The sequence below is a fragment of the Hypanus sabinus genome, chromosome 32, assembly GCF_030144855.1.
Source record: "Hypanus sabinus isolate sHypSab1 chromosome 32, sHypSab1.hap1, whole genome shotgun sequence".
Lineage (NCBI taxonomy): Eukaryota > Metazoa > Chordata > Chondrichthyes > Myliobatiformes > Dasyatidae > Hypanus > Hypanus sabinus.
In genome coordinates, this window is record NC_082737.1 from 5,379,894 (window position 1) to 5,445,728 (window position 65,835).

Genomic DNA, 65,835 nt, shown 5'->3' on the forward strand with positions numbered 1-65,835 from the left:
CTCAGTCTTCACTGTGGAAGACAGGAACTGTATAGCGACAGTTAAAAGTATCAGGGGTCATGAAGTGTGTAAATGTACCATAGGTAGAGAATGTTCTTCGGAAACTGAAATGTCCTAAGGTAGGTAAGTGACCTGGACGAGATCGTGAACATTGTGTGTTCTGGAAGAGGTGGCTGAGGAGATCGTGGAGGCATTAGTAATGATATTTTGATTATCACTAGGTTCCGGACTGGTTCTGAAGATCGTAAAATTGCAAAAGTCTCTCCACTCTTCAGGAAGGGAGAGAGCCAGAAACTACGGGCCAGATAGTTTGGTATCAGTGATTGAACAAATGTTGGAATCGATTAATAAGCATGAAGTCTCATGGCACTTGGAGGAACATGAAAAAAACCAGGCCATATTCTGTATGGCTTCTGCAAAGGAAAATCTTGCCTGACAATCACTGAACAAATCATTCAAGAAATAACAAGTAGGATAGACAAAGGAGAATCTGGTGATGAACGTACTTGGTTTTCCAGAAGGCATTTAGCAAGTGGTGCCAAATAAGACTGTTTAACAAGCTATGAGTCCATGGTACTATAGGAAAGATTACTGCATGGATAACGCAATGGCTGATCGACAAGTGTCGAAGAGTGCCGAAAAGAGAGCATTTTCTGTTTGTCCGCTGGTGACAAACTCCATAGAGTCTGTGTTGAGACCGATTCTTTTAAAGATCTATGTCAATGAGTTTGATGATGGAATTGATGGCTTTGTTGCAAAGTTTGCAGGCGGTATAAAACCTGAAGGAGGTTCAGGTTGTTTTGAAGAAGTAGAGTGGCTACAGAAGGTCGTACAGATTAGGAGAAAGGGAAAACTAAATGGCAGAGGGAATATAGTGCCAGGAAGCGTATGGTCCTGCACTTTGGCAGAGGAAATGAAAGAGTCGACTGCTCTCGAAATGGAAAGAAAATACAAAAAAAACCTGTGGTAAAACTGGATGGAAGTTCTTGTGCAGGATTCTCTAAAGGTTAATTTGCTGCTTTAATCTATGCTGGGGGTGGCAAATACAACGCTAGCATTCATTTCAAGACAACTGGGATATAAAAGCAATGATGTAAAGCTGAGACTATAAGGCACTGAAGTACTTGGAGTATTGCGAGTAGGTTTGGGCCGTTAATCTTGAGAGGATGTGCTGAAACTGGAGAAGGTTCAAAGTAGGTTCATGAAAACATTATTGAATGGCTTGTTACATGAAGAGCGCCTGCTGGCACTGGGACTGTATTCACTAGAATTCAGAAGAATGAGGGTTGACCTCATTTATACCTATCAAATGATGAAAGGTCTTGATAGAGCGGACACAGTTGTTCGCTGTTGGGCAGAGTCTCGGATCAGAGGTCATAGCTTCAGAATACAGCAGCACCATTTTTGTACAGAAATGAGGAGGAATTTCTCTACCCAGAGAGGAATAATTCTGTGCAATTCTTGTCACAAGCAGCTTTGGAGGCCAAGTATTTCTGTATATCTAAAGCAGCGGTTGATTAACTCTTGAGTGGTCAGAACATGAAGAGATACGGGGAGAAGGCAGGTTGAGAGGAAGGATGGATCAAACATGATGAATTGCAGCACAGAATCAATGGACAAAATAACCTATTCTGATCCGATATTTTATGGTCTTCCGGTATAATCTTTTTAACTTACGACACAAGTTAGAGGGTAAGCAGTGTAATGCGACTGGTGGCATGGGGTACAATATTCACATTGCCTGGGGAAGAAGCTGTTTCCCATCCTCACGGTTTTTCTCAATGCTACCGTACATCCTCTCTAATGTTATAGTAATCATAGTGATTGTTGGACAGACAGGAAGGATCATTGACGATGCAAAGGGCCTGCATTCCCTCCACACCTAATAAAGATCTCAGACGAGTGGAAGGGAGAGCTAGCTGATCACGTCAATCCTTCGTTAGGTCTTGCAGTCAGACACCTTGCAATTCCTGTACCAGATGGTGATGCACCTTGTCAGGCCACTCTTGATGGTACTCAAGTAAAATTATTTAGAATGGTGGTGTGGGGTGGAGAGGGGTGGGGAAGAGAGCCCTACCTGCATGCCTCTACTCAGCAAATGGAGAAGTTATGATTAAAAACACAAAATGCTGGCAGAACTCAGCAGGCCAGACAGCACCTATGGGAGGAGGCAGTGACGACGTTTCGGGCCGAAACCCTTCATCAGGAGTGAAGTAACATGGGATGGTCGAGGGGGGATAAGAAGTGAGGGGAGGGATAAAGTAGAGGGCTAGGAAATGATAGGCTGGAGGGAACTGGGCTAGGGGGAAGGTGGAAAATTATGGGAAATAAAAGAGTAAGAAATGTAGGGCTGGGGAAGATTATAGAGGGGGGAAGAGAGAGAAAGATAACCAGAATAAAAGGGATAGGGATGGGGTAAGGGGGGGCAGGATTATCAACGGAGGTCTGTGAGTTGAATGTTCATGCCGGCAGGTAGAAGGCTACCTAAGCGGGAGATAAGGTATTGCTCCATCGGCCTGCGTGTGGCTTCATCTTGACGGTAGAGGAGGCCATGGACAGACATGTCGGAGTGGGAGTGGTCTGTGGAATTGAAGTGTGTGGCCACAGGGAGATCCCGCCACTGCTGGAGGACAGGGCGCCGGTGTTCAGCAAAACGGTCTCCCAGTCAGCGGCGGGCCTCCCCAATGTATAAATGGCCACATCGGGAGCACCGGATACAGTATATCACCCCAGTTGACTCGCAGGTGAAGTGGTGCCTCACCTGAAAGGACTGTCTGGGGCCTGGGATGGTGGTGAGGGAAGAAGTGTAGGGGCAGGTGTAGCACTTCTTCCATTTTCAGTGATGAGTGTCCGGAGGGAAGTCGGTGGGGAGGGATGGTGGGATGAATGGACAAGGGAGTCGCGTAGGGAGCGATCTCTGCGGAAAGCCGAGAGTGGGGGGGGGGGGGGGGGGGAAGATGTGGCTGGTATGTGGGATCACGTAGGAGGTGGAGGAAGTTACGAAGGATTATACGTTGGATAAGTTATGAGAATTAGGAGAGTTAGGAGAAGTTATGATATCTTGATGAAAGAGGTGGGATTGAGAGACTAGGAGAAATTGTCTGTTACCGTCACGCTCAGAAACGTAGTCTCCTGTCTTGGCTGATTAGCCGCTCATGTGCTGCAAGGAGCAGTCAGTTTGAACCTTGCGGCTCAAGGAGCTGTGATCGCACTATTCTACCATCCGCTCTCTCTCCTTTCTGTACGTCATCGCGCTATCATTGCTGATGAGTCAATCCACTGTTGTGTCATCGGGGAGCCTGGTGATTTGGTTTGAACTGGATCCAGCAGTAGAGTCGTGCATCAGCCGCGGGCTGAGCACACAACCCTGGGAAGGCCAGCGCTCACCCTGATGGAGTTAGGGATGTTTTTAGTCACAAGTGATGACTATGGTCTTTGTTTTTAAAACTCCAAAATGCAGTTACAGGGAGAAGTGTAAGGAACCAACGAGGATATCAGCCTCAGAGATTATTGTGAGATAATGCTGAGAGAAAGTCGATAAATAACATCCTGTCATATGAGATACCATTTTCCAGGTGGAATAGAACGAAGTGAAGGGCAGAGGCAGTGGTGTCATCAGTTGACTTACCTGAGCGAAAAACAAACTAGAAAGCACCCTATGTCCTCTCGGGTGCCAGGTTCATGCCACTTTCCTGCCAATGGCATTGGTTCTGATGTGGATCATAATCAATGGCTATTCACTCTTCCACTTTGGAATGCTGTAAACTTAAACAGAGAAGTCTCTGTCATCCTGCAACTTGGGAGGGGACATACCTGGACTCAATGCACAGCTACAGTACTTAGATTAGAGCCAGTCAATAGTCATTAGCAGTCAGTGTAGACAATGATAAGCAGCATTATTCCCCAGTCTCACTGTTGTATCATCGATCGGAGCAGTACGAGTGACATCATTTCCAATGTTAATTCACGATTATCTCGTCAATGTTTGAACAAAGTGTTCATGTTCTATTGGGGGCACAGCAGCCGCCATCTCAGAGACGCGACACCCCAATGTCACAACCAGCAAGATATTTGACTCAAGTCAGACAGGTAAACGGATATTGTGTTTTAAAGTGTGGCAATCATCATGAACAATAAGATTGCATCATCACATTGTGAGGACTTCACAAAGATCGGATAGTCAGTATCAGGACTGATAGGGCAATAACATTGGAAACAAGTCATCACCTGCGATGGCAGGATGGTCGCCCTGGCGTTTGAAGTTATGGAAATTCAAGCCCAAGTCCTGTTCTGTTAGAGTGAAGCTGTAAACAGTAATACTTTTATCACAATCTTCAATGCGAGCAACTTACAGTCCAAATGTTGCTCCTCTCGGACACTAGATATTGACAAAGTGACAAAGTTTGAAGCAAAGCCTGGTATTTTCAAGCATTGACTAATAAGAGCCAACACTCAAACTAAGCAAAATCATTTCTTTATTGGTGTCCCAATGCACTGAAACAAAAATTTGCCTTTTGATTATGATATTATGCAATATTTGGTTAATTTCCCGGATGTGACTGATTTGTAAAGTGGGCATTTGTCTACACCATTACAGTCTGGCGGGAAGCATGAAAGAGAGTGTCACATACAGATTTTCTGTGAAATGTGTTCCATTTCCTTCACACAGTGAATCCAATTCCCCATAAAAATGACACATACCCTGATAAAGCTTGCAAAGTGTGTAAACCTTTCCACATTACAACAGATCCACTGGCTTAAAACACTATAGGTAAATAACGTGTACTACGATATATCTGTTATCTTTGGTGTTTCTGGTCAGATCATGGATCAATTTGCACAACTAGTATTTTTCTGATGTTGACCTTAACTTATAGCATCAGCTGGCACTATTGTGTGGCACATTAAACACTGAACGCCACTGGTGCAGTCAGTGTCGAGAAGCTGCTTAAGTTCTTTCTGCATCCTCGAGCCACCCAAAGCACCCGCCACCTGCCTCTGTACGGGATGGATGGAATTTGTGAAGAGCAGAATAACTCTCAAATGTTTCAGAGTTAGAGGAACGCTGTCAATTTATCATGTGATTGGTCCCTGATAGACCAAGCATCTGTTAATGTCTCACACACACACATACACACACACACACACACACACACACACACACACACACACACACACACACACACACACATCTTGCCCTCCTTCTCTCGCCACCCTGCACACTCTCACCTCTCTGCACTTATCATAATGGTTTGGGGTGTAGTGAATTAATGCATCTATTTCCATTTTCTCCTCTTGCCCTCACTTTCTTGGGTACACTGATTTTTTTTGAGGCGGCAAAGGGAAAATTGAATTAATTCACACAACGACTGTGCCTCGCACATTAAACATTGACACGCTGGAGAAAAGACAGCTGGCAACTAATACAACTCACCCTCGTGCCTTTTTGATACACAGGAAAGAGCGTGAAGGAATCCTTGTGGTCATAGTGAGAACGTGCAAAGTATATAGAGAAGTGCCCAAAGTTCATAATACATTTGTGACTTGGCACCAAGCGAGCGTCCTAACTAACTGTGCCTTGCTGCAGCTAGGGTTTTGACTACTTTCACAGCCTTTGCCATACTGATAATTTTCTGTCAAAGCTTGAAATTTCAAAATTCAAAGTAAAATTTATTATCAGAATACAAACATATCACCACATACAACCCTGATTTTTTTTCTGCGGGCATACTTTGCAAATTTACAGAACAGTAACAATAAACGGCAATCATTAGGAACAGTTAATGTAAACAAACTGTACTACTGCAGATATAAAGAGCAATAAATAACAAGCTTGAAGTAACAATACAACAGAGTCCTTAAATGAGTGTAGCAATCCCCTTTTCCTCAAGTTCCCGATGATTGATGGATAGTAACTGTTCTTAGACCTGGTGGTGCGAGTCCTGAGGCTCTGGTACCTTATACCTGATGGCAGCTGCAAGAAAAGAGCATGGCCTGTGTGGTGAGGATCTTTGATGATGGATGCTGCTTTTCTATGGCAATGATTCATGTAGATGTGCTCGATGGTTGAGAGGGTTTCACCTGTGATATACTGGGCCAAATCCACTACCTTTTGCAGGATTTCCTGCTGAAAGGCATTGGAGTTTCCATACCAGGCTGGAATGCAGGCAGTCAGCACACTTTTCACCATCCATCTATTGAGGCTTGTCAAGGTTTTCAATGGCATGCCGAACCTCTGCAGGATCCTGAGGAAGTGGAACTTAAATCTAGCTTGAACGACTTGGATTCCTGCTATCGCTTGGCAGTACAGCTGGAGCCCACCTTTGGCCATTTCTAAAAATGCTGATGGAACGCAGCAGGGCAGGCTGCATCTATAGGAAGAAGTACAGTCGATGCTTTGTACAGAGAGATTGGGCAAGCGACCCTGCAGCTATGACACCTGAAACTGCACTGGGGCCACTGATGATGTGTGGAGGCACACGCTCATCTAGAACCGTAGATGTTTAGGGTTTAAATCTGGTGCCACAGTGAAATCAACGAATGCTATTCTGTCCAGGAGGAGATAAAATTCTACATTTGAATGACTCACACTGTAACATTAAGACCACGTCTGTTTCCCCGTAATGACAACAGATGATTCTGCCCATCTGCAGTGAATCGATTCCCCCTCAGCCTGAAACAGATGTAAAAATACAGAGGATGTAATACAGTGTCAATAACAACATCAAATATTGCCAGGAAACCCAATGAATTTCTATGACATTAAACATTAATATAGATACTCACGTGATGTGCCTCAAACTCTTGCGTCGTAGTATCAGCTTGCGGAAGGAGTCGGTGGATTTGTCTGTGAAGGAGTTTCCTCCCAGGTCCAACATTTTCAGTGAACTCATTTTGTTGAGAACAAAGCAGAGGGACTCCGTGCAGGAATCAGTCAAACCATTATTGTACAGACTGGGGATCAGAGAGATTAAGAAGAAGAGTCAGATTAACCGCATGTGTGTTTTTATATATATTCGCACCGAAACTAATATGTATGATAGAATTAGTGAGTCTTGGGTCATGGCACCATAAAAAATTGAGACAGGCCATTCTGTCCACAACTCTGTGTCTTCTCACTTTGTCAAGACTGCTTCCAAAACTCTCTCCAGCAGTGTCTTGCTGGTAAGCACCATTCTCAGCTTGAAAATCTCTAACTATTTCCATGAAACTCTGCCATCTTACGTATGGAGAACTGTCTTGCAGTATTTATCTAGACCTTACTTTTCAATATCCAATTAACCACTATAAACCTCTTCTGTTCCAGGGAAAACTCACTGATATTCCCGAGACTCTCACACTAGGCATCACCCCAGCAAGGGCACTTTCCTGTAGATCCTGGGATATGGAGAACATCACAAATCACTGAACGACTGAGAAGGTCATGCAGAGTCTGCGGTGGCATAGTTGCCATTTCTGATCGACACACTGAATACGGACCAGCATCCCGTCAACTTTCCCTGCAGCATCTCCAGCACTCACACATTCTCCCTTTCACATGATGACCAGAACTGCATGAGCTCCAGCTGGGATCTGAGCAATATTTGATGAAGTCGTTGGAGATGAGCCTCATTATTTGGGTTATTATAATCTATGTCCCGAATAATGGCCAGTTGTCTTATGGGCCATTTTAACCACGTTGAGAATGATGTTTACAGTCAGTTAAAAGCTAGGAACAAATCTTGTCACATTACTACTTACTCTAGTTCCTGTAGTTTACATTGGAGCTTCACCATCTCCTTAGACAGACGTGTCACCCCTAAGTCTCCAATATTGTTATCACCCAGTGACAGAAGCTTCAGGGAGCAGTTTGTTTTGAGAGCGATAGCGAGGTCCTCACAGAATGAATCTGTGAGAGAAACATCCCATAATCTGAGGGCCAGAGACAAAGATGGAAATGAATACATTTCAGTATGTAAGAAGGAATTAATTTCACTTCCAATACTCTCCATATCTTATTCCAGACTGCATATTGTTGATAGTAACACTGATCTACTCTCTTGAACGTAACTAAATTTCAGACACATTGTAAATGTAAAATATGACCTGTCCACCAACTGACACTCACCGTAGTTTCTGTATTTTACACTCTGGGTTGATCAGGGGTCCAAATATCAGCTTCACCCCTGAATCACCCAAATTATTATAGTCCAGGGCAAGATCTGTCAGTGACGGGCTAGTAGCTAGAACGGAGGCGAGATACTCTGCACCAGTTGCTGTGAGACCGATTCTACATAGCCTGCAATTCAAAAGAAGCAAGTGCAACCCAATGCATACTTGTCAATATCATTCACTCTGAAGTCAAATTGTAAACAGATACATTCAACATTAGGCTTCAAGTTGTGAATTCAATTTCTCAGTGTAGTACTTACCGCAGTTCCTGTATTTTACATTGCGGGTTCCTTAGAACTTCAGACAATAGTTTGACTCCCGAATCCTCCAGCTTATTGTTATCCAGTTCCAGTTTGATCAAAGAGTGATTTGTTCTGAGAATGCAGGCAAGATTCTTGGCGCAGGAGGCTGTGAAACTGTTGTTCTTCAGCCTTGTAACCAGGAAAATCAGAGAGCAGAAATGTATGAGAATAATAGAAGGGAAGAGGGAGGGGTGGGGGCAAGAGAGACAGAGTGGGGAGAGAGGGAGGCATGAGAGAGGGAGGTGAGGGAGTATAGTGGGAGATGGGGAAAGTTGGGGAGAGACAGAGAGAACATCAGTACACCATTCAATCTGTGTTCCTGATAACTATGCTAACATCATACAACAGCAATTAGAAACAGTATCTACCATTCTCCACTACTTACCCCAGTTTCTGTATTTTACATTCCGAGTTACTCAGAACTCCTAACAGCTGTTTTACACCTGTATCTCCCAGTCTGTTGTCTTTCATATCGAGCTGCACCAGTGAGCTGTTTTTAACGAGAGCAGAGGCGAGGATTGAAGTCTGAGAGGCTGTAATACCATTATTGCCCAATCTAGTGTCCATAATGAAAAGATAAAAGGGAGACTGAGACCTCAGAGGAAATGACTCAATACAGATTTTACCAGTAGTTATGTCAGTTGTGTTCTGTTCAATATATAATCAGAGAATCAGACTTCTCATAGCCAGGTACTTACCGCAGTTTTTGTATTTTACAGCCCTGGTCAGTCAGAGCTACAGAGATCAGTTTCACTGCGGAATCACCCTCACCCAATTCATTGTTTGCCAATCTGAAGGGAGAGAGAGAGCTGTGAGTCTGAAACTGAATCAGCCCCATGACCTGACTCATTTTGCCATTCTGATATTTCAAGTAAACATTTCAAAGTAGTGAAGATGTTTTCAGCCAAAATATTCTTGCTCTGAGAATAAATCCCAGTATGTTTTATCCCAGTTGTTTTCAAGGTCTGTCTTTAGTTGCTCTTTCTAAACTAGTCTCTGTCCAGTTTTGCTTTGTGAATTATTTTGTTGTTATAATTTATTTCATATTTGTGATCCTGCATAATTTATGATGCACATGAAATGCCAGCTTTCACAGGGGAAGGGCCACATTCCAAAAAATTAAACATAAACTCGATCTGCCATGTACAATATTCCCAAACTATCCCAGATCAGTACGAACAGCAGCTGGGAAACCCTTCCAGGGATTTTTGTTGACATGCAGAATTTTGATGGAGACACAATTTTTCAAAGTACCACTGACCTTCATTTATAGCGGTCCGCTTTCATTTCAAACCCAAACATTCTTGAGGAACTTTTATAGACCCTGTCTCAAGCAGAACAATAGACAGCAAACAGATCATACCACTTTCCAACTTAGCAGTTGATGTGTGGTGTGAGGGTGGCTACAAAATTGGTCCGATTATATTGTAACTATTTGTAAACACAAAGTACACTGCAGATGCTGTGGTCAAATCAACACATACAGACAAGCTGGATGAACTCAGCAGGTCCTGCAACATCCATGGAAAATGATTTCAACGGATGCTGCCCGACCAGCTTGTTTGGACGTATTGTAACTATTTGCTGGCTGCTATAAAATTTTTATGTATCACCGACTGGACAATGAAGGTTGTGGGTGTTGTGACTGCATCTTTGACTGCCCGGCTCAGAGAGGCAGAAGGTTACAAATGGGTGAAGGGATGCAGGTGATTGAAAAGTGCAAAGGACTGTGTCATTATTAAGTTAAGCTAACATCTGGCCACCTAGAAGAAGCTCAGATCACCCACTGACAACAGAGCTGTGCTCTGACCTTTGGCAATAAATGGGGAAGTGGCTGCTCTCTGTGCAACACATGGTGATAGTCACTGCCATTGTCCAGGAGAAGGGATAAGATACTGTTAGTCTCTGCTAATGACAAATTTTAGACATTTAGTCATCGGCAAACTGATCAAACAATGGCACAGGGCTTACTATTTGGCTAAAGATTTTTAACATTAAATCTTTAATTTCCAGTGTTAGAAAATCTAAATATTTAGAATTACCCCAACTCTTGGCATCTGTGAAGACTGGGTGCCAGCCGTTGGAGTCCTTCACACTGAATGTAGCAGTGATCCAGGTCAAGGTGCTTTACTGTATCACAGAACCCAATGACATGAGACAGGACCGCACAGTCGATCGGTGTCAGTCGCAGACCACTGAGTGAAAGTTTTTCCACAGATCCCAGTGAGTCCTGAGACAGCCCATGATTCTGAGACTCAAACAGGTAGTGCAGTGTGTTCAGGAGGCTCCTTTTATCGACTTCATTCTCTGTGTTTCCACTCCGACGTTTGATCTCCTCCTTCACACAGTCAATCACCCGGCAGGCTGTATCGGCAGGAAATGGACCCAGAAATTCATTCCAGCGCCAGGCTGACCCCGAGGAGAGACCAGCAACAAAACGGAGGAATACCTCAAATCGCCCATCTGTCATGCAGTAGGCTTCAGCGAGGAGCTTCACAGTATCCTTGAGCTCTGGGGTGAGGAATTGTGCAAGTGCAGCTACAAATTCTTGAATGGTGAGGTGTGGGAATGTGTACACCATACATCTGGCAGAATCATCCCTCTCCAAAAGCTCCATCAGGAACCCCGACAGGAACTGGGAAGGATGCAGATTGTACTTGATCAAATCTGCATCTGTAAACACAATCTTCTTCTCGGACACTCCTCTGAAGGCCATCTGACCAACCCTGAGTAACACATCACGGGGGTTTTCAATCTCTCGGCCGTGGTTTTTCAGGATGTTGTAAATATAGTAGGAGTACAGTTGGGTGATGGTCTTGGGAACTCGCTGTGGGTCCCTGTCTTTTTGTGTGAAGAAGGGGCCCAATGCCAGAGCGAGAATCCAGCAGTAGGAGGGGTTGTAGCTCATGGTGTACAGGATCTTGTTCTCCTCCATGTGTTTGAAAACAGCTTCTGCCACTGTGCGATCTTCAAAAATCCTGTTAAAATAATCCTTCCGTTCCTCACCACCAAATCCCAGGATTTCAGCCCAGACACTGATCTCTGCCTTTTCCAATAAATGTAAGGCAGTGGGGCGGGTGGTCACCAGCACTGAACACCCTGGGAGAAGCTTGTGCTGGATTAAATTGTACACAATGTTGGACACATGGCACTGGAATTCTGGGTCTGCACAGCGTTGCTGAGGGTCTGTGTCTCTGTGACTCTCAGTAAAATCAATTCTATCCTTCAGTTCATCCAAACCATCAAATATAAACAGCAATCCCTCTGGGTTCTTCCAGACTTCTCCCAGAACATTCTCAAAGTAAGGATACTGTTTCAGAATCAGTTCCCTCAGGCTTATTTCACAGTTAATGGAGTTTAAATCCCTGAATTTGAAACTGAACACAAAATGGAAATGTTGGTATATTTTCCCCGTGGCCCAGTCATAAACAATCTTCTGCATCATTGTTGTTTTTCCAATCCCCGGGACACCGGCCACTGCTGCTGAATTCCCAGGCTTTACTCTGTTCACTGATGTCGGATTCACAGAGTCAAATCCGAAGAATCTCTTTATTTGCTGCCAGTAAGTCACACTATGGGAAAAACTACTTTGAAGCAACTGATCGGAATGGATTTTTTCCAACTCTCCCCGAAGGTGTTTCTCTCTCCACTCCTCATGGTCTCGGCCTCTTGCCAGCAGCTCGTGTTCCACAAACCTCCGCTCTCGAACAGAAGAAATGACCGTCAGCTCAGCGTATCGATCAACCAGCTTGGAAACCTTCACCTTCTCCCTCAACAAAATCGTGTTCACTCTGAGCTCTTCAGTTTCTTCCTGCAGTGTTTTCTTATGTTTCTCATGAACATCTTCCATGTGAACAGAGAGAAAACTGACACAGTTAAATTCTCAGCTTAATAGAGATACATGCAAAATTCAAATCACTAGAATATCAACAGTTAACTGAAAAGTGTCATGTTTGTTACTGCTGAAAGTGAAATTCCACCAACACACAGCTGTTTGGCCTGTAACCAATTTGCAAAAATATTTTTAAAAAAACGAATCTTCACAGCACTGTCTGCTGTGAAGGTGAACATGCCTCTAATACTCCGCTGCAACTGCCTGCATTGACCAACTCAAGACCCTTTAATTTCCAGGTACTTTATTTTTAGGATAAAGTTTGAAAATCCACATGATTAAGGGTCTTAGTCTGAAATGTCGACTATTCATTTCTCTCTATAGATGCTGCCTGGACACGTGAGCAATGTCAGAATCTGTAATATCTTCATATTGACAGGTGATGTTTTGTCAAGTTAAAATAGCTACTGGAAGAACTTATCAAAACAGTCACTGCATGTGTAGAAGAAAGCAGTATTAACCTTTCAGGTCACTGTCCTATTGAAGCCCTTATCTTCAATTGCAGAGGAAAATGAGGTTGGAAAGAATGGGCAGCCACAATGCTAAATTAAACTCAGTCCCTTCTGCCTGTACCGTCCATATTCCTCCCCTCCTTTCAATTTTACGTGTCTAACAGTCCCTTAAGTGTCCCTGTCCACCACTTCTGCATCACCAACCCTGGCTATACACTCCAGGTCCCCATCACTCTGTGTCCCGACACATCTCCTTCAGAGCATCCCCCTCTCACCTTAAACACATGCCTCCCGGCATTAATCATTTCAAACCTGTGAAACAAGATACTACCTGTCAACTCCATCTATCAGCATCTTAAAAACCTCTGTCAGTTCCGCCCTCTGACAACACCAATCCAGAGAAAACAAGCCACCTTTGTCTGAACTCTCCCTAGAGATCACTCCCTCTAACCTGGCAGCATCCTGTTGAACCAGATGGCTGTGTGACACGCTGCGGTAGAAGGCCTCTACTCTGCATTGCAAGACCTTTTCCCTGGTGTGATACAGCCAGCCTTACATATGGCTTTTGTGATGGAGACACTAGCTAACAAGACTGTCACCATCCTCAAGCACACAGATTGAGCCCTGATCCGAGTATCGATCATAATTATGTCCATATGAGTCGTTGCCTTGCAGGAGAATGACCTTAGAATACCTGCTCACAGAGAAGTTCAGCCCACGTGCTGTCACTGGTGAGGAATGCTGCACATACATTCTTGCCAAATCCAGAAATCAGCTTCGGCAAAACATATTCCTTCCTACACATTCCTCCAATCACAATAAATGTATGTTCTCTGGTGAGAACATTGCCATTACCACCGGGGGAGAAAGGGTGATGGCTGTAGGTTCTACCTCTGCCTCTTATCACCTTAGACACCTGTATGAAATTGCCTCTCATCCTCCTCCACTCAAAAGAGGGAAGTCCTAGATTGCTCCAGGATATGTAATGTAATATGGGCAGTATCCTGGCAAATTTCCTTTGGATTTTCTTTAAAGTTTCCGCATCTACCCTATAAGGAGTCAACCAGAACTGAACACAACCTTCAATGTGTGGCCTTACCTGAGTTTTAAGGAGCCCCAAAATTACAGCATCTCATGGCTCCTGAGCTCAATCACGATGGTGTCATGTGTGTAACGTGTGTGGGGGTTTCACAGCACATCAGAACCATTGTAGGAGTTAATGAGGCTCAGCGGCTCATCAGGATCTGAACACTGGTCTACGGTTGTCACAGAATGTGCAAGGTGTTCAGGGCCCGTCGGCGTTAAACAGATACATCAGTCAATATAACTCATTGGCACATTTTTAATACTTAGCAGAGATTCGATGATTAAAAATTTAAACTGCAAACAGCTGAGCGACTGGTGTTGAATTCCGCAATCATTCCTCTGAATCAAACATTTTTTTTCTCTGTCTCCCAGACTGTTCAACCCTCAGAACAAGCATCTGAGGCTCACATTGATTCTGGCAAGTGAGCGGTGTCAGAAAGTGAAACCTCCTACCTTTTAACTGAGGTGGGAGTTCGGTTAACCCTTGGCTGATGTTCATGTATTCTGGTATATCAGCCCCTGTTTAAATAAATAAATTAAAATTGAATCATATTGTTCCAGCTACAATGGTTTTTATTCTCACTTCATGTTCAATGTGTTGTTATACCGTACCGAGCTCCTGGATTTCCTTCAATATTCTGTCCAATTTCGGTAACTCGTTTCGCATTTTCACAAATGCTTCCCACATCACCCTCCGGGCTCGGGAGCCTTTCCCCATCACCAGCCTGAAGAATACCTTCGAACCCTCTGGCCGGTTTCGCTTCCTCACAAGTTCAATGATTTTCTATAAATAACAAAAACAAATATATTGTGGAGCGTACTGACATTGCACACGAGGAAAGTCACTGCCCAGTCATGGGATGTCTCCGCAGCCAACGTACAGTCACTGGACAGGCTCGTCTCTCGTTCTGTGATCCTTGGATCGAGTTGTCAGCATTAAAACAGGAAATGAAAATTAATAAAACTCTGAATTCACTAGTTGTAGCAGAGTGGGGAATGATCAATACAGATTTAAAGTGATTGCTTCCTGTGTCGTTCAGTATCTAACTTTATACAGGTTTATCAATAAAGAAGCTTCAAGCTTGATAATTGTGGGGAATGCAAGATGGAAGCAATGCACTATTGATCTGCGAGGCCATCACTACAAAACCGAGGGAGGATGCCTCAGAAGGTTCTTCAAACAAGGTGATATTGGACAGATTAGATGTACCTCAGTGACTGATGTGAATTAAACTGGGCTGCTATTTGACACAAGGAAAGACATTAATCAGTCATTATCTTCATTATCTCCATTATCTTCCAAGACACTCAAAAACTTTCGCAAAGTACCATGAAGCATCCTGATTGGATGTGTTATGAAGGTACCACAGCTCTGAGGGGCCGAAGGAGCGGGAGCAGCCCCCTCCTTTCGGAGAATCGCAAGATCACTATTAATTCGGGTCTCGGAAGTGAGAGACAATGCAATGGTTCTGACCATTGTTCTTAGAGGCCCCTGTGTGTCCCTACTACGTGACAGCAAGCATGGACATGAACACCCTCGGGCAAAGTGGGGGAGGGAGATTGCATCCCCCTACTTTGATGGACAGCTACAACTCTGCAAGTAAAGATAAAAGCGGACTGCAGGAGGCAGTACCCTAGCAATGCACCAGAGGAACTTGCTCGCTTAATGCTCCTGGGAGAGCTGGAAGCCACTCAAAGCCACGTGTGCTCCTAACTCCTTTGCCTGGGGAGCGGGTGGCTGATACTACCGAGAAGGACTTCGAACTAACAATGGGAAAAACCAACGCTCCCTTGATTTTAATGGAGTGATCATAAAGACACGGGCAAGTCTTCTTTTTCGTTCTCACCGATCCCTCTAAAACACGTGAAACGCAGCCGGAGGGCAAAAGTCTGCAGACTTCTGAGTGACTTTTATATTTCCAACAGACAATATATTATCCCCTAGACAACAGTCGAGATTATTTCATAATGATGATTATTGCTATACCCGCGTTTTAGATTGAGTTTTACTGACATATAAAACGTTTGAAAATAGCGCCATCAGACTCCAACAGACCTCTCTATCTTTGTTGGTGAGTTATCCAGTTACGGGATACGTAACAGATGCAACACTCTCTAGAATAGGGCAAAGGGTGTGGGGCAGGGGGAGGTGAGTGGGCTATTGCACAAGATCGAAGTAAGTTGCAGAAACTTATAAAATTCGTCACCTCCATCATTGGCACTAGCCTCTGTAGTATCCAAGACATCTTTAAGCAACAGTGCCTCAGGAAGTCAGCATCCATCATTACTAAACTCCATACTCAGGGAGTATGACCTGTTCTCATTTCTACCATCAGGAAGGAGGTACAGAAGTCAGAAGGCACAGATTCAGCAATTCAGGAACAGCTTCTTTTCCGCTGTCATCTCATTTCTAAACCGATATTGAACCCATAAACTACCTCACTGCATTTGTTCTTTTCTTTGCACTACTAAGTTGAAATGGGTAGTGCAAAAAATGAAAAATGCAGCGAGGTAGTTTATGGGTTCAATATCTGTTTAGAAATATTGCACTGCACTGCTGTCGTAAAATTAACAAATTTCACGACATATGCTACCGATATTAAACCTGAAATCTGATTCTGATATCTGGCGAATGAATCTTTCTTTCATTCCTCCTTCATTATGTTACTGAAAAACAGAAAACCCCTTTTTTCACGTTTATTCAAGGACAGCAGACATAAAATGATATGCCTCTTGACTAACCTCGCTGGCTTGGTGATTATTGGAAACTGATGAGAGAGGCAGGATTAATCTTTATTGGGAAAGACAGTTTGTGACCTGGTAGAGTCAACATGAACTGGCTCATGAGCAACATGACAAAATGCTGGATGAACTCAGCAGGTACTGCAGGATCTCTGGATGGAAATTAACAAACGACGTTCAGGGCCGGGATCCTTCATCAGGACTGGAAAGGAAGGGATGAGAAGCCAGCATTTGAAACTGGGACCAAGGCCTCCTCTACTGCCACCATGAGGCCACGCTCAGGTTTTGGGAGCAACACCTCATATTTTGTCTGTGTAGAGTCTACCCTGATGCCAGAAAATTCACTTCTATAACCTCAAGTAATTTCTTCTCCTCCCCTTTTCTCTCTTATTAACTAGTCCTGATTATTGATTCTCAATCTCTTGTTCTCTTCTCATTGACTGTCCATCACTTCCATTTGCCCTGTCCCCACACCTCCCCCCTTACCACCATTCCGGGCCCCAGACAGTCCTTCCAGGTGAGGCAACACTTCACCTGCGAGTCTGCTGGAGTTGTCTATTGCATCTGGTGCTCCCAGTGTGGCCTCCTGAACATCGGCGAGACCCAAAGCAGATTGGGGGACCGCTTCATCGAGCACCTACGTCCGTCCGTCACAACAGACAGGACCTCCTGGTTGCCACCCACTTCAACTCTGCCTCTCATTCCCATCTAAATATGTCCATACATGGCATCCTTTACTGCAATAATGCCAAACTCAGGTTGGAGGAGCAACACCTCATCTATCGTCTGGGTAGCCTCCAGCCTGGTGGAATGAACATTGAATTCTCCAATTTCCGGTAATCCTCTCCCCCTCCCCCTATCCCAGGTCTCTCTCTGCCTCTCTCCCCTTTCAACTTTCTGCTTCTTTATCTCTACAGTTCTTTCAAGCTTATCCCCTCCCCCTCCCCTTTATCTGTCCTCTGATTGGTTTTCCACCTGGTGCCTCTAGGCCCTACCCCCTCCCCTATCTCTATTACTGGGTTTCAGCCCTCTCTTCCCCCCCCCCCCCATTCCTGATGAAGGGTCTCGGCCCGAAACTTTGGGTACTCTTTTCTCACGGATGCTGCCTGACCTGCTGAGTTCTTCCAGCGTTGTTTACGTATTCTCACTTCTATTTGCTGCTGCTCCTTCACTTTCTCACACAGCCCCTCTCCTCTCCTATCAGTTTCCATCTTCTTCTGCCTTTACCACTTATCACCTCCCCACCCAGCTCGCCACAAACTTGGTTTCAGCTATCATCCGCCACAGTGTACTACCACACCCCAGCACAATCTTCTTTTGATGGCTTCTTCACACTTGCTTTCCCAACCTGATGATATCTCGGCCCAAAGCCACAAATGTGCATTCTCTTCCTGATTTCCTTCAGTATTCTGTTTGTGTTGCTCTGGATTTCCAGCATCTGTGGGACCCGTTGTGCTTACACTTGTCCATAAGACCATAATACACAGGAGCTGAATTAGACCATTCCATCATGGTTGACCCCAGATCCCACTCAATCCCATACACCTGCCTTCCCACCAGATTCTCCGATGCCCCAACCAATCAGGAATCTATCAACTTCCAATTTCAATATATCCATGGACGGCCTCCAGCGCAGTCTCTGGCAGAGCAATCCACAGATGCAGCACTCTTTGGCTAAGAACATTCCTCCTTACTTCTGTACTCACAGGTCACACCTCAAATCTCGTTCTGGATTCCCCACCACAGGAATCATTCTCTCCACATCCACTTTATCTAGTACTTCCGAAATTCTGTAGGTTTCAATGAGATCCTGATGCATTCTTCTAAATTCCAGCGAGTACTAGCCCAGTGCTGCCAAATTCTCCTGATACTTTAACCTCTTTTTCCCTGGAATCATCCTCGTGAACCTGCTCTGGACTCTCTCCAATGGCAATACATCCCTTCTGAGATAAGGGGTTCAAAACTGTTGACAATACTCCGTGCCGCCTGATTGGTGTCTTATAAAGATTCAGCATTTTCTCCATGTTTACTATATTCTAATCCCCTTCAGATAAATGCCAACATTGCATTTGCCTTCTTTACCACAGACTCAACCTGTAAATTAACCTTCTGGGAGTCTTGCGCAAGGGCTCCTAAGTCCCTTTGTACCTCTCATGTTTGAATCTTCTCCCCATTTAGATAATAATAACTTTTGTTCCTTTTACCAAAATGGATGATCATACATTTTCCAACACTGTATTCCATCTGCCCCTTTGTTGCCCATTCTTCCAATTTGACTTAGTCTTGTAAACGCATTGCTTCCTCAGCACTACCTGCCCCTCCACGTATCTTCAGATCATTTGCCACAAGCCATTAATTCCACTAAATCATTGACAAACAATGTGAAAAGCTGCAGTCCCAATACTGACCACCGACGAACACCACTAGTCACTGCCAGCCAACTCGAAAATGTCCCTTTTATTCCCACTTGCTGCCTCCTGGCTGTTAGCCATTCCTCTATCTATGCCAGTATATTTCTTGTAACACCTTATCAAATGCCTTCTGAAACTCTAAGTCAATGACATCAACTGCCTCCCCTTTGTCCACGGTGCTTCATACTTCCTTGAAGAATCCTGAAAGAATTTTTAGGCAAAATTGCCCTTTACAGAAACCATATGACTGACATTTTATCATTTGTCTCCAAGTACCTCGGAACCTCATCCTTAATAATGGACTCCAACACTTTCCCAACCACTGAGGTAAGTCTAACTGGCCTATCATCTCCTCTCTTTTCTCTTCCTCCCTTCTTTATCTTTGTATGACTATACTAATTGAGTATTTTTAAAGATGTAACTAAATCCTTTGCTGACGGTATTACGGTTGATGTGGTTTTTGTTGTGGGGAGGTTGGAGCATTCTACTGAAATTTTCAGATGGAATTGGGTGGAATGGGTTCATACACAGAACAAGGTAAACTGGGGCTATTAACTGCAAATTCTGTCTTCCAGGTTGCTAATGGTGAGCTCAGGTCATGGCATGTCAAGGGAATGTGAACACACCCTCGCTTATTGGAAATTGTCACCGCTAACAATGCATTTGCGCACAGCCCGGGCTGAGGGCTGTTTATATCTTGCCATATGTGCAGACGAGTCATAGACAGAACTTTGTGTAATAGACGGCCATCACCACCCCCACCCAGACACCCCACCTGGAGCCCCTGATGGCAGAATGAAGCATCTGGAGAAGCTTGTGACTCTCACACTACAGGAGGAACTGATACGGCGATGGTCAGGGCTGGGATGATCGTCAATTTTAGCTAACTGGGAAAAGACGGCCGTGATTCAACCTGTCTTGAGTCACCATCTGCAAGGTCTATCTTTTATTGAGGTTGAGTTGACTGACTGAACTTAAACAGCAGCTTTGTAGAACGATTGGATCTAATTTTTAACTCAGCTGTTCACTAGGCATGATACATTCCACTGCTCACTTGCCACTGTGATAAGCATGTTATGTTTGGAAAGAATGGGTTTCCCTAACTCTACAGTTCAAAGGAAAGTTTATAATCAGAGCACATATATCTCATCACATACTACCTGAGATTCCCTTTTCTGCATATTTAACAAATCTATAAAACCCTGACTATAACATGATAATGAAAGATCAGCCAGAAGCCAGTTCCCGGCACCCCAGCTCAAAGTTTCCAGTGCTGATGCCAGATCTGTCAAAACAATGATCAGAGATCAGTGTTAATATAACATATTACATCAAACAGCTTCAGACCTGGGAGAAGATAAAATTTGGTTTCTTTCCCATTGGATACCTTCAGTTCTGTGATGTTAGAACCAGCAGACGTCACCAGATTTTTCCCGCTCACCTCTTGCTCTTGATCACTGATGTGTCCTTCCAGTCTCAGCATTTCAGTGAGTTCTTCCACACGTTCTTCAATTGCCTGTTTCAGTCTTTCCCGGTAGAATTTTGACAGCTGAAATAGTTGTTCCTCATTCCACTGTGAGGTGTGCTTAGAGATTGTAGTCATAGGACCTGTGAATACAAAGGGTGAATTAAAACAAGAGCCATGACTGTTCCCTCGACATGAGCACCACGTAGCCGGCCCAGTTGGCATTCGTTAACATTGGCCACTCCGGAGACTGCTCACCAAATATCTCAGCTCACAGTCTAGTTCTGAATCCAAAGATGCAGCAAAGACCAGATAAATTATTCTACTTCTCCCTCCATTGATGCCACTGCACCCCAGACTCAGAGCTGACACAATATTGCTCGTTCTCACATGCCAACTCTCCGATATCACCAGCCCAGCCTCCCCATCTCTGCTGTGCTGGGTGAGAAGCTGACAGTGATGCAGTTGGATACTTCCCTGGTGTCATTGATTATGGATTACCTGACTGGCAGACCACAGTACGTATGCTTGCAACACTGTGTGTCAGACAGAGCAATCAGCAGCACTGGGGCTCCACAGTGGACTGTCCTGTCTCCCTTTCTCTTCACCATCTACACCTCGGACTTCAACTACAACACAGAGTCTTGCCATCTTCAGAAGTTTTCTGACGACTCTGCCATAGTTGGATGCATCAGCAAGGGAGACGAGGCTGAGTACAGGGCTACGGTGGGAAACTTTCTCACATGGTGTGAGCAGAATCATCTGTAGCTTTATGTGAAAAAGATTAAGGAGCTGGTGGTGGATCTGAGGAGGGCTAAGGCACCAGTGACCCCTGTTTCCATCCAAGGGGTCAGTGTGGACATGGTGGAGGATTACAAATACCTGTGGATACGAATTGACAATAAACTGGACTGGCCAAAGAACACTGAGGCTGTCTACAAGAAGGGTCAGAACTGTCTCTACTTCCTGAGGAGACTGAGGTCCTTTAACATCTGCCGGATGATGCTGAGGATGTTCTACGAGTCTGTGGTGGCCAGTGCTATCATGTTTGCTGTTGTGTGCTGGGGCAGCAGGCTGAGGGTAGCAGACACCAACAGAATCAACAAACTTATTCGTAAGGCCAATAATGTTGTGGGGGTGGAACTGGACTCTCTGATGGTAGTGTCTGAAAAGAGGATGCTGTCCAAGTTGCATGCCATCTTGGACAATGTCTCCCATCCACTCCATAATGTATTGGTTAGGCACAGGAGTACATTCAGCCAGAGACTCATTCCACTGAGTTGCAACACTGAGCGTCATGGGAAATCATTCCTGCCTGTGGCCATCAAACTTTACAACTCCTGCCTCGGAGTGTCAGACACCCTGAGCCAATAGGCTGGTCCTGAACTTATTACCACTTGGCATAATTTACTTATTATTATTTAATTATTTATGGTTTTATAGTGCAATATTTCTACACTGTTCTTGGTTGGTGCGACTGTAATGAAACCAAACTTCCCTCAGGATCAATAAAGTATGTCTGTCTGTCATTTTCTGATCCTTCCGAGCCCGTCTTTATGGATACTGGGCTCCATCCTTTGGAACTGGGATCACATCTGACTATCTGATCAGAAGTTATCAAAATAACAATTAGACAGACAACGGCTGCCTTACTTGCGTCACTGACATCTGATAAATTATTAGATTTAGTACTTACAATGCTCAGTTACCAATACCACCATTAATAACTATTCCTCAGAATCTCACGTCTATCAGAATAACTAAATATCTGTTTAAAAAATCTAATTCTGTCCATAGACTGAGCAGAGGAGCAGGACATTCCACCTCAGTTGTTTTTCCCACTAAACACTAATACTTACTCTCCCACCAGCTTCCAATTTTAGAATTGGTTTCAACTGTTGTTCTTCTCATGTGGCCCATCGAGTCCTCTGCATTTTCTTCATGGCTTATCCATTTTTTCTCTCAGTTCCAAACTCCTGGGTTCTCCCTGTATCTTTTCCTGACACTATATTCCATTGTGATTTCTTTGCCCATTCTGCAAATCTGACTAAGTCCTTTTGTAGCTTCTCTACAATCTGAAAACTGTGTACTCCTCCACCTATCTTCATACTGTCTGCAAACTCTGCAACAGAGCTATCCATTCCATCGTCCATCACCAATGACATATAACACAAAAAAAAACAGTCCCAACACATACCCCTGTGGAACACCACTAGTCACCGGCAGCAGACCAGAAAACCGAACCTTTAATCCAACATTTTGCCACCTGACAGTCAGCCACTGCTTTATACATGCCAGAAGCTTAAACTGCAATACCATGAGTTTGTGGCTTGTAAGCAGCCTCTTATGTGGCACCTTGTCAAAGGCCTTCTGAAAATCCAACACAACGTCAACTGCTTTCTCCATCATGCTTTTTATTACTTCAAAGAATTCCACCAGTCACGATTTTCCCTTAAGGATACCAGGCTGACTACAGCCTATTTTATCATATGCGTCCTAGTACGCTGAGACCTCAAGCTTAACAACCGACTCCAACATCGTCCCAAACTCTAACGTCAGACTAACTGGCCGTTTCTTCCAGCTAATCTCATTGCTCTCTTGCTCCAACTAACGTGTCTAACCTGCCATTCACGGCCATTTCATTCTGTGTGGTCTCCTGTTTTAATAAAACAATAAGATATTGGAGCATTTGGCCCATCAGCTCTGCTCTGGCATTTCATTATGGCTGATCCATTTTCCCCACAGCTCCAATCTCCTGCCTTCTCCCCATATCTTTTCATACATTAGGCAGACTAGTCAATGACAACTACTCAAAAGTTCCCGTTTCCCCCGTAGCTGTAATTGTGCTCTACCCCTTCCCTCAGTTCAGGTTATTTATCTCCTCTGTAAAAATGCATTTTTGCAAGCCAGATGCTGCTCAGTTGTCAGGAGGCACAATAATATTTGTAAAACATTTGTAACACACCCTTGTCCGTCCTTGTTGACATCTCAAGATCCTCTCTCATCTTTGCGACATCATCCATGATGGAGATCAGTGTTCCAATTCCGGGTGCTCTGTAATGGATGGAACATTAATAGGATGATAAGGAAATTAGTTTGAGAAGAAAAACGTTGTCCTGAAAACTCCTACGCACATTTCATCTACTCTTTGCCCTTTCGAGCACTTTCAAATCCCCTGGAGCCCAGCCCTAGTGGGGTACACACTGTCCAATCTCCTGGGACCCATCCTTTCTGGATCACAATCCAGCTGATCACAGATTGTCTGACCTCACCCCACACCCCTCCCATCCCAGAGCCCATGCAAGTCTCCAGAGGAAAGTTCTCCTCACATCATGCAGAAAGAATCACAGACCCAGTTCCTGATCTCAAAGGCCCCTACAGTATGTAAACGATTCATATACATCACATTTCATACTTGAAGCTGTTTTAAAAATGAAACCTATTTCACTGATCCCCCCCCCCCCACCTCGTCATGCATTGGAGTATAAATGTAAAAACACTGAGGCAGTGCTAAGTTAATTCGCATCATTCACCCACACAACCTTCAGAAAGCTTGTATGGAATTTCCCTCCACAACTTGTTTTCCCATTTCTTCCCATCAGGTCTACACTTTCCTCTGGAAACCTGCAGACACTTCCCTGTCTCCACCCAGAAGATAAGTGTTATTCTGCCTATGTAACCCCACAATTGTTAACAACTCATCTATCCAGCCGATCTCAACTGGCTGCCTGAGTTTTCACTCTCCTTCCCTAAAGTTTATCCTGCAGCCTTCTCTGTCCAGTTTCTGTTCCCTCTTGTTTTGTGGCCGTGTGGCTTGTTATGTTACACTCTAGTATTAAAGTTATAATTCACCGCTAATCGTCTCTGCTGCCCTTCTTTTGGGTCAGGCCTCCTCTATATTTCCTCACCCTTGCTACAACTTTGGATATTTTACTTCCCAAAAAAAATGTCATTGTTTTAAATGAGATCTATGCCTGAGCCTTTGCGCATCTGCCACGGAAGATAGTTCCACAGTATTTCTATCATCTGAGTGAAGAAATTTCTCCTCAGTTTGTTGCTAAACCGCTCACAGGCTATTCAGTGTCAACCTTGCAACTAGACTGCCCTGTGAAGCATTCAGCAGACATGCTCCAGTGCAGGACTTCGAAATGTATAAACATTTTAATGAGGCCCCTTCCAGCTTCCAAACATTCAGCCCATTTAGTCTCTCACAATACACCGTCACGACTTGCGGTAATTAAACTCCAATTCTTTCATTACATCATCTCCCTATCTGCAGGGTATTGTCTTTTTGAGAAAATAATATCAGAATTGTCTCCACACTTGACATGTAATCTGATCAAAAGCTCTCTATGATTGTACCCTCATTGCCTGCAGTATTTGCAAGTGTTGTGTGCACTGGAACACTCAGGTCCATTCTGACAAGATCGTTACCTGGTCCTTTGCCATTTCAATAAGCATTCACAAGTTCTGTTCCTCAATTTTCTTCCTGTCAATCAAGATTTTGCTCACTCAGATGATGTCCCAATGCCAAATGGCACTGTAGCAATTGTGGTGAAAAATTAACTGACCAACATGTTTTGGGAAGACATATGGAGAATGTGTAAACCCAAATGAAGAATGTGAAAAGATCACACCAAAGGTATTGGGAGGTCAGTGTCAGTCAAGATTTTGCTCACTCAGATTACATCCCATTATATTTAATTACAACACAGAAAACCACAGTCCTTGTAGCAGCTCTGTCGTGATTACCAATGCCCAACAGCAATGTAGCAACCGGTGGCGAAACATCAACCTACCCATGGATTTCCGGAAGAGGTTAGAATCAATTACCAGCTGGAAGTCCACGTCACCACTTTGAGAACGTGAGGAAATACAATGAGTGCTTCGCCTTCACAGGTCCGTGTCACAGCATTCTCATGCTGTTGCTTTACCATATTGTTAATTGTCTCATTCCCAAACGTTTAAATTGGAACGTCGTTAGATTTGCTACTCTCAGACATAAGGCAGAACCATGTTTGGGAGCAGAGCACAGTGTCTGCAATGATGTCAATAAAATCCATGATAATCCAAAACACTGATGACCACATATAATTCTCCCCGGCACCACCAGATTCTTCGGTATTTCAAGCCTTCCACCTTGAACTTATTCAATGACTCCAACTCTGCATCAGTTTGTGGTAGATAATTCCCAACACACTTATTCTACAGCTACTCAGTAATCTGCTCCACCTTCCCACTTCCCTACCCAACTATGTATGACATAGTCGGTAAATCAGGTATTAGTCACTTTGAAAAGGCATTTTATAACACCGTTCCGTGTTCTTTAGGTTACACCAGCAGGTTTTCACTACTCTATCCATTTATGTCATGGGTAACTATTTGGACTGCAATCACAGCTTCTGAATGTCCTGCAGCCGCTCATTATCCTGGACCAATGGAGACAACATTGCCTCTTGGAGCAGTGTCTATCGGCAAAGAAACACTTGTCCTCTGACTTGTTAATGAATTCAACAATCGGACTCAAATGTTACTGTTCGGTTGATCACTCTTCAATTCATGAGGAATTTCAGTCCACCTTCCTAACTCAACTTCCAGTTTGTCCACTTTGACTCATATAACAGAGCCAGACTTTCTAATCAGCTCATTGAGCCTGTTTGATGCCATTGCCTCAGCACATCACCACATAGAAAACTGTACTGTCAACAACAGACTGATAGAATATGTGAAGGAGGGACCTGCATACTCCAAAGGACCTCAGTCTCCAGAGGAAGGAGAGGTGTCTCTAGCCCTCCTCGTACTCAGCCTCTGTGTTGGTGCTCCACTCAAGCCTGTCATCCAGGTGCATTCCAGGTAGATCCTCACCACATCCACGTCCTCACCACCAACAGTAACAGGGAGCAGTGCTGGCTTAGTCTTCCTGAAGTCTATCACCATCTCCTTTGTTTTACTGATGATATAGCTTGCACCATTTGACAAAAGTCCTCCACCAGGGCCCTGTACTCATCCTACCATCTTCCCTTTATCCACCTTTTGCTGAGACATCAGAGAATGTCTGCAGATGACATGGTTCAGTGTTGTATGTTAGGTCCGAGCTAGGTACAGGGTAAACAGGATAGTCCAATCTAGTCCCCTGTGGGGCACAGTGCTGCTCTAGCCACATCTGATACACAGCTCTCAAGCTACAGAAACTGCCGTCTGCCAGTCAGGTAGACCCACCATACTCCAATGGAGCATCAAATGGTCAAATGGCCACATCATTGTGCTTACGTATATTATGCTCACTGTATGAGGATTATGATGGAACAGTAACTATGTGCCTTGACAGAGCTATTCTTGACCATAGTGCAGGTAACAATACATAGCATTGTCATGTACCCTCTCTATACTGGTGATAATGAAGGGAAAACAATTAAATAATATGCTGGTGGCTGTCCTTTCAAGAAGGGAACCTCCTCTCCAAATATCCATCAAGAAACCCCTGCATTGGAGATGATTTATATGGTCCTCCGAGAAATGACTTAGTTTTACACTTAATACAAGGGTATTTAGAAACAGGAAATGAGGCTGATCTTGCACACAATGCCACATCGCACAAACGTATAAATGAAACAAATTCCCGGCTGCTGCCACCCTCCTGGGCCCCGGTCTCAGTAATCTCAGAAACTGAGATCAGTGCAGAGGGGTGAACCAACCTCCTGCCACTGGAAGCACAGGTGTGTGGAGATGGTCTGGGCTGCACTGTCCTTAAAAATCTGTATCTCTGGCTCAATGTTCAGAACTGCAATGGAAGGGGGACAATTTCATTAATCTTCCCAACAGCAGTGGGTGTGGGAGGAATATAGTACTAAGCAACTTTGTTAATTATAATCATGGAAGAACACTGCTAATTCTGTTAAGAATCAATATGTCACATATCCATTGTCCATTTGATAATTTAGTAATTTCTGAGCATATTGTTCAATTACTGTTCAGTGTCTTGATAGTGTGAATGGACAGTGATTGAGATGAACACGGTGGATGACTTCTCTCAGTATATTACCTCATGTGTACCCTTCTGATTCTGAACCCAGACAGTCAGCATTATGGTTGCAGAGGTAAATTAGCAAGCACTGAGTAAATTTCAGCTCCGTTTGGTAAACATTAACCAAGCTCACATCTACCTCCTGGGCTCAGTGATTGCTAGGAATCAAGCTGTTCACTGCAGCTTGGACTTTTGGAGTAAATTTGGCAATTTACTCACTTTTCTAAACACAAAGTATACTGCAGATGCTGTGGTCAAAACAACACATACTGACAAGCTGGATGAACTCAGCAGCTCGGGCAGCATCCGTCGAAATGAGCAGTCAACGTTTCCTATCCTATCCCCTCCCAGCTTCCCCTCCCCCACCCCTTGATCTTTTCTCGGATTGGTTTTCCACCCTCGCCCCTCCTTCAGTCCTGACGAAGGGTCTCGCCCCGAAATGTTGACTACTCATTTCAACGGATGCTGCCAGACCTGCTGAGTTCATCCAGCTTGTTTGTATGTGTTCACTTTTCTTATGTCCATGTCAATAACACTGACTACGCTTTGCCCTTGTATCTGTGCTTCAGAGGAAGTACAGCGAGCTCAGGCTGATACCATATTTAGCTTCAGTCAGATTATACTTCTCACAACACAACTTGTTTATTACCCACGGCAAACTCCAGCTGACAGGTGTAGGGGTTACTGTAACATCACTGGCCCCCAGGCACCAATAGAACGTGCATTGCTTGCTAAGTCAAACACGAGGAAATCTGCAGATGCTGGATATTCAAGCAACACACACAAAATGCTGGTGGGACACAGCAGGCCAGGCAGCATCGATAGGATAAGCACTGTCGACGTCTCGGCCCGAAACGTTGATAGTGCTTCTTCCTATAGATACTGCCTGGTCTGCTGTGTCCCACCAGCATTTTGTGTGTGTTGCTTGATAAGTATTTGATTGTTTTTCTCTTGTTATTTTCCACAGATAGTGATTGTACATGTTTACACCGTATCTGTGCTGAACTTGGCAAAAAGAACGTGATGAAGCAAGTCTGCTCCTGATTTAAGGAATGTTGTTCAGCAGGCCCATCAACTTGCTCTCCTGAGACAAGCTTCAAGGTAACAACTGCAGTTCTACAACAGGCTAAATCTGTCCTCTAGCTGACACGAGTAATGTTCACATTTCAGTTTGTGTATCTCAGTGCTAGTTCTTTCCTTGATGATGCATTTGATTTCGTTATTGTTTTACAAATCTCTCAACTAGTTGAAGATGGTTATTTTTTATAAACTCTGAAAATTGGAACAAGTATTTGCTGTTCAAGATAAATGAATGTAAAGAACATGAGCGGCATTATCCCACAACACACTCCCCTTGACGAGGCAAGTTGATTTTTTTTCTTGTTTCCCTGTTTCCAGACATCCTCCTAGTGAAATAGCTTGGTCTACATTATTCAGTGTAAGTATCCTGTCTTTAAAAAGGAACCACATATTCGAATTTTGATGCAACATATTTATGTAGCTACAGAGAAGGCAAGTCATTGGCTATATTTCATTCAGAGCTTGAGATTTGGTTTATCACCCAAAACCTTCGAAAACTTCAACAAATGTATCGTGGAGAGCATTCTGACAGGCTGCATCACAGTCTGCTATGGGGGGAGGGGTGGGTACACTGCACAGGATGAAAATAAGTTGCAGAAACTTTTAAAATTAGTCAGCTCTATCATCTGCACTAGCCTCCATAGTATTAAGGAAATCTGTCAACCAGGACCTGTCTCTTTCACATTATTGTCATTAGGAAAAAAAGTACAGATTCTGAAGGCACAGATTCAGTGATTCAGGAACAGCTTCTTCTCCTCTGCTATCCAATTTCCGAATGGCACTGAGCCTCACTACATCTTAATTTGGGTTTTTTTACGCTACAGATATATGAACTGAACTATTTAACAGACATTCATATACTAATGGGAGTCCAGAATTTTCCTCTATATTTATTGGAAGGTACTATAATGGACATCATATATAAGTGTTTGGGGAAACAGGGTCTAACTGGAGATACAGTTGGCCCTCCTTATCTTTGGGGGATTGGTTCCCGGACCCCTCACGGATACCAAAATTCGCGGATGCTCGTCCCACCTGTCTGAATCCGGTGGATCTTAGGACCCAGTGCCAGAGCTCTGAATACGCATTGTTTCTGTTCATGGAAATAATCACGATCACGATTGAAAATAAAGTGGAAATAATAAAGCGATCGGAAAGAGGTGAAACACCATCGGTCAAGCATTAGGCTACGTCGGTCAACGATCGTAACAATTTTAAAGGATAAAGTGAGAAAGGCTCTGCTCTGATGAAAGCTACAATTATTACTAAGCAATGCAGTGGTTTAATTATTGGGTTTTGTGGTTTTAGGTTTGTCCGGCACTGAAGCATACTTTCTCAAGTGTTTTATATGTATAGAAAAGTAAAATATATACTATATACTAAGGCAAATGTTTGACTGACGCTAAATAATACCAGATATACCTGTTCCGAATTACTTAGTAAGAGAACTTCCAAACTTTTTCGATCCCAATTCACGATAACCCACGCACATCCCCCCGTATACTTTAAATCATCTCTAGATTACTTATAATACCTAATACAATGTAAATGCTATGTAAAATGGTTGTTATACTGCATTCCTTAGGGAATGTGCTGCCTTTATGGCAGTTATTTAGTTTATAATATTTTCGCTTAGTAATTCATTTGTTAGTATTTTCTAGTTAGAATTAGAAGTATTTAAAGTATATTCATTGCCTGTAAAATATATCAGCATGTGATGACGTCACATCCGGTTTCGTCGCGTCTTCTGGGAAAATACCGGTTTGAGATTAACACGAGGGCGGGGGCTCACCACGAGGCAGACCCGAGCAGAAGTTGTTTTGCAAGCATTAGAAATCACAGTGAGAGCAACGCTGTAAGTTAATAGATAATCGATATGTTGAATTAAGATGTTAACGCCAATCCTGTTAAAAGTAACGACGGTTGATAATGTTTATGTTTTCGTTAGTTAAAGAGTTGTGGATAGTTTGCATTGAAGTGTATTTAAAGTAGTCAATGGCATAGGTAAATTCTGCCTGGATACTGCACCTTAATGTAATGTAGTTATATTTACTTTTAGAAGTATTTACAATGGAAATGTGATATCAAGAAGGGAACAAATACTGTATCAATCTTGTATTGTTTTATCAACAGTTTTCACCATATGTAATGTGAAGAGTGAACAGTAAATGGTTAATCTTACTGCGACCTTGTTTCATTGACTGTGGTTTATCTCGGCGTTTAATTCGGCGTTTCCATTACACCCGAGCGAGAACGCTACAGTGAAAAAGCGGCATTATCAGGTGTTTCGAGTGCTGCAATGTCATCTCGATCCAGCATCAAGTCGATGCCACCGAGCGACAAGGGCAGTAGAGCGACATCAAGTAAGTCCACCCATGCAAGAGCCAAGGCAGAAGCCGCCAGGGTGCGACTGCGCTACGCCAGACAAGAAGCAGATTTGAAAATGGAACAGGCTGCCAGAGAAATGGAAGCGGCCACCAGAGAAGCCGAAATCCAGTTGGAAATGGCAAGGATATCGACAAAGTTGCAAGTGCTGCAGCTAGAAGGAGAAGAAGAAGCTGCCAAGGCGGAAGCAGAGTACATAGAAGAAGCTGAAGGAATGCATGATCTGACCGAAGTAAGATCTACATCAGAAAGGACCAGATTGGAATGCACAATCGACTATGTCCGATCTCAAATCGGGGCAAAGTCGGGGCAGGCTTATCCTTCCCCTCCATATGTATTCGATAACATCCCATGTCATGAGGAACCTCAGGGAGGCCGGATTGCATCACATCCATACGAGGAAGACAATGTACCCTCGCAACTCCGTGATGAAGTCGAGAATGAAAGAGCTGACAACCAATACTTCTCGACACCAAACTTACAAGATTTGGGGAGAAGAGATGCAGAGGTCGAATCCAGGACAGCAAATTCCATAAGAAATGTACGCGCCAACGTATTTCCCCAGCCCGCATGCCACTTACAGTTGATCCCACGATGTAGTATTTAGCACGACGGGATCTCGTCACTTCGGGACTGTATCGGTTTGACGATAAACCTGAAAATTACCGTGCATGGTACTCCACATTCACCAACGCTATCGACGGAGTCCAGCTCAGAGCAACCCAAGAGTTGGTCCTTATGGCAAAATGGCTGGGGAAAGAATCACGTGAACAGGTGAGACGCATACGTTCAGTGTACATCAACAAACCCGAGCTAGCCTTGAGAAAAGCATGGGAGAGACTTCGGGAGGGCTATGGGGCCCCCGAAATTATTGAAGCGGCGCTATATCGACGTCTGGAAAACTTTCCTAAGGTGTCAGCCAAAGATCACATTAAGTTAAGAGAACTCGGAGATTTACTCATGGAGATCCAAGGCGCCAAAGAAGATGGCACTCAGCTGGTCTAGTATACCTAGATACTCCATCCGGGATTAGACAAATCGTGGACAAACTTCCATTTGGGCTGCAGGACAGGTGGCTGTCTGTTGCCTTAGAGTACAAGGAAGACCACAATGGTCGATTTCCTCCCTTTAAGCACCTCACTAGGTTTGTGTGCAAGGAGGCGAAGAAGCGAAACGACCCTAGCCTCACGGGTCCAGGAAGCAGTACGATTTAGACCAAGCCAGGTAGATCCTCTTCGAATACTTTCAACATTGATAAACCTGTCTCAGTGCTCAAGACTGAAGCCTTTAAAACTAACCACGACCCTAGCAAGTATTGTCCATTGCATAACAAACCTCACCCCCTCAAAGGATGCAGAACTTTTAGGGAAAAACCCCTTGAAGAGAGGTTGGCCCTTCTCAAGGAGAAAAGAATATGTTTTAAATGCTGTTCCTCAACCTCTTACCTCGCCAGAGAGTGTACTGTCGCCGTGAAGTGTCCAGAATGTGATAGCTCTAATCACGTCGGGGCCATGCATCCCGGCCTGTCACCGCAAACCGACAACGCTCCTTCACCCCCACAACAGGACGGCGGGGAGGGAGAGGCTCACTCCAGGACAACAGTTGCCAGCTCGAGCTGTACAGAAGTTTGCGGTCAAGCTCAGTCAAGCCGTTCTTGTTCAAAGATCTGCCTCACTAAGGTGTACCCTAAAGGAGCCAAAGACATCAAAGCCTATGTGATTCTGGATGATCAGAGCAATTGCTCACTAGTCAGTCCAGAGTTCTTTAAGTTGTTCAACATTGAGAGTGAGCAGTTCCCATACTACCTCAGAACTTGCTCAGGCAACATGGAAACCCAAGGAAGAAAGGCAGAAGGCGTCCAGATCGAGTCCCTGGATGGTAAGGTCATCATCTGTCTCCCTCCGCTCTTAGAGTGCAATGAAATCATGAAAAACCGCACTGAGATTCCGACGCCAAGTGCGGTGCTACACCAGCCACATCTCCACCACATCGCCAAACACATCCCAGAACTGGATCCAAAAGCAGAAATACTCCTGCTATTAGGAAGAGATGTTATCTGGGTGCACAAGGTTAGGCAGCAGGTCAATGGACCACACAACGCCCCCTTTGCGCAACGCCTGGATCTGGGCTGGGTGGTGATAGGAGAGGTGTGTCTCGGTAACGTACACAAACCGACGGTCAGCACAATCAAGACCAATGTGCTGGAGAGTGGCAGCCATTCAGTTTTCCAACCCCGCACAAGTGTCCCGTGCATTAAGAAAGCACAACAAGACGTTAACAAGCGTAAAGTAACTGACGAGACGCTGGGTCAGTCAGTTTTCGTTCAAACTGAGCATGGTAATAAACTTGCTCAATCAGCTCAAGATGCCATTTTCTTAAAAACAAAGGACACCAAGGTCTTCAGAGACGAAGCAAAGAATGGGGTCGCCCCATTGCCTTTCAGAGAACCACGCCAGTGCTTGCCAAATAACAAAGACCAGGCAGTCAAGCGGTTCACGTCCTTAAAAAAAACCCTGAAAAGGAAACCTGAGATGCAGCAACGCACCCGATTGACCCACAAGGTACTGTGCACCCTAATGGCAGAGGTCACAGCCATTATAAACGCACGACCACTCCTACCTGTGTCTTCTGACCCGGAAAACCCCTTCATACTCGCGCCATCAATGCTCCTTACGCAGAAGGCAGGAGCTCCCTCTCCACCAGGAGACTTCTCAAACAAGGATTTGTACACAAAGCAATGGAGACAAGTCCAAGTTCTGGCAAATCGCTTCTGGTCTCGCTGGAGACAGGAATATCTACCTTTGTTGCAACAGAGACAAAAGTGGACAGAAACCCGCAGGAATCTTCAGGTTGGAGACTTAGTCCTGCTCAGGGACAAGCAAATCGCCTGCAACAGGTGGCCAATGGCCAGAATCACTGCTACATACCCTAGTGGGGATGGACATGTCAGGAAGGTCGAGTTGAAGACTACCGACCAAGGCAATGTGAAAATTTACCAAAGGCCAGTTACAGAAGTTATTCTACTTCTACCTAATGACTGATTAGAGACTAAGTTTTGTATTCTGTTCATTGTGACCTTACGAAGGTCAAGCGGGGAGTGTGTTGCCTTTATGGCAGTTATTTAGTTTATAATATTTTTGCTTAGTAATTCATTTGTTAGTATTTTCTAGTTAGAATTAGAAGTGTTTAAAGTATAGTCATTGCCTGTAAAATATATTGGCATTCGATGACGTCACATCCAGTTTTGCCGTGTCTTGTGGGAAAATACCGGTTTGAGAGCAACACGAGGGCTGGGGCTCACCACGAGGCAGACCCGAGCAGAAGTTGTTTTGCAAGCATTAGAAATCACAGTGAGAGCAATGCTGTAAGTTAATAGATAATCGATATATTGAACTAAGATGTTAATGCCGATCCTGTTAAAAGTAACGACGGTCGATAATGTTTATGTTTTCGTTAGTTAAAGAGTTGCAGATAGTTTGCATTGAAGTGTATTTAAAGTAGTCAATGGCATAGGTAAATTCTGCCTGTATACTGCACCTTAATGTAATGTAGTTATATTTACTTTTAGAAGTATTTACAATGGAAATGTGATATCAAGAAGGGAACAAATACTGTATCAATCTTGTATTGTTTTATCAACAGCTTTCACCATATGTTAATGTAAAGAGTGAACAGTAAATGGTTAATCTTACTGCGACCTTGTTTCATTGACTGTGGTTTATCTCGGCATTTAATTCGGCGTTTCCATTACACCCGAGCGAGAATGCTACAGGGAATAATGATGAGAAAAAAAGTCTGTACATGCTCGAACAACAAGTGCTGGAAGAGAACTTCCAGGTTTTCTTAATTTGCGGTTGGTTGAATTCGCGCATGCGGAATCTGCAGATAAGGAGGGCCGACTGTACTCAACATGGCTTTGCATGTGGCAGATCACATCCAATGAATTTTACAGATGTTTTTGAAGCTGTTACCAAGCAGTTTGATGAAGGGAAAGCTGAAAGTTGTCTGCATGATCTATGACAAAATACTCCATGGAGGTTGGCCCAAAAGGGACACATTATTTGGCATTCAGGATGAAGCAGTCAACAGAATTCAATTCAGTGTGGGCTTGTGGGAGGAGCCAGCAAATAGTGTCACTCACTAGTCCTGTGTTCTGCAGGCATCGGTGCAGGGTCTGTTGTTGTTTAGTGTCTGTTTGAATGATTAAAGAGTAACGGGGCAAACAGAATCAAAAACTTGTGGATGACATCAAGATTAAGGGTGGAGTGGACAGTGCAGAAAACAACCAAGGCTTGTAAACTGATCTGGACCAGCTGGGAAAATGGGCTTAAAAATAACAAGTGGAGTTTAACATAGACAATTTTAAGGTGCTGCACTTTGACAAAGACAAGCCAGACTAAAACTTACACAGTGAGTGTTAGGGGACTGAGGTCTGCGAAAGACCAAAGGGACCAAGGAATGCCGATGCACACTGACATGGTGCCAAAAGAAATGTTGAAATTTTCCACGGTGGGAATTAACTGTTCATTCTAACTTTTGCAGTTACTTACGAAGGTATTGAAAGAAGAAAATTACAAGCATGGATTTTCGTTCTGTCCTATTTTTCTTTTTGTTCAGTGTTTCTTTATGTTTTCTTTCCATGAAACAGTTTCACAGAGAGACCCAGATTCCACACTGGCCATGTGGAATCCAGGTTAAAGTAATGGAAATTTCTGCACCTCTATTCCAGATATGAGATGCCCTCATTTCAGATCGGAATTGCTCATGGGTAGACTGTTAAATTACAAATTTTAAGTTAACATTTTGGAAGACTGGAATATTTGGGGAACAATCCTAAAAGTTGTTTTTACTCACAAGAATGGCTTCTTTTGACAGAACATAAAATATGTTGCTCAAGACTTTAGACATAGTAATTTTTGCATTTATATTTCCTTTAAAAAGAGTCATGCAAATTACAAATTTAAATATTAGTCTGGCTCAAAAAGCAGCTTGGCATTAATTCCCTCACCATCTTAACATACACATTTATCTAGCTGCTGCTGGGTAGTTGAGTCAAAATAATTTGGGCAGTCAGCCCCGACACTGTAGGGGTGAGATGTAGTTGTAAAACATATTAAAATCTTACACCTTCCTTGCAGATAACCTTCCTGTACTGGAGAAAAGCACGATGATATGATAGCAGATCATCTCCAGAGGCCATTTGTATCAAAACAAAAATGGAGGAAATGGAAGATCAGATAAAGCAATGCACAAGAACAAAGACACAAAACAAAGGGGAAGCATTTTTTTGTAGATGGTTAATATCCTGTACAGGATGTCAAGTAGAACCGTGCATTATGGTTTCAGTCATGAAGGTTCACTCAAAATTATCCCGAGGGGAATAGGAAGGCTGACGAATTAGCAAAGCAAGGTGCTTTAAATGGGAAGGAATGGCTGCTGCAAACTGGCGAGATCGGAATGCAGAAGGAATAATACAGGTCTACCAAAGGAGAAAGAGGACTCATATCTGTATTGTGCTGGGGAGAATGGTGTGACGGCCGTGGACAAAAACCTTCTGTTTTCCAGAAGCTGGAAACGTACAGTTCTGAAAAAAAATTCTCGAGATGAAGTATCGCAGAGGGAACAATAATTATCGGCTTTTAGGCCCAATTATTGAACAGCTTTAAGTTAATGATAGCCATGGTAAGGTGGGACCAAACACATGTTAACATTGAGCCTGACAGTGACTCGCAGAAGAGGCATATCTGTGGAGGAATTCACGCCAGGCATTTTTTGAATGTCGTTTCAGTCGTTACAAAATACTCACAGGAGGACATTGTACACCAGAATAGTGGATAGGAATGGCATTAAAGGACATGGATATGTGATTCTTTCAGGTCCCAGGACCCGTCATATTTTTCAAAACTATTAGAAAACCAGCCATCCCACACCTTGAGGTAACTGAAATGATACCAGAGCCCAGGGTAAAACCGACGGGTTGGTATCAGTGTTAGAAGATGCGAGCGAATTTGTCACTTTGATTCTAGGATACCAGCACCTGCAGGTAGTTTTTAATCAAACTAAAATAATGGTGGTCACCTGCAACAAGGCAGTTATTTACTCACCTTCTTGGAAGGCAACAAAGCAGGAGAGAGTTTAAACCCGTCAAAGATAGAAGGAAAAGGGGACTATTAGAATTAGTGGGATCTGGTCCCGCCTCAGGGGTACTCACTGTCAATACCTTAATTATATCAGAATTAGAAAGCTAGATACAGTCCCTTCGGTAGAAAATACAGGATATTATTGGAGAAGGTTACCAACATCAGTACCAGACCAATCAGCTTGTTCGTGATGTATCCCAGGTAAGTCTGGATGCAGCGAAGCCCCTTCAAGATAGAACAAACCTGAATATTGACCATATAGACTCAACTACGAAGGAAACACATAAGGCTGAGAATTGTGCCACATAGTCTACTTGGTTAATAGCCATGATTGGGACAAATTTATTACAACTTGATCCACTTCAAGTACCAAACTAGGTATCAGGAGGGCAGGTAAAAGAATGGCTTGAAGACAAGGTACCCTTATGTCACATTACAAGTCTTACACCAACCAACAGCGCAATGGGTACAGATGGTGATGGTAAAGGGAGGTTTTATGTTGCTGCAGAGTTCCACATTCCACAACACGGGAATAATGTAACCTGCCCTTTGAAAAGGATTTACATTGTTGTCAAGTGTTGTGAAAGCACTTGTAGGTTCAGTACTAATGAGAATTGTTTATTGTCTATTCTGCCTGTGAATAATTAAGTCTTTCTTGCCATATGCATTGGTGGGACATGCATATTGCATATCAACAGCAGGCTCGAGTCTTCCAAGGGCTGGAAACAGTGTCCTCCTCTGAAGTCAAATTTACCTCTATCTGTATATAATGTGATTGTAGCACAGCTGCTGGGTGTCCATGTGTAGTCAATAGAATGAGTGGAGGTTAATGATCCTAAGATTAACATCCTTGGATCAAGAGGAGGGAGATGATGACCAGACGGAACTACAAGAGTAAACCCTATATCATACTACTTTTTGATGATTTCAGCTTCACGTTCAACACAAATATACACTCAGTTCTAAGCAACAAGCTCCAAAAACCTGAGCCCCTGTTCCTCTCTCTGAAACTAGATTATTAACTTTCTCACTGGGAGACCATGGTCCGTGAGTATTGGAAACGGCTCCCCTTCTTCCTGACAGTCAACACGGGTGCACCTCAAGGATTCGTGCTTGGCCCACTGCTCTAATCTCTCTCCACCCATCACCGTGTGGCTAGGCACAGCTCAAAGGACAACTATAAGTTTGCCAATGAGACAGCTATTGTCGGCAGAATTTCAGATGGTGATAAGGTGGGGTACGGCTGTGAGATAGATCAGCTGGTTGAACGGTACCAAAGCAACAAGCTTGCACTCAAATCGGTGAGACTGTGGATTTCAGGAAGGGGGAGTATTGGACGGGTGAGAGAGCAGCTTCAAGTTTAGGTTTGTCAGCATCTTTGGAGATGTACCCTGGGCCTAACACATGCACACAATTACAAACAGCGTGACAGCGCTACGTTTCATCAGGACTTTGATGCGATCCTGGATGTTACCAGACTGGAAAATGTTTACGGATGTAACACAAAACAACAAGCTTCACGACATATGCCGGTGATATTGAGCGCTGATTCAGTCCTCGATACCGTTTTTTGAGAGGGTCTAACACCAGAGGACACAGCCTCAGAATGGAGGGGCGTCGTTTCAGTGCACAGATGAGGCTGAATTTCTTTACTTTAGAGTGATGCACCTGTGGAATGCTTTGCCACAGGCAGTTGTAAAGGCCAAGGCTGAAAGTGTATTTAAGGCAGATTTGCTAGATTCTTGATCAGTCTGGGCATGAAGGGATATGGGGAGAAGGAAAATTAGATCAGGCACGATGTGATGGTGGAGCAGACTCTATGGGCCAAACAGCCTAATTCTGCTCTGTTTTATGGGGTAGGTCTGGGGTAGCTTGTTTGCAGGATATTCAAGGACTGTTAAGTGACGGGACCCTGGTGAACTTTTTAAATTACAGTAAGTTTGGGTGGCGGAATCTGGCTCTGTTATCCTCCCATTGCAGTGGGTGGCGGTAACGCTCAATCCAGGAAGGATCAGGAATAACGAGAGAGTGTCGGATCTGTGTCTCAATGCCTTGTCTGAACGGGCCAAGGCAGAAACTCCTACAAGTGGAGCTGCGCCCGGAAAGTACAATTTCTCCGTTTTAAAGTGCTCTTTCCGTTCGGTGAATTGAACTGGGTACACTGCCCGATATCAGACCAGCAACACTCCGCGACAGGCGCAAATACTCACCGGTGAGCCGGGAGCCTCTCTCGACGGGTGAAAACTTTCCCCAAACTCCGCCCACCTGCGATAAGCGCATGCGCAGCATGAAACCTGCGATAAGCGCATGCGCAGCATGAAACCTGCGATCATCTGCTTCTCGGCACAACAGATGCGGTTTCACTGGCTCTTCACTCAACCGTGGAGCATCTGGACAGCAAAGGTACAAACATCAGGATGCTCTTTATCGACGCAGCTCAGCATTCAATGCTACCATCCCCTTAAATCTAATCTATTGACAGTAGGTGCAGGAGTAGGCCATTCGGCCCTTCTAGCCAGCACCGCCATTCACTGTGATCATGGCTGATCATACACAATCAGTGCCCCGTTCCTGCCCTTTCCCCATATCCCTTGACCCCACTATCTATAACTCTATCTAACTCTCTCTTGAATGCATCCAGAGACTTGGCCTCCACAATACGTTTCAAACTTGATCTCAATATCCCCTTGAGCAACTGGACACTCCGGCTGTTGCGTTGCAGACGCCAGTCAGTTTTATATCGATTGTTATTGCTATTAGTTAATCATTGCACGATTTCAGTTATCGAAAAATAACTGATCATGTAGGGGTCCTTTAGAGCGTAGGTTCTGAGATGGTTTCAGTAGTGAGAGAGACTTATTTGAAAATTAAGGGGCCAATCAGTTAAAATCGAGGTGTGCAGAAGTCTCTTCTCTCAAAGGAGTCCTGAATCTCTGGAATCCTCTGCTCCTACTTGTGGTGGGGACCCGCTCATTATGGTGCAGATCCACAAAAGTTTGTTCCCAGTCAGTTCAGATTGGCAACAACATGTCCACAACCTCGTCAGCACAGGTCACTCACTATGAGACTGTGTGTTTAACCCCCTGCTTTACACCTCTAACTGTGTGGCTAAGCACAGCTCCAATTAAATATTCAAGTTCGCTGACAACTGCACTGCCGTAGGTGACAAACCTGCATGTAGGAAGGAAATTGAAAATCTGGCCAAGTGTTGCCACAATAACAACTTCTCACTCAACGTCAGCAAGACCAGGAGCTGATTATTGACTTCAGAAGGAGGAACCCAGACATCCATGAGCCAGTCCTCATCGGGGGATCAGAGGTGGAGAAGGTCAGCCACTTTTAAATTCTTATTATTTCAGAGGACATGGCATGGGCCCAGCAAGTGCATGCAATTATGAAGAAAATACAACCGTATCTCTGCACCCTGAGGAGTTTGTGAAGATGTTTCAGCAGGACATCTAGAACTTTGACAAATTTCTATAGATGTGTGGTGGAGAGTATATAGACTGGCTGCATCATGGCCTGAGAGGGAAACACCAATGCCCTTTAAGGGAAAGTCTTACAAAGAATTGTGGATACAACCCAGTCCATTATGGGTAAAGCCCTCCCCACTATTGAGCACATCTACACGGACAGTTGTCACAGGAAAGCAGTATCCAACATCATGGATCCCACCACCCAGACCATGTTCTCCTCTCACTCTTGCTATCAGGAAAAAGGTACAAGACCCTCACACCACCAGGTTCAGGAACAGTTATTGTCTCTCACCCATCAGGATAATGAATCAAAGGAGATAACTTCATGCAGTTTCACTCATGCCATCACTGAAATGTTCCCAGAATCTATTGACTCACTCTTTATCTGATATTTTTGCTCATTTTTTGTCATTATTATTATCATCATTATTAATATTTTATTTTCACTTTTTTATTTGCACAATTGTCTTTAGCGCAGTGTTTGCTTCTCCACCTTGTTGGGGACGGTCCTTCATTGATTCTATTCTGGCTCTTCAATTTAATGTGTATGCCCACAAGGAAACAAATCTCAGCGTTGTATATGGTGACCTGTGTGTCATTTCATTTCATACTTCAAACTAAATTTATTTTCTGATCTCCTGGACCCAATCACTACCTCCACCCTTCTTTCATCACCCTCCACACCCGGATCTATCTCACACTTACCTAAATCTTCCCAGCTTTGCCCCCACCCCTTCCCCTCACCGTACTTATCACCGTCCCCTGACTCTCAGTCTCAGCCTGAAATGTCAGCTGCTAATTTCGCTCCACAGATGCTGCGTGAGATTTTTGCCTGATCCTCAATTTTGTGCTTCCTGCAGTCTCTGCAGATGTGCTGACCTACGCTTAATGTGAGGAGGCAGACTGAGTCTTCACTGCCATTTGAGTCTCGTGATTCACTATGCTCTGACGGGAGACATTTTTCCTCCTCCCAGTCATGAACAGTCCACCCCTTTTTATGAGACTCTGGCCCCTGTTTCAACCATTCATGATGTTGTGCATTTCAATCTGTTCACCTTTCAGTCCTCGATTCTCTAAAAGGAAGAGATTTCATATTTCATCTTTCTTCTGGGATGACCACAGCATTCTGAGATCACTGTGCAGAATCTTCATTCTGCTCTCTATAACAAATATTATCTAACCCTTTTAAAACCTCTGTGTAATTAATTTCCATCTGCGCCAGCCCTGTGTGACTCTGTGTGACACCTCCATTACCCTGCCACTACTACCAACTTCTCACTTCCCTTCTACTGGACCCAGCTGTCACTCTATTGTTCATTTCAAATGCCCACACCTCAGCCCCTTTTCTCTGGTCATCTCCACTCCGCTTACAGTCCAGAGTGAGGTCGTCGATCCAAAATCTCGACTGGCCATTTCTGTCACTAGATGCTGCCTTTGTGACTGAGGTCCAGCCCTGATGAAGGGCCTTGGCCCAGAATGTTGACTTCTTATCCTTTTCTGTAGATTCTGCCTGGTCCTGCTGATTTCCTCCAGCACTTTGCGCATGTTGCCTGAGGTGCTCCAGTACATTCTTTGCACAAATAACCTCTGTGAGTACAGAGAGCAGGATTTTACACAGTACTGTAGGTGCAATCCCAACAAGGCTCACAAGAGTGTGAGGATATTTTCAGTCTTAGGAGGGATGATTGATAAGTTTGTGGCCTAAGGTAGAAAGAGTTAATTTTAGAAAACCTAGCACATTTATTTTTCAACATAGTCCCCACCTACATTTACATACTTAGTCCAGCGGTCGTGGAGCATACGGATCTTGGGCCTTCAGAAAGTGTCCACAGATGAGTAATTGATAAGTTTGTGGCCTAAGGTAGAAGGAGATGAGTTATACAGCTGTCGTTACATACACATGATTTGCACAGTGTGTTCTCTCTTCTACATTGTGTCAGTCCTGTTGTGTGTTGTCTTTCTTTGAATCTATTGTGTCTCTTGGATTGACAGTGAATGCCCGCAAGATGATGAATCTCAGCATTGTATAAGGCAGCGTATATGTACTCTGAAAATAACTTTACTTTGAACTTGTACTTCAAAATATAGACCAAATAAATTATACAGATCTGTGTCGCACAAAATGAAAAAATGAATTTTGCATCATTTTGCCATATAAATATAAATTGTCTGTCAACAACAGCCTCAGAAATGTACAGGTACAGAGGAGATGTCAGGGGTAAGTTTTTTACGCAGAGAGTGGTGAGTGCGTGGAATGGTCTTCCGGCAATGATGGTGGAGGTGGATACGATAGGGTCTTTTAAGAGACTCCAGGATAGGTATATAGAGCTTAGAGAAATAGTGGCCCATGGGTAATGCTAGGTAATTTCTAAGGTAGAGAATTTGTGGGCCGAAGGGCCTGTATTGTGCTGTAGATTTTCTATGTTTCTCTGTATTTCAGCCAAATAGTTGACCCAGTTTGGGAACAAGTGGTCTCCAAGCCCCGCTCCTGACAACACCGACTCGGACATCCTGCAGGCCTGGGAAGGATCTGGTTATTCCTTCTCTGTAAACACACAGACACCAGGAACAAGAACAGGCCAGTGGGCCCCTCCAGCCCATCCTGTCATTCATTAAGAATCCGGGCCTGTCCATTGTTGACCCCCAACACCCCTCTTATCCCCACTTTGCCATGACCATTGTAGCAGGTCAACTACAATGTGACGTGCTACATTGCAGGCACAATAGCAGGTGCCGGTGATTGCCCCACAATGTGGTAAATCCCTCTGCTCGCCATCACCGTGGGCTTAGACATTTCCACAGATGAGACCCTCCTGTCCCGACCGGGACAAACATTCTGTCCGCCCTCTCTCATGCCATCTATGTGCTTTCAATAAAATCCCTCCTTTCCCTCTTTCGTCTGCCGGGATCCCTCCGTCCCCGCGGAGCCAGAATCAAGCCGATGGGCCGAGCGGTCTGTCCCACCTCTCTGTGATACATCAGAATCTGGTCACAGGAGACACTTCTCAAACGCCCCCAACTTCCCTCAGAGGAAAATGGAAATAAATCAGAAAGCGCGACATTTATTTCGTGGGGCAGAACCTTCAACGGAGATAACGCCCTCTCGGCTGGTCTGGCTCAGCTATTGGATGTAATCAGTGACTGACATCAGCTCGGGCCAATGGGAATAGCGTAGATCCGAAATCCACTGGTGACACCCAGGGGTGTCAGTTGATCGTTTGCTCTGCCGTTAAACAGTCTCGCCGCGTGACGGCGACAGACGTGACAGATCCCGATTATGGGAGCCCGTGTATGTGACGTCAGGCGCGTGTGGGTGCCTGTGACGTCACGAGAGGGAATAGCTTGTGTTTTAATAGATAGATAGATAGATAGATACTTTATTCATCCCCAAGGGGAAATTCAACATTTTTCCAGTGTTCCATACACTTATTGTAGCAAAACTAATTACATACAGTATTTAACTCAGTATAAATATGATATGCATCTAAAATCACCCTCCCAAAAAGCATTAATAAATAGCTTTTAAAAAGTTCTTAAATAGTTTACTAAAGTGCATTGAGTGGTAGCTCAGTCCTAACCCCGGCACTTAACATGTCTTGCCCCTGGTGGTTGAATTGTAGAGCCGAATGGCGTTGGGGAGTAATGATCTCTTCATCCTGTCTGAGGAGCATTGCATTGACAGCAACCTGCCACTGAAGCTGCTTCTCTGTCTCTGGATGGTGCTGTGCAGAGGATGTTCAGGGTTTTCCATGATTGACCATAGCCTACTCAGTGCCCTCCGCTCTGCCATACTCTCCAGTTCTGTGCCCACAACAGAGCCCACCTTCCTTACCAGCTTATTAAGACGTGAGGTGTCCCTCTTCTTAATGCTGCCTCCCCAGCACGCCACCACAAAGAAGAGGGCGCTCTCCACAACTGACCGATAGAACATCTTCAGCATCTCACTACAAACATTGAATGACGCCAGCCTTCTGAGGAAGTACAGTCGACTCTGTGCTTTCTTGCACAGGGCATCTGTGTTGGCAGTCCAGTCTAGCTTCTCGTCTAACTGCACTCCCAGATACTTGTAGGTCTTAACCTGCTCCACACATTCTCCATTAATGATCTCTGGCTCCATATGAGGCCTAGGTCTCCTAAAGTCCACCACCATCTCCTTGGTCTTAATACACCTTAATAGATAGCCCTTATAATTTCAGCGGTATAACACAATTAATCATGGTTTTCATTCTGAATCCAAATCTAAAACAGAATTGCTCGCGGGGTGTATACACAGTCTTCAACAGAATATCTCTCGACCCTGCAGACTATAAATGAACAATGTTGACAATGTTCAGGCGACCCTACCTTTAGCAGCCGGAGTCATTCAGACAGTTGATCGCTGAGAAGAATTATGTTTGTTTGTCTTCAAAGACGGCTGGACGAAGTTGATGTGAAGGTCGGTGTGTCCCAGTTAAAGAACAGGACTGCCAAACCTGCTCCGACCTCCGGCCATTGACGGCGCTGCGGCGACTTCCAGCCACTGTTGTCGATATGGCGACCTCCGAGCACGGATGGCGCTGCGGCGAACTCCTGGTCAGCGCAGGCGCAGTGCCGACCCCAGTCGTGTTTGGTGGTGTTCCGGTTCGGGCGGAGGTGAGGAAGGGTCTAATCTTCGGTTTGTGTAATTCGAGGGTCGATCGCATTGGGAAAGGGTCGGGACGGAGCTCTGCTGGACGGCTGCATGCTCTCCAAGGCCGCGGCTCTGATTTTAGTTTTACCCCCCCCCTGTGGCGGGTTGCAGTGCCGAAGCTGTACGAGGGGTGATTGATGTCCGCAGCTCTCGTTAACTGCGCATGCAGTTCAACTCTTTGAGTGATTATGCAGAAAGTTTGATGTTAATAACTTTTGTGGTACTTCTGTTTCAGATAATTAAAAATTGCTAGTTTTTCTACAATTGACTCCTTCCATTCTAGGCCTCGAACTTATCAATCACCCCTCGTATGGCACCCCCAATTAGTGTACCTGCTGATTTCATGTACTGGGCAACTTCCTTACCCCATTCATGTCATGAGCAGGTACACAAATTGGGTGTGACATATATATGAACAGGACTTCTTATAATGTCAGAACACTAATCCAAGATGAAAGAAATTCTATATATAAATTCTAGAGCTCCACAGAACTATAGTGATAGTTAAGACATTAACAAGATTCTAGCCATCAATCATCTGAACAGGGACACAAGCCTGACTTTCAGAACTGCGTTTGGACCTGGTTAGAAAATTTGACTTAGAGGCAGGCGAAACACAGCTTTTGTCACTTTCACCATGATCAGTCTCTTGTATTTTATTTTTGTTACACTCTTCATCTTAATTACAAACGAAAGGAGTTAACATTGTTTGGTTGAAGCCATAAGGTTGTTAGTGAGAAAATTTACTTCTGTATTAGCGAGTACTCCACGGACCACCACAGATGTAGCCTTACTATAACAACTGAGTCAGAGCAGACAGCAGTGCTTAGCAGTGTTCCTAAGCAGGTATAAAAATAACAGAAATAAAGCAAATAAGTTTTTTACACTTCTGGCCACCTAAACTGGAACCAATTGGAATCAAGTATAAGAAAAGAATGTCTAATGAACTATTGCTAAAGCCACGAATATTGCTGAATATTAGTCTCAAAAGCAGAAGGTTGCCAACTTCGCCTCGTACCGTTTCTGTCGCAGAAATGGTTGGACAGGAATGTACTTGTGAGTGTCAATGCTCACAGTATCTTCACATGCTGGGTTTTACATGGTTAGACCTTTACAGATCCTGTTTAGTCTTTAAATATATAAACAGTTAAAGAAACTTGAATCTTTACATAAATAATTATCGTATCAATACGAATAAAAATTATCTTATTTTGCAAGTGACAGATGTTAACGGGGAGGAGAGCAACTATTCAGGAAGTTTGGAAGTGCGTTTCGTCTCGTTCATTGCCTCACTAAATTACTCCTTTTCGTATCAACACAAAGAGAAAACAAAGCCTCTTTCCAATCAACTAAAAGTGGAACTAGGGCAAGGGATTGATCCGCTATTAATGATAGTTGAAATGACATAAAACTAGCCTAGAAATGTTTTTTTTTCCATTTGGCTTGTGTAAAAAAAAATTCACTTTATGTAGGAGTAGAAGAGGATTTTGGATAATTGCCTTGAATATTTCATCAAAGTCAGGCCGAAGATAAGTGAGCAGTGAATTTTTCTTTCATTATTTTTGACTTTTAACCTTGGTTTTCAATGTTCCTTCCTTGCTTAATATTGCTGCTAATTGGAATCCAATGGTACCCATTGGAAAGAGTGGAAAAATGCTCACACTTGTGTACAGTTATTCCTCGGCTGCAGAGAGACTGAGGATCTGTGAAATGGCGGGAGGCTACAGCAGGGTATGCTGGGAAGACAACGGGTCGAGCGAGACAAACTTCACAAATACCTAAATAAAAAACAGTCACAGCTCCAGGGCTTCACCAAAACCAATCCAATATCCTATCCTAATGGTTTCCCCACCAGTCACCAACCCCTGCTTCCGTAAAATTCCCTCTATTTAATATGCAGCCGCTGTTAAATTCCCCGCTTGTTTATTTTGACTTTGTTACAGAGGTGCTGGAGTGGTGCTCCGGTGAGCTCCGGCATCACTGCACCCCTGTTTAGACCCAAGTAAAATGGACCCGGGGATCAAGCTGCCCCGGTTTATGAGGTGTTGAGCGAGTGTTTCTGGTCTGAGATAAAATGTTTGTTTCTGGAGTTCCTTTGAAACAATGCTGCTAATCTGAGGAGAGAATGAGTTTGTATTCCATCCCTCACAAGGGTAGGCTGGGAATAAATGGGCAGTTCTGTGTTTGCACCAGTAGAAATAGACCTGGGGGGGGTTCAGTGTTCGAACTGTGTTTGGAAATTCCTCCTCGCTGTCACATGTCTGTCAGACAGTGGAAATCAAACAGAAACTCAAGTTGCTGGAGATCTGCACTAAAAATGAAAAACTCTCAATCCATTCTGACAAAAGATTGTGAACCTGAATCATTAAATTTGAATCTCTCCCCACAGCAGTTCCTTACCTGTTCAGCGATTCTGGTGAATCCAGTTTCTTTTTATTCCATTCACTCTGGAATGGTTTAAATTTTCTGATTGTCTTTTATACTTGGGAATGTGTTCAGTGCAGTTGTTGCTAACAAGGTTCACATGAATAATCTCAGGAATCATCGGCATTATGCATGATGAGCATTTGATGGTTATGGTACTGTGCTCAATGGAGTTCAGACGGGGGCGAAAGGGAAGGGGGTGGTTAAGTAAACCTACCGAATGCTGAAAAGCCTGGATACAGTGGACATGGAGAGGATGTTTCCATTAGACGGAGAGTCTGTGATCTGACAGCACAGGCTCAGAATGAAGATGCTTCCCTTTAAAACTGAAACGAGAAAAAATTTCTTCAGCCAAAAGATGGCTGATCTGTGGAATTTGTTGCCACAGAGGTTGGTTGAGGCTGCCATTTGGGTATATTTATGGCAGAGATCAATACACTCATGATTGCTAAGTAGCTTCAGGGTTACAGGAGGAAGTCAGGGATATGGTGTTGGAATAAATCTCAGCCATGGTTGAGTGGTGGAGCAGATTTGATGGATGGAATCACCTAATTCTGTTCCTGCATCTTGTATCTGACCATGACTGAACGATGACTCCTTCCTATCCCACATCAGGTTTTGTGACGTGCGAGATTGTTTGTTTACTGAGATTGTTATATTTGTCTTTACTGTTTAGATTTCAGTGAGCAGGAATATTTTGTTCTGCGTTGTTAATATTTGATATTTTAATATTTGTTAATATTTTGTTAACATGCTTCATTATCTCTCATGCTAAAGTTAGACCTGCGGTGAGAGATTTATTTGAATAAAAACCCACAACTGGAAGTAAACCGCGAATGAAGATGAGGGAACAGCAGCAAGTGAACCAGCCCGAGGACTGAGAGCACCGACTGGAGAGAACCATTCTGACTCGGAGATTCCAGTGATTCAGTCAGGAGCAAGTTTGGTTAGTCTCATTTACACAAACACTGGTCTTACATATCTGTACAGAATAAAGTAGGGAATAGTTGAGGTGAGAATGCATGTATCAGTTAAGTCTGTCAGACAGTTGCAATCACTCCAGGTCTGGTAATGTACTGTCAGTATTCCAGCTCTTTAAAGTCTCTCACATTCCCTCAGTGTTTGCTCATTTGAAGAGCTTGCATCTTCTGAAGTAGCTTTTGGTCAGTTCTGAGTGTGGAGTGGGAAAGAGGGGTGTTACTATCTTGCAAAAAGAAGTAATTGTTTGCAATTACCTGCTGCAGACTCACTGCCCATACCCTGTACATTCTCAACCAGATTATTGACATAGATGACAAGTAGCAATGGGTGTCACCCTGGGGAGCTCCAGGAGGCACGGGCCTTGACTCCAATAAACAGCCTCCCATCATCACCATCTGCTTCCTACCATCGAGCTGTTCCCAGACTCTGGGCTCTGTGACAAACACAATGGTAGCAGCAAGATTAGACAGTGATTAATATAAAGAGAGATTTGTTGCTTCCTGAAAGCTGTCTGATGCAATGGACCAGATCCTCCCTTGCTTACAACTGAATCTGCCCTAGGACCCATCCTCCTGGGTCACACTGTGTCCGATAACCCATATCTCCAACCTCCTTCCACCCCGCCAGTAGCCCCACAACTTTCCCACCATTTACCCCACAACTGCACACATAAACAGATCCTCGTTACCGACACCTACTCTCACAGTTTGGGGAACCAGAACTAACTGATCCGACATTCCCGGCCCAGACTGTCCAGCTGTCTGGCTCGCTCCCGGCCCTTTCCCACTGCAACCGACCTTCGATTTATATCCAAGATCAGCCCCTTCTTCATCGCTGCCCAACCAGGCTCAGAGCTCGTTAAGGAGCGTCATGTGTGGCCCCTTGTCAAAGGTCTGAAAATCCAAGTACACAATATCAACCAATTCTCCTTTGTCTACCCTGCTTATTATTTCTCAAAGCATTCCAACAAATTCATCAGGCAAGATTTTCCCTTGAGGAAACAATGCTGACTCTGGCCTATTTTATCTTATGCTTCCAAGTACCCTGAGCTCACATCCTTAACAATCGACTCCAACATCTTTCAAACCACTGTCAGACTAAGTGACCTATAGTTTCCTTCCTTCTGCCTCTCTCCCTTCTTGAAGAGTGGAGTGACTTCTGCAATTTTCCAGTCTTCCAGAGCCATTTCTAAATTGAGTGATTCTTGAAGGATCATTATTAATGCCTCCACAATCTCTCCGGCCACCTCTTTCAGAACTGTGGGTGTAAACCATTTGTTGCAGGTGACTTATCTGTCTTCAGATCTTCAGTTTCTGAAGAACCTTCTCTCTTGTTGTGGTCCCTTTTGTACAGGTCCCACCTTCCTTGGAAGAGAGCCATGGAACCAAAAACCCAAGTCAGTGCTTCAGCTGCATTATTGGCCAATTCTTCTGGAGCGGCTGCTAAATTAATTATTTCCCTGGAATTTCTGGCTACCCCATAGGAGGGAGAGGCAATCAACCATAATCTCTCAGATTCCGTTATACCCCTTCGTTGCCTATTCCAATGGGGTTGATCCTGAGGCTGAGCCAGGATCCTCAAGTGTGGCACAAGGTCAGCCAAGTAGCAACAACCACTCCGACCCTCGTTCCTCCTCGAGAACCCGTCTGGTCGGGTGTGGTTCCATGCAGCTGCCCTGTTCTTTCTCCCGGCAGCCAGGGGTAGGCCCTATTTCCACAAACCCAATAAGTTCCATTTAGTGGTCCAGGGGTATCATGAGTTTGACTCTTGGTATGGTTACTACTTCCCACTTGATAGGGTACACTCTCATTCTGGTTCCACCAACAAGTAGTTCTAGCCACTGCTGGAGATGTAACTCTTATCCCCGGCCATAGCTTGGAGGGGTCTTGTGGAGGAGATCTACGTCTCCAACCCTCAAAGCAACACCATCCCCAGTCTCACCTTCCAGACCTGGATATGGTGCAATTGACAATGCTACCATTACGGCTATCAGAAAACATCAGAACTGAATTTACTTCACCAGTATTCAGGGGCACCACTGACAGGGGGATCATAGTCTTACCATGTTGGAGAATTTCACCACTTACCCAACATGCTCCCCGCTCTACTTGCTTAGCATAGGTGTGGCAGAGGGACAGGAAAGTGTTAAACTGGGGGCTCCCGAGACAGGGGCAGGTTCCCTTAGGGTCATTAAAATCACCATTAACCAGTACATTTTTCAGTCCTTATCAGTTCCGCCAGTAACGTGATACAGTTGCTACTTCCCACTTGATAGGGTGCACTCTCATTCTGGTTACACCAACAAGTAGTACCAGTTTCCTGTGTAAGTTTTGCCAACTTATCTTTCAAAGTACCTTTGGCTCGTTCCACTATGCCTCTGCTTTCAGATGATGGATGCAGTGGAACTGCTGTTTTATAGCAAGTTCTTTACAGATTTCCTCATTTATTTTGGCCCATTGTCCTGGCTTATTTCTGTAAGTCCATAGTGAGGAGTCATAGTGGTATTCTTAGTTGTAGGAACAGCTCAGCCTTCTGGGCGGAGACGGCCGCTTTAAAGGAGGCCTGCTCAATTACACTGGCATGAAAAAGTTTGGGCACCCCTGGTCAAAATTTCTGTTACTGTTAAACGAGTAAAATTTGAACTGATTTCCAAAAGGCATAAGTTAAAGATGACACATTTCTTTAATATTTTAAGCAAGAAAGCTTTTTTATTTCCATCTTTACAGTTTCAAAATACCAAAAAAGGAAGAGGGCCCGAAGCAAAAGTTTGGGCACCCTGCATGGTCAGTATTTAGTAACACCCCCTTTGGCAAGTATCACAGCTTGTAAACGCTTTTTGTAGCCAGCTAAGAGTCTTTCAATTCTTGTTTGGGGGATTTTCACCCTTTCTTCCTTGCAAATGGCTTCTAGTTCTGTGACATTCTTTAGCCGTCTTGCATACACTGATCTTTTGAGGTCCATCCACAGATTCTTGATGATGTTTCGATCGGGGGACTGTGAGGGCCATGGCAAAACCTTCAGCTTGCACCTCTTGAGGTAGTCCATTGTGGATTTTGAGTTATGTTTAGGTTCATTATCTTATTGTAGAAGCCATTCTCTTTTCATCTTCAGCTTTTTTACAGACAGTGTGATGTTTGCTTCCAGAATTTGCTGGTATTTAATTTAATCCATTCTTCCCTCTACCGGTAAAGGTTCTTGCAACTCAGGAAAGTACAGTTCCCATACCAGGCAGTGATGCAGCCAGTCAGGATGCTCTCAATTGTGTTCCTGTAGAAAGTCCTTAGGATTTGGGTCCCCATCCCAAACTTCTTCAACCACCTGAGGTGAAAGAGGCGCTGAGCTTTTTTCACAACACAGCCAGTGTATGCAGACCATGTGAGATCCTTGGTGATGTTTGTGCCATGGAACTTAAAGTTGTTCACCCTCTCAACCCCAGATCCATTGATGTCAGTAGGGGTTAGCCTGTCTCCATTCCTTCTGTCCAGATTCCACATGAGCTGAGGACAGGGATTTATGATATTCTATCCATTATTGGGACTTGGTTGCACCGAACAGTCTGAGCGATTTAGAGGAACAAATTTGTAGAGAGATCGCGGATCATGCCAAGAAACAAAGGTTGATTCAGTAAGTGATTTTAACTTTCCCTATATTGACTGGGACTCGATTACTGTAAAAGGACTAGATGGGGTAGAGTTTGTCAAATGTGCCCTTAATTAGTATGTAGAATTTCCAATGTATAAGTGTGCAATAAGCTGTTAGGAAATGATCCAGGGCTGGTGACAGAAATTAGTGATCATAATGCCATGAGATTCAAAGTAAATATGGGAAAAGAGAGGTCTGGACCAGGGGATGAGATTCTAAATTGGAGAAAGGTCAATTTTGATGTTATCAGAAAGGATCTGACAAGTGTGGTTTAGGACAGGCTGTTTTCTGACAAAGGAGTACTTGGTAAGTGGGAGGCCTTCAGAAATGAAATTTTGAAGGTATCCAGTTCGTATGTGCCTGCCAAAATAGAAGTTGAAAGATAACTGGTGCAGGGAACCTTGGTTCTCAAGAGATATTGAAGCTCCGGATATTTTGTTCCTCTAAATGCCTCAAACTGTTGGGTGCTGCCAAGACTCATTAATGACTGACTCATTAATCATCATTCTATGTCCTGAACTCATCTGACTTGTTTATTAGTCTTCTGTTGGTTTCTCAAAGCTTCCCAATAGTTTTTGCTCTTTTGTTTGCCCTCTCTTTAGCTGTTATGTTGGCTTTGGCTTCTCATTTCAGCCATGGTTGTGTCCTCCTTCCTTTCCAATGCTTCCACTTCTTTGGGATGTATCGATCACTCAGTTCCTGCATTGCTCCCTGAAACTCCAGCCATTGCTGCTCCATTGTCATTCCTACCTTTTCCCTTCCAGACAAGTTTGGCCAGCTTCTCTGACATAGAAACATTGAGAAGTTCAGTACAGAAACAGGCTATTTGGCCCATCTAGTCAATGCTGAAAAAACATTTACTCTGTCTAATGCGACTACCTGCACCGGGACCATCGCCCTCCATACCTCTACCATCCAGGCTTCCATCCAAACTTATTTTAAATGGTGAAACCGAGCTCATATTCACCACTTGTGCTGACATCTCATTCCACACTCTCACAACCATTTCAGTGAAGAGCTTTTCCACATGTTTCCATTGAATTTTCACCTTCCCAACTTACCATGACCTCTGGTTGATGTCCCACACAACCTCAGTGGAAAATGCTGCTGGCGTTTACCCCATCTGTACCCTCATAATTTTGTATACTAACAAATCCTCAAAGCAATGTATAATCTCCTTGTTTATGTTTAGAGCCTTTTTTTAGGTGGATAAGATGATGAGGGGCATTGATCGAGTGGATAGTCAGAGGTTTTTTTACCCAGGGATGAAATGGCTAACACGAGGGGGCATAGTTTTAAGGTGCTTGGAAAAAGATACTGAGGGGATGTCAGGGGTAAGTTTTTTTTATACAGAGAGTGGTGGGTCTGTGGAGAGTGTTTCAGTTCCTGTGGGGCCAGGCTCCCATGTAGCTCAGTAGGAACAGGGAAGAATACCAATGGAGAGAGTCAAACTGAGCCTGGTCACAGATTGGAGATGGCAGAAATGCCCCATTCTTGTAGAGAGCATCAGAGAGTTTGATGGTCATTCCAGATACCAGCACTTTGCCCAGTTAGAAGATGATTTCTGTCTCCAACTTGGGTTGAACTTCACTGTAACAGTATGGTGTCAGTTCACCCCTTGACAACTAAAGTGATCTCATCTGAAATGTTGTTCTACACCCATTAATGGATTTTGTAAATCTTTTTACAGGTTACAAATGACAAGGAATTTGTCTATGGAAATCCTGAACACAACAGGCCAGTTTTGCTGTCCTTGTCCAGATATTTAAGAAGAGACACAAGGGATTCACTCTATCATCTTTCCAGCTCAGACTGTGGGGACGGATTCACTCCATCATCTGACTGACTGGCACGTCCGTCATTTTTACATGGGGGGGGGGGTGTTCCCATTCACCTGCTCAGACAGTGGGAATGGATTCAATCGGTCATTTCAACTGAAGGTACATCAGTAAGTTCACGCTGGAAAAGGCCATTCACCTGTTCTGTGTGTGAGAAGGGATTCAGTCGGTCTTCCCACCTGTGGACACACCAGTCAGTTCACACTGGGCAGAGGCTGGTCATCTGCTGAATTTGTGGGGAAGGGATTCACTCGATCATCTGACCTAATGGCTCATCAGCGAGTTCACACCAGGGAGCGGCCATTCACCTGCTCGGACTGTGGAAAGGGATTCACTAAATCATCTCACCTACTGAGACACCAGTCAGTTCACACTGGCGAGCGGCCGTTCACCTGCTCAGACTGTGGGAAGGGATTCACTTGCCCATCTAAACTGAAGGTACATCAGCGAGTTCACACTGGAGAGAGGCCATTCACCTGCTCAGACTGTGGGAAGGGATTCACTCAGTCTTTTGAACTGAAGGTACACCAGCGAGTTCACACTGGGGAATGGCCTTTCACCTGCTCAGACTGCGGGAAGGGATTCACTCAGTCATCCCATCTGAAGGTACATCAGAGAGTTCACACAGGAGAGAGGCCGTTCACCTGCTCAGACTGTGGGAAGGGTTTCACTCAGTCATCTGAACTGAAGGTACATCAGCGAGTTCACACTGGGCAGAGACCATTTACCTGCTCAGACTGTGGGAAGGGATTCACTCAGTCAACTCATCTACAAAGACACCAGTCAGTTCACACTGGGGAGAGGCCGTTCACCTGCTCATTATGTGGGAAGGGATTCTCTCAGTCATCTAAACTGAAGGTACATCAGCGAGTTCACACTGGGGAGAGGCCGTTCACCTGCTCAGACTGTGGGAAGGGATTCAGTTGCTCATCTACCCTGAAGGTACATCAACAAGTTCACAGTAGGGAGTGGCGTTTCACCTGCTCAAACTGTGGGAAGGGATTCTCTCAGTCATCTAAACTGAAGGTACATCAGCGAGTTCACACGGGAGAGAGGCCATTCACCTGCTCAGACTGTGGGAAGGGATTCACTTGCTCATCTAAACTGCAGGTACATCAGCGAGTTCACACTGGAGAGAGGCCGTTCATCTGCTCATTCTGTGGGAAGGGATTCACTCAGTCATTTGAACTGAAGGTACACCAGCGAGTTCACACTGGGGAGCGGCCATTCACCTGCTCAGATTGTGGGAAAGGATTCACTTGCTCATCCCATCTGAAGGCACATCAGCGAGGTCACACCGGGGAGAGGCCGTTCACCTGCTCAGACTGTGGGAAGGGATTCACTCAGTCATCTGAACTGAAGGTACACCAGCGAGTTCACACTGGGGAGCGGCCGTTCACCTGCTCAGATTGCGGGAAAGGATTCACTTGCTCATCCCATCTGAAGGCACATCAGCGAGGTCACACTGGGGAGAGGCCGTTCACCTGCTCAGACTGTGGGAAGGGATTCACTCAGTCATCTGAACTGAAGGTACATCAGCGAGTTCACACTGGGGAGAGGCCGTTTATCTGCTCAAACTGTGGGAAGGGATTCACTCAGTCATCTCACCTACTGAGACACCAGTCAGTTCACACAGGGGAGTGACTGTTCACCTTCTCAGACTGTAAGAAAGGATTCACTCGGTCATCCACCCGAATGGCACACCAGCGAGTTCACAATGGGAGCAGCCATTCACCTGCTCAGACTGTGGGAAAGGATTCACTCGGTCATCTCAACTGAAGGTACATCAACTTGATGCAAATACAGTGTGACGTTCACTTCTCCTCTCGTAACATTTGACGAATGCGTCTACTGGGTCCCCTTTGTCAAAACCCATAACAATCATTGTTGTGTTTTTCAAACCAGCACACGTCTCCCATCATGTCGTTGTATATCTCGTGAAGCTGAGTGTATATTTAGATGCAAGCACATTATAGTTAATTTCCTTTCCTCGTAGTTATCGAGGTAAGGTATTGCTCTCTCATGACCAGTTGATTGAACAGGCTCTCAAGGATGTGCCGATATATTTACCAATTTTCTTAAGCTACTGTACCCAGAACGGTGTGGTTCATGTATGTTCTGATTTGAGTTGCTCCCCCTGCTGCCCCCTCTCTGATAGCAGATAGATAGTAGCATCCCCAGCAGTTTTCCCTTCCCAGCCAGGGTGGTTGACAATCTCCTCATATTGCAGCAATTTTCCCAATGTATTTCTGAAGGTATCCACTCCAATTATACAAATCCAAGTCCTTTGAACTTGCAGAATTTCCCAAATTCATGCTGTTAGAAACCGCACGCTAGCCAGCCCTAGATTGCTTTGTACCTCACCCACATGGTCCGACTCGAGTCCCCCACTGAACAAAACGATTTATCCTTGAACCCAACCAGGGACGTAAATTCTGAATCACGCCGTGCAATAATGATCAGTGAGGTACAGAGAATCTGTACTTACCGACAAATGACTTTGATTGTCTCAACGTAGGTTCATAAACTATCTACCTGTGTGCATCCCACTAGATTCCCTGACTCACCATGAACAGTCAATGATGAGAAAATATATTACCCCATCTCAGCATGGTGTCATCTCCACGTACCCGTCTTTTCTCCTTAACCCTTAAATCCCCTACTATGCAAAACTCTATCCAACTCTGTCTTAAATATATTCACTGCGGTAGCCTATTCTGCAATATTGGGCAGAGAGTTCCTCAGATTCACCACTCCCTGGGAAAAGCAGTTCCTTCTCATCTCCGTCCAAAATCTAAATGGTGATGCTCTATCTAGTCTGATCTACCAGTGGAAACAACTTTCCTGTCTCTATCGTATCCACCCGTTTCATAATGTCATATGTTCCTATCGCCTGTAACTCCAGGCCACAGCCTTCAAAAGACCCCTGAAAAGGAAGAAAATAGATATTAAAGATAGAAATAGAGCTGTTTTGGAAGATGCAAGCAATGCAGATTCCGTTAGGCTCCATCATCCTCAGCTCTGCCATGAGGATAATTATATGGGAGGTATCACACTAAAGGAGTACACCTTTACTCCATCACTAAGGCGTTAAAGACTATAGTTATCAATTGGAGTTGCTTGTGGCATCGGTCCCAGTATAGTCCAAGTCTGTTACTTAAACGGTGTTAATGGCCATTGTTAAGCTTAATACTATGCAACAAATCAATCGCTCAGTCTCAATCCTATCTTTGGTCGGTGATTGGAGGTGAGAAGACGATTAAATCATTGGAGATTTGGTCGCATGCTGAAGTCATGATTTTAATCTGTTGAATATTGCGTACGATACCTAACTACCAGCGTCCCTTTGCTTTAGACTCGAAATGATTTATTAAATAACGGTTAATACTTATCATAGATTATTTGTTCGCTGTTCAACAAGAAAAAAAAGTAGATCATGCTCTGCGATAGTTTGAACGCACTGAGAGTGTTAAATATTTCACAAGGACTGGGCATTTGTGAGTTCAGTTGAAAGAGAAACACAGGTAATACATGCGTGAATGAGCGGACGGCATTCGTGAGATTCTTAAGATTGCATTGAAAACATGTTTGAATTTATCCTTTCTTTCACAATGGGATCTCACTGTTTACAAATGTCTGCTTTAATCGGTTGAAATAAATTTGCAGGGACATGTGAATATCAAAGACTGCTTCCTTTTCCGTAATTGAATGTGTTAGTTTATGGGGGCCGCCATCAACCACATCTGGTTTCCCTTTGTTCTTTATAATATTTGAAAAGGATTTTCACCAGGTAGTAAATGTTTATTCTATATACGCCAGTTACCGTCGAAAGTTTTGAAGGAACAAACGTTCGAGTTTTGATTTTTGTTTTGCCTTCCCTGTGTTCTTTAGTTTGTTTGCTTTGGTGTTGATTTCAGAGGGAGACATGGATTCCCCACTGGCCATGTGAAATCAAGGTTAAAATGATCGAGATATGATTGCATCTATTCTGGGTAAGATAAACCCGCTGTGCAAAGGTATATCGACATTCAGACAAACTCGTGTATACTTGAACTGGGAATTTGACATTCGCATTCTCGGAGCTGTTTCATTTGGGAAACACCAGAGGATGCTGCAGAAGACTTTGAAACGCTGGTTTTGAGTTGCAGGGTTCCATGGGAAAAGATTGCTTTACTGTAATCGCAGTATTTGCCCTGTTATAAAAACACGAGAATTCAGCTTAGTGAGTGTGCAGTTTCATTCCGGATTCAGTATTTTGCTTTCCTCATCATCCCTAACTCAGTAAATTATACAAGTGCTGTAGAATGACTAAATTAATCCCAGTCTCTCAAAACACTATAATAGCAGAGTCTAGATATAGTTGCAGCGTGTATTAAAGATTATACCTTCCTTGGGGAACATCTCCATGCACTGCCTCATCCGCTTTCCCTTGCTTAGCCAATTCGTGCCCAGTCAAACGCCTTAACAATTAATATGCCCCAGTTCGATTCTTCTGACTTCATCTGCCTATTTTGCATTTGTCCATGGAAATTATTCTGGTTTAAAGGGACGACCTGACCTCACAGAACCATGCTGACTTTCCCCAACCAGGATACATTTCTCCAGATACTGATAAATTTTGTCTTTAAGAAACCTTTCGTTTCCCTTGTCCACAACTGACCGAAGACTCACTGGCCCATAACTCTCAGAACTACATTATATTTCTTGATAAGGGGAATAACATCTGCCATTCTCTGTGACAGTGATGACACAAATGTCACGTCCTAAAGCGCAGCAATATCTTCGAATATGTACACTATGCTGGAAGAACTCAGCAGGTCGGGCAGCATCCGTGAGAAAAGAATAGCCAATGTTTCGGGCTGAGACCCTTCATCAGGAATGGGGGGGGGAGAGAGGGCCGAAGCCCAGTAATAGAGATAGGGGAGGGGGTAGGGCTAGAGGCGCCGGGTGGAAAACCAATCAGAGGAAAGATAAAGGGGGAGGGGATAAGCATGAAAGAACTGTAGAGATAAAGGAGCAGAAAGTTGAAAGGGGAGAGAGGCAGAGAGAGACCTGGGATAGGGGGAGGGGGAGAGAATTACTGGAAATTGGAGAATTCAATGTTCTTACCACCAGGCTGGAGGCTACCCAGATGGTAGATGAGGCGTTGCACCTCCAACCTGAGTTTGGCCTCATCATGGCAGTTGGGGAGGCCATGTGTGGACATATCTAGATGGGAATGAGAGGCAGAGTTGAAGTGGGTGGCAACCGGGAGGTCCTGTCTATTGTGACGGATGGAGCGGAGGTGCTCGATGAAGCGGTGCCCCAATCTGCTTTGGGTCTCACCGATGTAGAGGAGGCCACACTGGGAGCAGCGGATGCAATAGACAACTCCAACAGACTCGCAGGTGAAGTGTTGCCTCACCTGGAAGGACTGTCTGGGGCCCGGAATGGTGGTAAGGGGGGAGGTGTGGGAACAGGTGTAGCATTTGCGCTTACAGGGATAAGTGCCGGGTGGGGGTTCTGTGGGGAGGGACGTGTGGACCAGGTAGTCGCGGAGGGAACGATCCCTGCAAAAAGCTGAGAGGGGTAGGGAGGAAAAGATGTGCTTGGTGGTGGGGTCCTGTTGAAGGTGGCGGACGTTGCGGAGGATAATGTGTTGGATCCGGAGGCTGTGGGGTGATATCTTCGCTCGCTTTCTATCATTACCTGGATTACAAACCTTGTAGCTCCTGGGAAAGGTTTATTTTCATGTTTTCCCAATTTCCAGCTCGTAGTTCTAAGCTTCTGCATGTCCCAGCACATCTGTCCTTTTTCTCTGTATCCACATTCATCAATGTCGCAGTCACTGGTGAATATCGAAGCAAAGGGTCAGTAAGGACCTTCACTGCCTCCTTGCACTCCTGACACATGCTTCCTCTTTAATTGCTATCTCGTCGTCCTCCTTTTTTACACATCCGAGGGCTTCTCATGTCCCCTTCTGTCCATTGTTAAATTCCTCCTGGTTACATTGTGTCGTTCCATAGCCCTGCCTGATCCTTTCTTCCCAAACCTTAAGTTTATTTATTTCTTCTTGAAGAGGAGTTCCTTATCTCTTACCAACCAGGGTTACTATAGGGTCCATCAATGAAATTGCCTGTACTGAAACCCAAACTAATGGTCCATTAACAATCGTCATATTTCTGTTGTGCATTAGGAACAAATCATGTCCCAACTTGGGCTAGCTACTAATTTCCTACCTAATAGCATCAATTAAATGCATTCCATACTGTCTGCTCCCATCACAGTGTAAGGTATTAGTAAACATCCATATAACCATATAACTAGATAACAATTAGAGCATGGAAACAGAGCATCTCGGCCCTTGTCGTCCATGCTGAACGCTTTCTCTCACCTAGTCCCACTGACCCGCACTCAGCCTATAACCCTTCAATCCTTTCCTGTCCATATACCTATCCATTTTTTAATGACAATATTGAACCTGCCTCTACCACTTCTACTGGAAGCTCATTCCACACAGCTACCACTCTCTGAGTAAAGAAGTTCCCCCTCGTGTTACCCCTAAACTTTTGCCCCTTAACTCTCAACTCATGTCCTCGTGTTTGAATCTCCCCTACTCCCAATGGAAAAACCCTATCCACGTCAACTCTATCTATCCCCCTCATAAATTTAAATACCCCTATCTAGTCCCCACTCAACCTTCTGCACCACAAAGAATAAACTAACTTGTTCAACCTTTCTCTGTAACTTAGGTGCTGAAACCCAGGTAACGTTCTGGCAAACCTCCTCTGTACTCTCTCTAGTTTGTTGACATGTTTCCTATAATTCGGTCACCAGAACTGTATGCAATACCTGGAATTTGGCCTCACCAATGCCTTGTACAATTTTAACATTACATTCCATCTCCTATACTCAATGCTCTGATTTATAAAGGCCAGCATAACAAAAGCTTTCTTCACCACCCTATCCAAATGAGATTCCACCTTCAGGGAACTATGCACCATTATTTCTAGATCACTCTATTCTATTGCATTCTTCAATGCCCTACCATTTAGCATATATGTCCTATTTTGATTAGTCTTACCAAAATGTCTAATAACTGTGCCGTATCATTCTGAAATGCTGACCCGCAGAGAGATCTGTTTCACTTTCCAATACTAGTTCTAGGATGGACTATTCGCTAGTCCACCTGCCCGCTTACTGTGATAGGACTCCTTCCCGGACGTAACCGAGAAGTTCTCTCTCATCTAAACCTTTGTAAACAGAGTAAGTGCCCATGAATATTAGTGAAGTTTAAGTTGCCTGTGACAACAGCCGTGTTTATATGGCACCTGTCCAAAATCTATTTCCCGATCTGTCACTGTCTCTGATTGTTGTTTTCGTGATGGGAACTCTGTACAGAATACTCTCAAGCGAGTGCTTGTTCCCTTCCTACTTCTGAGTTCCACTCACCGTCTATTAATGTACAGACCCATCACAGTATCCTGCCGTTCCGCAGCTGTGATACTATCACACTCGCCCTGTATTTAAAAAGGCTTTCCCTTTACTCCCCTTTACCCAACTATGAGCATTTTGATATATCTGAACCCCGAGATGTCCCGATGTCATTCCTCCGCTTGAGATTGAACTGACATTATTTCCTCTACATGGTGGCATCCGTTAGTCTAGCGAGACCATGGATCTGTGCTTGGAATGTCTACTGGAGTGTCCTCTCCAGGGCGCAGGCCTGGGCAAGTTTATATGGAAGACCGACAGTTGCCCCTGCTGCAAGTCTCCCCACTGCATGACACCGATGTTTTCCAAGGGAAGGGCAAAGGCTTGGCAGCTCATACATGAGGAATAAAAATCATTTGTTTACGTCTCCGTCTAAATGTACAATGTGCAATCATAGAAATTTATATTAAATTGTAATAAATCGAATTGTCAATGTAACATAGAAAAACACTCAAATCAGCGTGAGCTAATCAGACCGATGTCATGGTGGCTGAACTTGACCCGGAGACTGCTGGTCCTGACTTTTATGCTGCGGTACCCTTTCCCGGATGATTTTCAAGTCTCTGCGATACTTTGGAATTCAGTCATTTTAGGATAATCAGGGACATGAAAGTTTGAATTCATGACATATTTGCCAAATCTACTCATTTTAAAACTACTTTATTCGAAGCTGGGCTGAATTGCAATTAGAGTGGGCGTTATCTACAGAGATGACCATTTAATGTAAACATGTACTTCATTCCATTCTTCAATTCTTTTCTGAATTTCCTCTGTGTGAGTGTATAGATACAAGTATTGGTGCACATACTCAGAATTTGCAAGATGAACCCAAATTGTATATATACAGGGGAACCGAAATATTTGTCCTCCTAAAAAAAGTTTTCCACTTGCTATTTCAGGGTATGAACTGTGTAGGGCATCCAAAATAATATGAAATTAGCAGAAATTGCAAACAATAAAATCATTGATTTTCTGCGGTTTTCCACCTCGGTATCCTTCTGATTGTCACTGCTGTTCCGAAGTCCTCTGCGGACTCTATTTGCCGCAACTATATGTCTCACTGTTAACCCATTGAACACTGGAATTAAGCTGATAGGTAGCAATAGTGTTAAAATACTCTCCAGTAATTCGTATACTCTCCACACGAGTAAAGTAGCGTATTCATCTTTGAAGGCGCAATGCCACGGCACGTTGTCAATAATGACGTAAGGTTCAACAGCAAAGTAAAACGGGGCACATCTCCCACAGCTCACTATAACCACGGTCACCATAACCACCGTTGCTGTTCTCTCAGTGCAGTATCGTTCCCCGAGCTTTTGACAACATATTGCGATGAAACGATCAAAGGTAAAACTGACTGTAAACCAAACAGAACAGTCCATCGTTATTCCCCTACAAATATCTGTCAGAGCACGTACAGGAGTGATGAGCAGGGATCTTGAATACATGTAGATACTGTTGTTGTGTTGCACTAAAGCAACAACGATAACCACCATCAGATCCGCTGTTGCCATTCCAACCAGGTAACGGGTGATGCATTTGGAGAGTCCGCATTTTCCCCGAGATAGGATGCCAATTGCAGTTATATTAACTACAGGAAATTAGAAACAAAACAGGATTATCATTAGTGGCAACTGTCTGAATGCCTACCATTCTTCCAATACTATGCAGGGTATGTTTTTTTTTCGAAGTGAAGAGCAGAAATTCGATGTGTACCGGCATCATCGAAAGACTCCTGCTGGAGGACCAGAATGGACCGCTAACTTTCCGACCGTTTAGAGCGAGGCTTCTGATTTCCACGACTCACCTACCGGTGAGCGGTCGATCGCTCCAGCAAACATCACCATGAACAACGCCATTTCCATTATTAGAATGAAACAGCTGAAGGGGTTATTTGAAATCAAATTCAGGAGTTTTAAAGCATAAATTATAATTTAGATTCGAAAAAGATGCCGATCTGGAAAAAGGATCACTGTCGCTTCAAAAAGCTGAGCAAGGTCCAACTACGAAACTATTGGTAGCAACATATTTGACAAAAAAAAATTAAAAAAAAATATTCCCGATGTGATATATATATATATCATTTGCTTAAATCCTCAATTCTGGAAACAAAATTCAGGTGATGGTACCATCTGTGCTGTTCTCCGAACAGCGCAGTGGAACAAAACCAAGACGACGGCGCTATACATTGAGTGACCGGCTCCAGTCTCTTACCAGGGACACCGAACGCTACAATTGCAGGATAGAAAACGGCCGCGATGTAGTAAATCGCTGCATGCCCCATATTCCGTCTGAAGCCACGTTCAAAGGATCGTATGGACCAGTGATCAGTTTTACAGGGTTATATGCAATTTAGAGTAATTCCACTGAGTCAATTATTGTGGTTATCACATGAGTTGCATTATGGACAACCAGCTACACAAACACATACATTAAATCGTTTTTTTCACTCTGTCACAGTGCCATGAATACGTATCCCCAAGGGACGTTACCATTTACTAACTTTTAAACCAAGATAATATGAACATTGCCAATTTAATTTCTGGCTTCAGCTGCTGAAATGGGGCAATTTCTGATCAATGTTGTATCTAACATAGACAATCATCCTGAACAATGAACATGGATGATCACCTTCCAATAGATTTATTTTGTCACCTCGGCGGAGCACATTCGCTTCCAAAGTTCGGGGTCGGGATATTAGCTCGGCAAATGAAATGGATTACAGGTTATTGAAGGGGGAGATAGGACATTTTTTTTTCATGTTCTTGTCATTTCCAGTCATTTGAATGACGAAACTCACAGTAAATATCTGATGACATGTTTCAAAATAAATACACTGTACGTATGTTATTCTAAGCACACAAACGAGATCGAGAGCAATATTCCAGGGACGTTCCATAATAAAAAGATACAGACTTTATCTGCGGCTTGTGAACGGATTGTTGAACGTTCTCTTCTGGATTAGCAGCGAGGGGTGGTTGATTCTTTGAATGTAACAAGTGTAGTGCAGGGGTTGGTGTCCAACCTGTTGTTATTTATCATGTATTTTAGATGTATCTTCGATGTCGATTCAGAAAACAGAATCAGTGGGGAAAAAAAAATCGGACAAACCCTAGGTTGGGACGCTGTTACAGCCAGGAACTCTATCCAAGGTTGCAACTTGATGTTGACTGGCTGGAAAATGTGTTGGAAAATGGCAGATGGAATTTAATAGAGACAAGTATGAGTTTGTCTGCTTTGTGAGGATAGATACAACAGGTTAAGAAGCACATTGAATGGGTAGAATTTAATGTGCAGAAGGTAAGCAGCATCACGGGCAGATCAGTTTGTATTGAGCTCTAATCACATCATGTCACTGAATGCAGGAGTTGAGACGTTAGGGTGAAGCTGTACAACACGTTATTGCGGCCACAGATAGAATATCGTGAGCTGCTCCTGGCACCTTCAAGCAGCTTTACAATATCAATAAGCTTCAAAGTGTGCAGCGATAATTTGAAAGCATGAGTTCGGGAACTGAGGACAAGAGTTAGAAGAAACTCTTTAACTGGAATGTATCCCTTTACGGCACGGAAATGAATGGAGATCTTACAGAAGTAACATATTTGTGAGAGTTACGGACAGGGTGATTGCTCGCAGATTTTCCTGATCCTCTAAATAAATCTAAAACTACTTCATAGTTGTAGGGTGAAAGTGGAAATATGGAAAAGGGGTGTGTGCTAAAGCTGACTCGCTAAGAGGGTCGAGGAGTGTGGACGGATCTGCCAGCGTCAATGTTAGATGCGGATTCAAATGTATCATTAGAGGGAAGGTTGTCTCAGTAAATGGATTAGAGAGGGACGGAGGTTGCAGATAAATGGGACGTGGTGAAGGATCAGAGAGAGATAATCCAGATGGGTGGAAGAGCCTACTTTGTAGTAATAATCTGTGACTCCATCACTATTTCGGTCCCATTTCCCCATTCAGCGGCTTCTGATATCCCGCTTCGTCACCAATATAAGTATGTTCAGAACTGGGATGTGTTCAAATTCACATTTCAACCACACTTCCTTATGCTCCGGCAGTGCATCACTCTGTGCCTATTGAGGAACTCGTACCGATGAGTGGCTCTCGGCTTATTGGTGGAACTGGCATTGCTGTGCGGGCCTCTGATCATTCTGGGATTTCCCACGTCTCTGTATCCACTGTGGTGCTGGCATCAATGA

At 44.1% G+C, this 65,835-nt stretch overlaps 2 protein-coding genes across 8 annotated transcripts; one reads left to right on the forward strand and one right to left on the reverse strand.

The window, feature by feature from the left end:
• Positions 1-4,497: 4,497 nt before the first annotated feature.
• On the reverse strand, positions 4,498-45,075 carry LOC132384425 (NACHT, LRR and PYD domains-containing protein 3-like). Of its 3 annotated transcripts, none has more exons than XM_059955578.1 (13): positions 44,951-45,075; positions 23,467-23,555; positions 20,478-20,644; positions 14,496-14,667; positions 14,337-14,402; positions 10,496-12,296; positions 9,152-9,244; positions 8,839-9,009; positions 8,412-8,582; positions 8,108-8,278; positions 7,741-7,911; positions 6,787-6,954; positions 4,498-6,673 (listed from the first exon to the last, which is right to left on the reverse strand). In XM_059955578.1, the coding sequence occupies exons 2-13, from the start codon at positions 23,522-23,524 to the stop codon at positions 6,586-6,588; spliced, it is 3,297 nt and encodes a 1,098-aa protein (XP_059811561.1). In that variant the 5' UTR covers positions 23,525-23,555; positions 44,951-45,075; the 3' UTR covers positions 4,498-6,585. The 3 variants fall into 3 exon arrangements, with proteins under 3 accessions (XP_059811561.1, XP_059811560.1, XP_059811562.1); XM_059955577.1 differs by lacking the exon at positions 44,951-45,075 and adding an exon at positions 39,341-39,624; XM_059955579.1 differs by lacking the exons at positions 8,108-8,278; positions 44,951-45,075 and adding an exon at positions 39,341-39,627.
• A 29-nt stretch (positions 45,076-45,104) lies between these two features.
• LOC132384426 (zinc finger protein 229-like) lies at positions 45,105-58,412 on the forward strand. 5 transcript variants are annotated; one of them, XM_059955584.1, is made up of 4 exons: positions 45,105-45,238; positions 48,477-48,645; positions 51,407-51,463; positions 54,013-58,412. In XM_059955584.1, exon 4 carries the CDS (start codon positions 54,428-54,430, stop codon positions 55,802-55,804), a length of 1,377 nt encoding a protein of 458 aa, XP_059811567.1. In that variant the 5' UTR covers positions 45,105-45,238; positions 48,477-48,645; positions 51,407-51,463; positions 54,013-54,427; the 3' UTR covers positions 55,805-58,412. The 5 variants fall into 5 exon arrangements, with proteins under 5 accessions (XP_059811567.1, XP_059811565.1, XP_059811564.1 ...); XM_059955582.1 differs by having other exon boundaries at positions 48,477-52,304; XM_059955581.1 differs by having other exon boundaries at positions 50,034-58,412.
• Positions 58,413-65,835: the final 7,423 nt, after the last annotated feature.

Coding starts and splice junctions, on each gene's coding strand:
- LOC132384426 (XM_059955582.1), top strand. CDS start 54,428: ATGGCTCATCAGCGAGTTCACACCAGGGAGCGGCCATTCACCTGCTCG.
- LOC132384425 (XM_059955578.1), bottom strand. CDS start 23,524: ATGGATGATGTCGCAAAGATGAGAGAGGATCTTGAGATGTCAACAAGG. Junction 8,279..8,411: donor TGTAAAATACAGGAACTGCG/GTAAGTACTACA, acceptor TTTGAATTGCAG/GCTATGTAGAATCGGTCTCA. Junction 6,955..7,740: donor TGTAAACTACAGGAACTAGA/GTAAGTAGTAAT, acceptor TCTGATCCCCAG/TCTGTACAATAATGGTTTGA.